The sequence below is a fragment of the Castor canadensis genome, chromosome 8, assembly GCF_047511655.1.
Source record: "Castor canadensis chromosome 8, mCasCan1.hap1v2, whole genome shotgun sequence".
NCBI lineage: Eukaryota > Metazoa > Chordata > Mammalia > Rodentia > Castoridae > Castor > Castor canadensis.
The window spans coordinates 92,033,623-92,105,711 of record NC_133393.1 but is presented as its reverse complement, the minus strand read 5'-3'; the positions used below and the strand labels follow the sequence as shown (position 1 = coordinate 92,105,711).

General features: G+C 34.7%; 1 protein-coding gene and 3 pseudogenes across 1 annotated transcript; 1 reads left to right on the top strand and 3 right to left on the bottom strand.

The window, feature by feature from the left end:
- Positions 1-17,225: 17,225 nt before the first annotated feature.
- On the bottom strand, positions 17,226-18,159 carry LOC109679738 (olfactory receptor 2AP1-like; annotated as a pseudogene).
- A 10,211-nt stretch (positions 18,160-28,370) lies between these two features.
- LOC109679739 (olfactory receptor 2AP1-like) lies at positions 28,371-29,307 on the bottom strand (annotated as a pseudogene).
- Positions 29,308-45,376: 16,069 nt separating this feature from the next.
- On the bottom strand, positions 45,377-46,339 carry LOC109677997 (olfactory receptor 10A7). Its single transcript, XM_074084858.1, has one exon. It carries the CDS (start codon positions 46,337-46,339, stop codon positions 45,377-45,379), a length of 963 nt encoding a protein of 320 aa, XP_073940959.1.
- A 6,600-nt stretch (positions 46,340-52,939) lies between these two features.
- LOC109677990 (olfactory receptor 10C1-like) lies at positions 52,940-57,613 on the top strand (annotated as a pseudogene).
- The last annotated feature ends 14,476 nt before the right edge of the window (positions 57,614-72,089 follow it).

The following is a 72,089-nucleotide window of genomic DNA, read 5'->3' as shown; positions in this document are numbered from 1 at the left end:
AGATCTCAGGAGTGAGCTTAACACTCACCTAGTACTGCAAGCTTTGTTTATTTAGGGTTCTCCTGGGTGCAACCTCCACTGTTTCAAACTTTTCCCTTTCCAAGCACACTGGGAGAGGTGGCACTACACCTGCCTTCTCCAGATGGCTTGTTTATTTACAGTTCATGTGGGAAGCATCCCTTCCCCCTTCTCCAGTGGAGCTTTCCTCACACCACCACTTACAAACTTTCCCACTCTTGGTTGCTGGGCGGATGCTGCCACTCCTGCCTTCTCCAGCTGTCTTGTTTATTTACAGTTCATGTGGGAAGTGCCCCTTCCCCACTCTCCAGTGGAGTTTTCCTCACATTGCCAATTTTATGAGATTTCCTGCTCCAAGGATGCTGGGCAGGTGCAGCCACTCCTGCCTTCTCTGACAGGCTTGTTCATTTACAGTTCTCTGAGGGATGGCCCCTTCCCCCCTCTTCGGCACTCAGCGCACCCCACCCTCTTTGCTACGTGTCTTTTTTGTTGTTGTTGTTGTTATTCAGTTTGTTTTCTTTCTCTTTTTTTCCTGGGTAGGGGTCAGTCTATCCAAGAGGCTATGTTGATCTGGGCCAGGGTTTGCTGTAAGAGTACCACATGCCGCTTAGCTCACCTGGTGGTCTGTATCTCTCAAGCCAGTAGGAAATGGCATCTGGCAGCATGGGAGCCCTCCTGGTTTCTCCATTTACCAAGAAGTGGGGATGCTATGTGCAGCCTGGGAGTGTGGAGTAGTCAGAGTTTTGCCTCTTTTCGGTGGTTTTTCCTGTAAGGTTTATCTCCAGGGTCATCCAAGATTTTATTTTAGGAAGCATGCTTTCTGCTTCCTCCCTGTAGTTGCCATCTTGGAATTTCCCTATTTCTAGTTTTTTTAAGAAGCCTCCATATTGTTTTCTATAGTGATTGTACTAGCTTACATTATCTCTATCTATCTATTTATTATCTACCTGTCTCATCTATCTATTGTCTTTTATCTGTCTATCCACATAGTTCTATATGAGGACAGCATAATAAAACTCACCAAACACCATTTGAAAAAGAGAGAAGGAAGTGGGGGATCAGGAGAATATAATAGAGGGGCTGAACTTGTTCAATGTGCACTGCACACATCTATAGAATTCTCACAGTTAAATCCCCTTATGCTATTAATTTATGCTAGTTAAAATTTTTAAATGTGCAATGTGTTAATACTATTAGAATTATATTTTTTAATTCCTTGTTTTTTATATTTAAACAGCCAGTTATTTGTTAGTGAAATCATGTATGTGACTTGTTTTAGAATTGTGCACCCAAAATATTAAGGAGAAATGCACTAAATAAGAATAACATCATATTTATGATCTCAAATCTGGATGATGGATTCATGAATGTTCATTATACTATTCTATCTGCAGTGTATATTTATAAATTTTAATAATAAATATTTTATAATAAAATCTGCCTTAGGAAAAGTTACATAGAAGGCAAATAACATGATTAATAGTCTGATTTATATGAATTCAACTGTATTCTAATTTCTAATTGACATATTTTATTATTTTGTCCATGCCTCTTTTTCACATTTTCAAATTTTACAATAAGGAAGACAACCATCATAAGACCATTGTAGAAAAAGTGAAAGCCAAATTGCATTATTTGTATGAAAACTCTTACTCCCTTTTGTAATGCTTATTTGAATCAGTAACCCCAAATTCAAAGCCCTGGATAGCCTCACTTCTATACCTATTACATGTGATACCAAGATAGATACATATGAATAGTAATCACAGGCAGTTTTTGTTTATGAACAAGGCTTCCCTCCCAAATCCTTAACTGCAGCTTCCTAGGATGAGGTATATTAGAAAGTGTTACCTGGATTACTAATAAAAATTATTTCTTGAAGATCAATCTGTACTAGCATCATCCTGGATATAAATATATTCTACTGAAAATATCAATAACTAGAGAAAGTAATACAAATTGTCTTAGGTTTTTTGCTTGAATTTTTTTCTTTGTATTTTTTATTTCTATTGGCATGTATTAATTGTATGGGGGCTTAATGATGACATTTCATACTGTGATTACAATGTATCTTTTTAATGTTGTTCTGGGTGTAGGTACATTTTACATTGTGGCATTTACAAAGTTCTTGTAATTTATCAAATATATCTTACTTGACTTCACCCCCTCCACCCACTGTCCTTTATCCCCCCATTCCTGAAATGGTTTCAGCTGGTATCATTTTTGCACTTACATACATGTGTACACAGTTTTTGAGCTATATGCATCCTCCTGCCCTCTTTCCCCACCACCTCTCCCTCCTATTGGTACCCCTCCCCAACTTGGGCAGGACCTGTTTCTCCCTCCTGTTCTCTGATTTTGTAGAAGAAAAAAGAAAAAAATGACATTGTTTGGCTTGTTTGAGAGAAAGGTAGCTACCCAGGGATCTTCTTTGTGATGTTTCCATGTAAATGTGTATTATAATCCCAATTGGTTCATCTCGTCTATTTTTCTTCATTCTACCTTAGTCCCTTTCTTTTTTTTCTTCAGTACTGGGGTTTGAACTCAGTGCCTCAGGCTTGCTAAGCAGGCATTCCACCACTTGAGCCACTCCACCAGCTGCATAACTCAGTCCCTTTCTTATGGTAGTTCCAGTCAGGTTTTTTTGTTTTGTTTGTTTGTTTGTGAGTGATACTGGTTTGAACTCAAGGCCTTCACTTTGGTCCAGTCCACTAGCCTTATTATGGTGAAGGGTTTTTCAAGATAGGGACTTGCAAACTATTTGTCCAGGCTGGCTTCAAACAGCAATCCTCCTGATTTCTGATTCCAAAGTAGCTAGGATTACAGGCATGAGCCACCAGTGCCATGCTTTAGCCAGTTTAAGAATTATGTATTCATTTATATATATAGTATATTAACCAAATTTATCTCCTTAGTTTCCTTCTTTTACCCTATCCCTCTCATATGTGACCTCCTCCCCTTAGTGTGAGCAGTTATTCATAATACACCTTTTTTAAATTAGGTATATATTTCACAAATGAGAGACAACATGCAACTTTTGGACTTCTGATACAATGCATCTTAATGAGATTCACTCTCTCCATCATTACCCCTCATCACCATGCCCCCTTCTTAGAACAATTTTAACAGATTTCATTGTTCTATTTTCATACACAAATACACTATACATTGACCATATCTGCTCTCCTTTACTCTTTCCATCTACCCTCCCCTGTCTCACTGATACCCACTCTTAGATAGGACCTGTTTTGCCTTCCTGTCCTTCATTTTAAAAATGTGTATATTGTTGTTAAATGGGGTTTTGCCAAGGTATTTTGCAAATGTGTGCATTGTACTTTAATCAGATTAACCCCCTCTATTGCTTGCTCTTTCTCTATCTCCCTGCTCCAATATTATTTAACAGCTTTCAAAGAATTTTCTTATGCTATCTTCATACACAGGTGAAATATATTTTGATATTATTCACTCTCTACCATTCTCTTTTCCTCTCCCACCTCCTTCTAGTTCCTGCAGACAGACCCACTATTACAATCATGTTCTCTGTCTCATTCACTCATAGATGTATATTTATGCTAATTAAAATTTTTAAATGTTCAGTGTTTTAATGGCATTGGAATTATATTTTTTAAATTCTTTATCTTTTTATTTGAATATATATACATACATTCATACATATACACATATATATTTGTGTGGTGTGTATATATACATGATCATATACGTATACATACATTTATCTTTTAGGTCAAACTTCATTTATGAGGGAAAAAAATCTGATCTTTGCCCTTCTGAGCCTGGCTTACTTCATTTAACATCATGATATCCAGTTCTATCCATTTACCTGAAAACAACATAATTTCATTTTTCTTTATGGCTGAAAACTCACCATTGCTTATGGTGAGTTATTGCTTATCACCTTTTCTTACTCCATTCTTAGTTGTAGGGCATCTGGGTGGTTTCCAAATTGTGGTTATTATGAGTACTGTTGCCATAAATATGGGTATGCAAGTGGCTCTATTGTGTTCTGGCTTACATTCCTTTGGGTATATTCCCAGAAGAGGTATTGCAATCATCTGGTAGGTCTATTTTGATTTTTGAGGAACCTCCATACTGCTTTCTACCATGGTCACAATAGTTTACATTCCTACTAATAGAAAATAGGGATTCCTTTTTCCTGGCACCCTTGTCAGCATCTGTTGTTGTTTGTGTTATTGATTATAATAACCATCCTTACTAAAGGGAGGTGAAATCTCAATGTGTTTTAGATTTGAATTTCATTTATGGCCAAGGATATTGAGCATTTCTTCACATATTTATTAGTCATTTGTACTTCTAGGAATTGTCTATTAAGTTTGTTTACTCATTTCTTCATTGGGTTGTTGATTCTTTACAGGATTAGAGTTTTTTAGCTTCCTGTTTATTCTGGCTATTAACCTCTTGTCAGATGTATAACTGGCAAAGATTTCTCCCATTTTGTAGGTCGTGTCTTCAATGTAGTGACTGTTTCCTTTGCTATGCAGAAGCTTTTTAGTGAGATGCAGTCCCAGTTGTCAATCCTTTATCTTAATTATAGAGCTATTTCAGTTCTATCTAAGAGGTTTTTACCTATGCCTATATGTTTATTTTCCCTAGTTTCACAGTTTCAGATATTACATTAAGATCTTTGATACATTTTGAATTGATACTGTTATAAAGTGAGAGACTGCAATCTAGTTTCAATCTTCTACAGGTAGATATCCAATTTTCCCAGCACCATTTGTTGAAGAGGCTGTCTTTTCTCCAACACACAAGTTGGGTTCCTTTATCAAATAGGGCATTCTTATCTATTCCATAGATCCTCACATCTGTTTTTGTGTCAGTACCATAACTATATTACTATGGCTTTATAGTACAGTTGGAATTCAAGTATTGTGATTCCTCCCACATTTCTCTTTTTGTTCTGGATTGTACTGGCTACTTTAGGTCTTTGTTCTTCCATATAAACTGTGGATTTGATTTTTTCTATCTCTGCGAAGAATACCATTTTAATTTGAATGGGATGTGCATCTAACATGTAGTTTGCTTTTGGTAGTGCAGCCATTCTCACAATACTGATTCTTTTATCCATGAGCATGGGATGTCCTTTCATATTCTAGTATCTTCTTGGTCTTTTTCTTACATGATTGATAGTTTTCATTGTAGAGGTCTCTCACTTCCTTCATTAAATTTGCTCCTAGATATTTTCATTTTTTCATGCTGTTGTAAATGGTATTGTTTTCCTGATTTTTCTTCAGACTGTTCATTGTTGGTGTATTGAAATGCTACTGAATATTGTGTTTGGATGTTGTATGCTGCTACTTTGCTGACTGTGTTTACGAGATCTAAGAGGTTTTTTGGTTGACATTTTAGGGTCTTTCAAGTACAACATTATATCATCTGCAAATAGGGATAATTTGACTTCTTTCCCTACTTGAATCCCTTTTTTTCTCCCTCCTGTCTTATTGCTCAGGTTAGGAATTCTATAACTACATTGAGTAAGAGTGGACAACCTTGTCTCAGTCATGATTTTATAAGAAATGGTTATAATTTTTCCCCACTTAGTATGATGTTGGCAATATGTTTGTCAAATATAGAATTTATAATGTTTGAGTATGTTTCTTCTATTTCTAGTTTCATCAGAATTTTGATCATGAGAGAATACTGAATTTTGTTGGAGGCATTTTTTTGCATCTATTGATATGATGATGTCATTTTTGTCCTCGGGTCTGTTTATTGTTTTACTATGTTTAATGTTGTACTATGTTTATTGACTTGCAAATGTTGTACCATTCTTGCATTCCTGGAATGAAACCTATCTAATTATGAACCCAAAGTACAACTTAAGCTCCTGAAAGCACTGCTCCAAGAAACTGCATATATCAGAGATTTGTCACCATGATACTCAGTGGACTATAGATGACCCTAAAATCACTTCTACCCAGGCCAAGAGGAAACACTTCCAGGTATCCAAGACAAAGACCTGTGAGTGATGCAGACACACCACTCACAGGTTTTTTTTTTTTTAACATAAGGGAATGCCATGACTGGTGACAGGGAATTTCCCATGATTGATACAAACACCCTTATCACACTGCTTTCTTGGCACTATGAACACACTGTTCAGTTATTTTGATAAGCAACAAAAAACCACTCTCCTGTGATGCTCTTTGGTGTTGTAACTGCAGGTACAGATTTTCCACAAGTGGTCTTTCATGTCTACTTATGATTTTCATCATTAATAGAGTGACTGGCAGGTAGAACAAAGAAGAGAAAACCAAGTGGTAAACAGTACAGCAGCAGTGCTGGAAGAGTGGCTCCAGTGGTAAAATACCTATGTAGCAAATGTGAGACCCTGAGTTTAAGCCCCAATACCACACAAAAAAAAAAGATCAAAAGAGTACAGCAGCAGCATGGAGAGTGAAACTGACATCATCCCATTGATGTAGCAGCAGCGAGCCAGGCAAGAAGTGAAACTGACATTGCAGACCTCAGCCACTGGAAGGGGAACATCCGTGGACAACTGGGCCTCCCAATGTGACACAAGGATATCTCCCCAATGGAGTGAAACTAACATCATCAGAATCTACGAGGTGTCACAACCTACATATCTCCCTTCCCCCACTGTCAAACATCCAAAACCTAACCACTGCACCAAGAGTTGTAACACTTACCCTTGCTGCTTCAACTGTCAGAGTTCCTCTTTCTGACCCTAAGGGGCAGAAGCTACAGTGCTAGAATTTACCACCTGCTGCTGTGCACTGTAATCCACAGTTGCTGTTCACAGAAACCTGTTAATGGCCTGCTTCTCCTCACTTTTGCACAATGTCTATCTGAGAAGAGCAGAAGAGCCTAGCCAGTCAATTTTTGGATGCTATATCATGGAGGATGACACTCCATTCATCATCTGGGTCCCACAACTGTGGTTTAATTGACCATTCTGTTGTTTTATTAGGTCATTTGCTTGTGTTGATTATGATCATATACCTAATGCTAAATTTCCTTCATGAAAATGGGCCTTGGTTCAATGTAACATTGTGTTAGATTCTACATCAATTGGTCAGCCATTCTTAAATGCCTCAGATAGTGGTGATATCTAAGGTCCTACAAGCATGGAAGGAAATTTTATATCCAGAGTAGTTATCAGTTCCAATCAGTATCAATGTCTGATTCATGTAAGGTAGAAGGGATCCAGTGTAGTCAAGTGTTACCAAGTGAAGTAAATTACTGGTTGCCTTAAAAAGTTTGCAATATTAGTATTGGTGTATATTTCTTCTAAACTTGACTTTCAGCAGCAACAGAACTATACCAGACATTAGTAGGTCCCTGAGGCTATGCTATTGGGGCCATATATAGCCTCCATCACTGTCATCATGAATATGACCTTCATATGGAAATTGTGCCACAAATGACTTCCCATGAAGCCATAGTTATGAAAAGAAAAAGTAGTGCCAATACAACAGTTGCTAACGTATGGGTCTGACTCACCTATTCTCTAAGCATGGCTATCTGGATGTATATATTCGTCTGTTATTGAATTACTCAGGGGTCAGGATTTCATTCCATTCTGATGATGGAGTGCTACATGGCTAGGAGGATCAGACAACATCTGCTTCATGTTGGGCAAATCACATAGAAACTTGGCTAAACAATTATTCTGTACCAAGTCCCAATAGCAATCCAAAAGTGGGTTTTGAAAAGGAAGATAAATATCCATAGAAGATGGCATGGATTTTCTCCAAATTCTAAATTTCTGTACTGTGATTCACCTATAAGGAACTGTAAAAGTATACATACAACATGCATGTTTGCCAATGCAACTTCGTGCAGCATCGAATCTGCTGGATCATAAGATCCACATGGCATGAGTGCTTGCACAGAAGCCTGGACCTGAGGGAGAGAATTCTCTTATTCTGGATGTCACACATAAAAGTATCAAAGAGTTGTGGTATTCATACTCTAGATGAAAGGAGGCTCAATGGGTGGTGTAGCACTTTCCTGGTAGTAGGAGGGACCATATATAGTAACTTGTACTTCAGTTTTCAATGGATATCTTAACATCTTCCAGAACAAGAGATCTCTAGAAATTTCACTAAAGTGACAGAACCATTAATTGTTGTGAGTTATACTCCACCTTTCAGCTAATCTGTGTTTTATAAATGTGCTGGATTCCTTACCACTTCCTGCTTACAAGGTCTATTCAGTATACACTCATCAACCAAATGAAAAAAATGAAAAAGTGATCATGCTCTGAAGAAAAAAAAGGCAATCAGTTTCCCTAAGATTAGATTATGAGATATACTGGAGTTGATATGCATTTGTGATAGGGTGGGGCAATGCATTGTTGTGTTAACCTTCCCAGCTGAACACTAGCTACTGATCATGGTATTTAATAAAACGTACAGATTGAGAAAACATTTATGTATTGATTTCCACTGTGATGTATTGATTTTTCCTGCCACAAAGACACAACTTGAGCATAAGATTCAATGGAAGCCAATACCTGATTAAGTTTATGAAAATTAGCTGTCATCCTCCAGGATTTATTGATCTGATTCATAAGACACTTTGGAAATCTGAATGCAGAATTGAATGGAGAAAACACATCTACATTTTTCAAGTCCTTGATGGTGACATTAATCTTTGCAATTTCTCCTAGAGTACTTTATATTTAAAGCACTATTTTTTATTAGAAGTAGTTCTATTGGCTTACACTTGACCATTCCTTCTGTAATCATCAACAATTAGAGCTCTAACAGAAACTACTTTGCAAAGGAGAGTTTTCAAGATATTGTCAACGTTAAACGCATTTGAGAGAAATTCTTGAATCATATAGGAATATTATAATTAATTCAAACATTCCCACAATGAAATATATTAATTTAATCTTGTGAATAATATCTATTACATGCATACTGATTATTTTTAAAGACACAGAGGCAAAATACTCAAAGGCAAAATAACATGTAATCATCATTTTCATATTTTCCTAATTTGTAAGCTGAAATGTAGCTTACATATAATTTTGAATAACATTTATTACTGCTTAAAGAATGTGTGGCTTATCAAGTTGATAGACTTAGTACTAATTCATGTTTTCTGTAATTTTTACTGGGTACTAGTTTTCTTCCAGATGAAAGTGTAAGTTCAGTTAATTATAATTTTACTAATATATATTAATTGTACATATTAATGGAATTCACTGTGTGATATTGCAATATATGAACATAGCATTCACTAAATTGGCTACTTTGACTTGGCTTTCAAAATGTCTTTGGGTGTACATGCACTTGTGTGTTTTAAAAGAAAAATCTCTATCATTAAAATGCATAGGTATTTTAATTCCTAAATCTGTCTTTTAAAACTGAGTATTTTGAGTGGCTATAGTTAGTATACTGATTATAGTGTTTAAAACAAGAAATAAACTAATGAGTGAAGTCATGACTCAATTATGTGTCTGTCTAAAGCAAAAAGTAACAAATTAACTCATTAACATCAACTGTATGTTAGATATTTATATGGCTTTATATATTTATTGCTAGTGACACTGGAATTGTCAAATACATTTTTTTGGTTTATTTATTCATTTATTCATATGTACATACATTGTTTGGGCCATCTCTCCCCCTTTCCCTCCAACCCTGCTCACTTTTCCCTACCCCTTTGCTTCCAGACAAAACCTGTTCTACCTTCTTCTCCAACTTTGTTGAAGAGAAGAAATAAGCAACAATAAGACATATCTCTACCAGACTTCTTCACTACTTACCAGTTACCCTCTCATAGTGACCTCTGTCATTTTAAGGTTGATATATTAACTCCTCTGCAGTGGGGACATCAAACACTTTCAAGTTTTTGGTTTCCTACCTTTTGCTATTCTTTCTGTATGTGTTCTCCCCTCAGCATGTGACCCATGTTCAATAATATTACTGTATTTATTTTAGGTCTAAAGTCTGCATATGAAGGAGAACATATGATTTTTTGGCTTTCTGAGCCTGGCTAACTTTGCTTAAGATGATATTCTCCAGTTCCAACCAATTGTTTGTGAATGACAAGATATCATTCTTCTTCATGGCTGCGTAAAATTCCGTTGTGTATAAATACCACATCTTCTTAATAAGTTTGTCAGTAGTGGGACATCTTTGTTGTTTCCATAACTTGGTGATTGTAAATAGAGCTGCAATAAACATGGATGTGCAGGTGCCTCTGGAGTAAACTGAGTCACATTCTTTTGGGTTTACTGGGTCATATGGCAGATCTATGTTTAGATTTTTAAAGAAGCCTCCATATTGTTTTCCAGTGTGGTTGTACTAGCTTACATTCCCACCAGCAGTGTACAAGCGTTCCTTTTTCCCCACATCCATGCCAACATTTGTAGTTGGTGGTGTTTTAATGAAGCTATTCTAATAGGGGTGAGGTGGAATCTTAGTGTGGTTTTGATTTGCATTTCCTTTATGGCCAGAGATGGGGAGCATGTTTTTTGGCCATTTGAATTTCTTCTTTTGAGAAATTTCTGTTTAGTTCAGTTGCCCACTTCTTTATTAGTTCATTGATTTGGGGGGAGTTTAGTTTTTTGAGCTCCCTCTTTATTCCGGTTATCAGTCCTTTGTCTGATGTATAGGTGGCAAATATTTTCTCCCACTCTGTGGGTTGTCTCTTCAGTTTAGACATCATTTTTTTGTTGTGCAGAGGCTTTTTAATTTCATGTAGTCCCATTTGTCGATCCTTTCTTTCTCTTAGTTGCTGAACTGCTGGGGTTCTATTGAAGAAGTCATTGCCTATACCTATTGCTTCCAGAGTATTCCCTGCTCTTTTCTGTAGTAACTTCAGAGGTTTTGGTTTGATATTAAATGAATCAAGTGATCCATTTTGAGTTGATATTACTACAGGGTGAAAAACATGGATCTAGTTAAGGTTTTTCTGCTGGCAAATAACCATTTTTCAAAGCAACATTTCTTGAAGAGGCTGTCTATTTTCCATCACGTGTTTTTGGCACCTTTGTCAAAAATAAGATGGGCATAGATGTGTGGATTCATATCCGAGTAATATATTCTGTTCCACTGGTCTTCATATCTGTTTTTGTGCCAATACCATGCTGTTTTTATTGCTATTTCCTGGAATATAATTTGAAGTTGGGCACTGTGATACCTCCAGCATTGCTCTTTTTTCTCAAAATTGCCTTGGCTATTCATTGTCTCCTGTGTTTCCAAATGAACTTTTGGGTAATTTTTCAGTCTCTGTGATGAATGTCATTGGGGGATTTTGATGGGAATTGCATTAAACTTGTAGATTGCTTTTGGTAGTGTAGCCATTTTTACTATGTTGATTCTACCAATCTATGGGCATGGAAGATCTTTCCACCTTCTGTAGTCTTCCTCAATCTCTTTCTTCTCAGGTTTGTAGTTCTCCTTGTAGAGGTCATTCACATCCTTTGTTAAGTTTACTCCTAGATATTTGATTTTTTTCTGAAGCTATTGTAAATGGAATTGTTTCCATATATTCCTTCTCAGCTTATTCACTGTTGGTGAATAGAAAAGCTAATGATTGTTGAAAGTTGATTTTGTATTCTGACACCTTGCTGAAGCCGTTGATGGTGTCTAGGAGTTTTGGCACAGAGTATTTTGATTTTTGAGGTATAGGACCATGTCATCTGCAAATAGGGATATTTTGACTGTTTCTTTACCTATTTGTATTCATTTTATTTCTCCTTCTTGCCTAATTGCTCTGGCTGGGAATTCCAGGCCTATGTTGAATAAGAGTGGGGATAGTGGACACCCTTTTCTTGTTCCTGGTTTTAGGGGAAATGGTTACAGTTTTTCTTGATTATGTGTGATGTTGGCTATAGGTTTGTCATACCTAGCCTTTATAACGTTGAGGTACATTTTTTTAGTCCTAATTTTCTTAGAGTTTTTATCTTGAAGTGGTGTTGAATCTTATCAAAGGCTTTTTCTAAATCTATTGAGATGATCAAATGGTTTTGTCTTTGCTTTTGCTAATGTGCTGCATTACATTAATAGATTTTCATATGTTGAGCCACCCCTGCATCTCTGGGATGAAGCTGACTTAGTCTAGGTGAATGATGTTTCTGATATGTTGTTGAATTCAGTTTGCCATTATTTTATTGAGGATTTTTGCATTGGCATTCATTAAGGAGATTTGTCTATAGTTCTCCTTTTTGGAGGTGTCTTTGGTTTTGGGATGAGTGTAATATTGGCTTCATAGAATGAGTTAGGCAGTTTTCCCTCCCTTTCTATTTCATGGAAAAGTTTAAGAAAAGTTGGTATCTGTTCTTTTTTTAAAGGTCTGATAGAATTCAGCAGAGAATCCATCAGATCCTGGACTTTTCTTTTTTGGAAGACTCTTTATTGCTTCAATTTCATTTTGTGTTAAAGATCTATTGAGGTGGTTAATATCCCCTTGGCTCAATTTTGGATGGTAATAAGTATCAAGGAATTTGTCCATTTCTTCAAGATTATCAAATTTATTGGAATATAGTTTCTCAAAGTAGTCTCTGATGATTCCCTGCATTTCCATGTGTTTACTGCTATCTCCATTTTAGTGTTTTTGTTTTTCCTGACTTGGGCTTTTTCCCCTCCTCTTTTTAGTTGGATTTGCCAGAGGTCTGTCAATCTTTTTTATTTTCTCAAAGAACCAGCTTTTTGTTTCATTGATTCTTTGAATGTCTTTGTTCTTTCTTTCTTTCTTTTTTTTTTTTTTTGGTATCTACTTCATTAATTTCAGCCCTTATTTTTATCATTTCTCTCCTTTTGCTTGTTTTGCATTTTGCTTGTTCTTGTTTTTCTAGGAGTTTGAGCTGTACATTGATTTGAGATCTTTCTGACCATTAATATATGCACTCATGGCTATAAACTTACTACTGCCTTTGTTGTGTCCCATAGATTCTGGTAGGTCATGTTTTCACTTTCATTCACATCCAGGAACCTTTTAATTTCCTCTTTTATTTCATCAATGACCCATTGATCATTGAGCACTGTGTTGTTCAGCTTCCAATTGTTTGCATATTTTCTGCTATTGTTTTTGTTGTTGAGTTCTAGTTTTAATGCATTGTGATCAGATAGAATGCAGGAGATTATTTCTATTTTCTTATATAGGCTGAGGCTTGCTTTGTGTCCTAAGATATGATCAAATTTGGAGAAAGTTCCATGGGCTGCTGAGAAGAATGTATATTGTGCAGCAGTTGGATGAAATATTCTGTAGACATCAGCTAGGTCCATTTGATCTATGTTGTGATTTAGTTCTAGAATTTCTTTATTTATTGTTGATAGGGGGGTATTAAAATCTCCCTCTACCACTGTGTTGGAGTCTATATGCACTTTTAAATCCTTTAGAGTATGCTTGATGAAATTGGTTACACTGACATTGAGTGCATATAGATTGATAATGATTTCCTTTTGGTGTATTTTCCCTTTTATTAGTATGAAGTATCTTCTTTATCTCATTTGATCAATGTATGTTTGAAGTCTACTTTGTCTGAGATAAGTATTTCTACTCCTGATTGTTTTCATGGGCCATTGACTTGGCAAATCTTCTAGCCTTCACCCTAAGCCAGTGTTTGTTTCTGTCAGGAGATGGGTCTCCTATAAACAACAGATTCATTGATCTTCCTTTTTTACCCAGTTTGCCAAATGGTGTCTTTTGATGGAGAAATTGATTTCATTGACATTCAGTGTCAATATTGATAGGTATTTGGTGATTCCTGATGTTTAGTTGTTTTTGTTGTTTAAAGGTTTCAGTGTACAGCTGAATCAATGTTTATCTCTGAATCCTTGTCTTTTCTTCTCCTGTGGTTTGATTTGGCCTGTCTTCCCATGGTTTTGTTTGCTTTCTTTTTCTGTGTGCAGAAATCCTTGAAGAATCTTTTGTAGTGATGGCTTGGTGGCCATATATTGTTTTAGTTTGTGCTTATCATGGAAGACTTTTACTGCTCCATCTATTTTGAATGATAGTTTTTCTGGGTAGAGTGTCCTAGGGTTGAATTTATTTTCATTCAGTGCCCAGAATAGCTCACTCCATGCCCTACTTGATTTAAGGTTTCCATTGAGAAATCTGCTGTGATTTTGATGGGTTTACCTTTGCATTTTATTTGTTTTTCCTCTCTTCCAACCTTCAATATTCTTTCTCTATTCTCTGTACTTGTTGTTTTAATGATAATATGTCATAGGGAAGATCTATTTTGGTCATGTCTGTTTGGTGTCCTGGAGGCTTCCTGTACCTGAATTGGCATAACTTTCTCTAGATTTGGGAAATTTTCTGTTATTATTTTATTGAATATGTAATGAATCCCTTTTGTTTGGACATTTTCTGCATCTTCAATGCCCATGGTTCTCAAGTTTGGTCTTTTGATGGAGTCACTGAGTTCTTGCATATTCCTTTAGCAGGACTTGAGTTGTTTGACTAATAGCTGTTCAATTTTTCCTTCAATTTCCATTTTACCATCAAGTTCTGAGATTCTGTCTTCAGCTTGTTCTAGTTTGCTTGAGAGGGCTTCCACTGTGTTTTGTGTTTCTGTTTGATTCTTTTTTCTGTGGTTTTCTATATCATGGGTCACTTCCTCCTTAATATTGTCTATTTTTATCTTTAATTCATTTATCTCCTGCTTATAGTGTTCTCTATTTCACTTTTGTGTTTACTTAGGGCTCCTATGAGTTCATTTACCTGTTTTTGTGTCTTCTCATATTCTTTATTTTTGGTGTCTTGAAATTTCTTGAGTGTCTCCTAAACATTTTGGTTTACCATGTCTAGTATCATCTCCATGAAATTCTCAGTGATTACTTGCAGGATTGCTTCATTGAGAGTGTTTTTCTGGACATCGTTGGGTTCCTTGGTGTCATTTATCTTTATTTTGTTGGAGTCTGGAGCTGGCTATCCATTTTCTTCATTTCCTTCTGAATCATGTATTCAATTATTTTGGGGGACTGACAATGGTTTCCATCCTTTTTACTTCTTCCCATTGCTCCACTTTGTACTGTGCATCTTTGATCTTGATAGGGTAGTTGGTGATTTCAGTCACCTGTTTTCTTTCCCTTGATTTAATTTTCGTTTTGTGGCTATCTTGGTTTTTAGCTAAGAGTGTGTGTTTTATTTCTGTCCCTGGTCTGAGTATAATTTAATATTGACTAATTCACAGGTTTAATACACTACCAGTAGTTTATGTGTTATATAGAAGATTCCCTGGTGGTAATAGCTATAAGCAGCAGGAGTTGGGTGGTTAATGTTTGTAATGCTAGCTATAGAAATTTGGGGAGTTGGATAGGATGGCATTAAAGGTGGAAATGGGAAATGCAGAGCGTGAGTGGGGAAAGCAGTGTAGGGGCTGCTGTTTTTGTGGTCTTTATGTGTGTTTGGGTATATTTTTGTTATTGTAGAAGAGGGTATTAGTGTTAGGGATTGCAGGGATTCAGGGTTGTGTAGAGTCTGTATAGTAGGTTGTTCAGTGGGTGATGAGTGTGAAGGAGGGAGTAGTCTGGTAACACGTTTGGGGACAATGGGAGGGGAAGGTGAGGTATGGGGGAAGAGAGGGGATGAGAGCAGGCAGAATGAGTTGTTTGATAGGGGAGCAATGGGTTTTAGCACAGGAGAAGGATGGAGAGTGAAGGGGGTGAGAGTAGGAATGAGAGGATGATGACAGTTAAGCTGACAGTATAGAAAGAAAATTTAAAAAGAGAAAAAAGATACTAGGAGTAGAAGTAAAAATAGAAAACCCACAATAATAAAACTAACAACAACAACAAAAAAAATCTCAAAGAAATCTTTGGGATAGATGAACAAACAAACAAGAAACAAAACAAACAAACAAAAATCTTCACATTCAGGAACAATAGAATTTCAGCCTTGGTTTAAGTTCTGGTGTTACTCCTCCAGCATCCAGACCTGGTGTTCGCGTATAAGCAAAAGTTCTGTCATGGTCTCCCCAGGTGATTTCCTGGGTTTTATTCTTCTGTCTTTCAGCAGCAGCTGCTTGGTCAGCTTTTCCCTCAATGAAGTGTGGCATTTAAGTTTGCATGCTGTCCTCAGGTTCAGGAGATCAGCTCTGTGGTCCACCAGCTGTCTTGGTTTAGAGATAGCTTTTTGGTGTACTTGTTTACTAGGGACTTGTTTCTTTGTTTCACCCTCCTTCTCTTTGTCAAGGTCAGCCTCCCCTGCTGTTGGCATGATGTGATGGTTTGCTGTTTGTTTTCAATTTTGCAGAATATTTGACTTTGGGTGTTGCTCACTGGCTCAGGAGATGGGCTTTGTGGTCCACTACCTGCCCTACTTCAGGCAGTGGCTTATCACCCACCCACTGTCCACGTTCCTGCCTTTCCAGCCATTTGTTTACTGATAGTTCACTTGGAGATTAGCTTCTTGTTCTTCCCCCCTTCTCTGGTGCGCTTTCAGTGCACTTACAGACACCCCTTCCACTGTGTGCTAGTTTTCAGCTCATTGTTTATTGTTCAGGTTTTTTTTTGGGGGGGGAGCAGTCTGGCCAGGGGGTTGTGCTGGTTTATCCCAGGGTTGGCTGGTGGAATACTGCATGGCAGTTGGCACTCACCTGTTTGGTCTGATGAATGTCTCCCAAGCAGGTTTGGAGCCAGCAGCCGAGGTGGTGGTAGCTGCAGTCCACCTGTTTTCTCAGTGTAATGTGGTGTGGAGAAGCTTTCTACAGGCTAGGGATCAGGGTGTCTAAATTTTGATTCTCCTTGGTGTTTTATTTCCACCAAGTGAAGCTCCAGGGTCTCAGCAAGATTTTGGAGACACAGAGCACACGCTTTCTGGTTCTGCACCCTAGTTGGGTTTAACTCTTCTTCTAAATAGATAAAAATCACAATAAAGGGTTAGAGGACACAAACACATCTGGATATATATATATTTTTTAAATTTGGCAAGGATTTGTTTTAGAAAAACAGGATTCCATCCCACACAGTAAATGGAATACATTTGTGTTAGAAAAACAGGATTCCATCCCACACAGTAAATGGAATACATCTGGATGTTTTTAAAAGGAGCAAAATGAAAAACTACTTTTACCGTATCAGGGTATACGGTAAATACTGATTACAGAATACTGATTACATACGGTAAATACTGATTACAGAATACTGATTACAAAATGGAGAAAATATGTTTGAATTGCATGACATTACAACTATGGTCTTCTAAACATTTCTTATATTAATAATGAGCTTCAAAGAGTTTCACTTTTTAATAAAAGTTGCCATTTTACTGAACATATCTTTGAAGGCTATTTTCACTTGCTTGTTCCATAGAGTGTAGATGAAGGGATTCAACACAGGGGCAATGGAGTTGTTTAAAACAGCCATCCTCTTATTAAAATTTTCTGTATCCTTAACAGAAGGATTTATATACATGAAGATACAGCTTCCATAAGAAAGCAAGACCACAATCATGTGAAAGGAACATGTAGAAAAGGGTTTTTTTCTCTGTTGAATGGAAGGGATTCTCAGAATGGTCCTGATAATGCAGGTGTAGGAAAGAATCACCAGAAACAGGGTAAGGATTAGGGTCACCGCAGCAAGCACAAAGTGAATCCTTTCTACAAAATGTGTCTACACAGGACAAATGCAATAATATAGTCTAATCACAACAGTAATGACTGATGACATTGGATGCACAGAAAGGCAGCTGATCAGTCATTACATGTGACACAATGACAACCACAAAACCAGAGAGCCAGGAACTTAGGACAAGTTGAATGCAAAGTCTCTTGCTCATTACAGCTGTGTAATGCAAGGGTCTACAAATGGCAACATAGTGATCATAAAACATGGCAGATAAAAGGTAAAATTCAGTTGCTCCCAGAAGGATTACAAAAAAATACTGAGTGAGCAACCAGCAAAGGATAATCTTGTCTCCAGTTTCAATATTGACTAGAGTTTGGGGAACAAAGACAGAGGTAAAAGATATTTCCAAAATTGCAAAATTTCGGAGGAAGAAATACATAGGTGTCTGGAGGTGCTGATCGAGTAGGGTCAGAATGGTGATGGTCAGATTTCCCATGATACTTAAAAAATAATTTAGAAGCAGAAAAAGGAAAAGCACAGCTTGAAGCATGACATCATCTGTCAGTCCAAGAAGAATGAATTCTGTCACTGATGTTAGGTTTCCCATCATTAACTTCAGGAAAGTGAAAGTAGAGAATAGGAACAATGATAAATTGTAATAAAACTGAAGGCTCAAATTGAAATATAAAAACAGGACCAGCAAACAACTAAAAACAAATTTTAATCTCTTAATCTGTCTCTACAGATTGAAGAAGAATTATACCTAAACAAAAATTCCAATGCATTGACTTATATTATTTTATGAATAACAAAAGCTCTGCTTCTTAGGGCAAGGTTAAATCATTTCTTCTAAACTGTGTCAGTACTTTTTTTAAATCATTTTCCCACTCATTTTTTTTCTTTTCTTATTCTATCTATTCTGATTTTCTCTCTTAAATTATTGTGTATTGTCACATTTGCATAGAAAAAAATCTAAAATAAATTTTAAAATTTTTTTGAAACTTACTCTTAAATCAGTCTCTTAACATTTATTAGTTAACAAAGTAATCATAATCCAAATTATGTAAATGTTACAACATACCCATACCCACCACAATAATAAAAAAGAGCTTTTTTAAAAAATAAAAGAATAAATTGAACTCAATTGTTTTCTACTTTTTGTTGATTTGTATTTTTTGTTTCCATTTTGGGAGTGAGTATTGACAAATCTGTGTACCTACTGATGCTGAAAGCCTACGTAGAGTACTTCTTAGCTCTTGATAGTGCTCAGTATTTGTGTCAACTGCTGTTCCTGGCTAATGATAAGGACTTAAGCAATGTCAGGACCATTTAATGTAGGTATATGGGTTAGTTAGCTCTTGGTGAAATGTTGACTTACAATAATCTCACTGATTATATTGTCTTGCTGTATAAATGATCTTCCTATCAACATACTACAGTTTATTAAAACATCAATGCAAGTTCAGCTCTGCACATAATTTTTTTTCTAACAAACTCAATCTATAATAACTATTTCTCCACCTTTTTTACAAACATTTACTGCAACATAACACTGGGTCTTAAAACCAAATTATTTTCTAGTTGTTTCAAGTAGAAATAACTTTAACTGCTTATCTGTTTAACTTCAAAATAAATTAATTACCCATATGAATAGGCTCCTGTTTAGTTATACTTAGTTACAATTAAGAGAAGAATAATGAGATAGCATCCATGGGAGGCAAGAATGAGAATAGTAGAAAATGTAATTTGATTATTTACTCTGCCACTGAGCTCTAAATTGTGTGAGAATGTTGCAACAATATCTAACTGAAGCTGCATATGTATGATAAAATCTTATGGCTTGTATTTTATCTATATTTGTACAAAAAATCAATATTTGTAAAGAGATAAATCAATATTTGTGCAGTTATACAAACTAGGTGAAAATAGATGAAAGAAGAGACTATCCATAGTTTTATATATATATATATGTATATATATATATATATCACTATGCATCAGTAGCTATTACTGTAAAGGCTTTTTATCCTTTTATATGCTGAAAAATTGATATAAAATTTTTAATGTGAAATATAAGATTTCTACAAAATATCTGATAAGTATTCTTCAAAAATGTCAAAGTCACAAAATGCAAGTAAAGAGTGGAGAACAGAGTAGGGAAGAGTAAGGAGAAAAAAGAACTGAATGTAAGTGCAGCAGTCACCAAACCTTCCCTACTCTAAGGAAGTGAATCAGTTCTGTCTTAGTTCCTTTTGTGACTGAGTTGGAGAATATAAAGGCTTAGGATCCTTTAGGAAATGATCTCAGGGCCATTAGAAGGTAAAAATCTACACAAGAAAGTGATATGAAAATGAACTTTATGTATGAAAACTATATAAACCTATTCATTCCACTTCTATAAACCACTGTACACCATGTTACATATTTTCCCTGTCTATCCTGAGCTTTGAATGTTTGTTAACTTCCACATCAATCAAAAAATTTACATGAACAAAAATACATGTTTTCCTGATAGTTGGCATGGTGGTGATAATGTAGGGAAATGTCCAATGGTTTGGTGAGATATTTCAAAATTTCAAAATTTTACTCATAAAATAAGCCAACTTGTCATGAGTTGTTTTCTTAAACCCAGTAGTTACATTACTAAAAACTTAATCTCTCCATCAATGTTCCAAATTAAATTAGTAAATTTTACTTCCATTTATGTTATTTTGTTACATAAAGGTATGATTATTTGGCAGGGCTGGGGAGGGAAAATACAAACAGGTCTTGGAAATTCTTATAGTTCCACAAAGAAGGGAAGTGACTTTAAAAGTTTGTCAATACAGCATTAACAACATACAAAAGTCTAGTGTCTTCTTGATCTCCCTTCAGTGATTTATAGTTTTTACTGTAAAGATCTTTCATTCTTTCATTAAATTTCTTCCTAGGTATTTCAATTTTCTGATGCTATTGTGAATTATACTGTTTTCTTGATTTCCTTCTCAGGCTGTTCATTTGTAGTACATAGAAATGCTACTGATTTTTGCCTATTGATTTTGTATCCTGCTAGTTTGCTGAATGTTTCTGAGATCTAAGAGTGGTTTTTTTAATTCAATTTTTAATGCCATTCATGTACAAGACTGTATCAGATAGGGATAGTTTGTCTTCTTTTCCTATTTGAATCCCTTTTCTTTTTTTTTCCTGTTTTATTTAACTGGCTAGGAATTCCAGATCTGTAATGAATAAGAGTGGAAAGAATGGACAAATTTGTCTCATTCTTGATTTTACAGTTAATGGCTATAGTTTTTTCCACATTTAGTATGATATTAGCTATAGGTTTGTCAAATGTACCCTGTATAATGTTGGGGTATATTCATTCTATTCCTAGTTTCATCAGAATTTTTATCATGGAATGATGTTGAATTTTGTCAAAGGCTTTTTCTGCATCTATTGAGATGATGATGTGGCATTTGTCCTCCATTCTGTTTATGTGGTGTATTGATTTGTGTCTTGTACCACCCTCACATTCCTGCAATGAAACCTACCTGATCATGGTATATGAACTTTTAAATGTGTTACTGAATTCAGTTAAGCATTTAAATATTTTTACTCATTTATTGACAGGTACAAACATTGTTTGGGCCATTTCTTCCCCCTGCCCCCTCCCTCTATCCCCATCCCCCCTCGCTTCTAGGCAGAACCTGTTCTGCCCTTATTTCTAATTTTGTTGAGGAGAAGATATAAGCAATAATAAGAAGGACAAAGCATTTTTGCTAGTTGAGATAAGGATAGCTATACAGAGAGATTCCTAGCATTGCTTCCATGTCCAAATGTGTTACATCCCAAGTTGATTCATGTCTACCTAACCTTTTCACTAGTTCCTGATCCCCTCCCCATATTGACCTCTGTCACTTTAAGGTTTCTGTATTAGTTCCTCTGCAGTGGGGACATCAAACACTTTTATGTTTTGGGTTTCCTACCTATCCCCATATCTCCCATATGTGCTCTCCCCTTAGCAAGTGACTTAAGTTCAACAACACTTTTTTGAGAATTTTTCCATTTAGGTTCATCAGGGATATTGACCTTTAATTTTTTGGTGTAACTTTATCTGATTTTGGTATTGGAGGAATATTGGCTTTGTAAAATGAGTTTGGTAGTATTCCTTCCCCTTGTGTTTTATGGAATAACTTGAGCAGCATAGGTTTTTGTTCTTTAAAGTTCTGGTAGAATTCAACAGTTAATAAATCCACGTCTAGCCTTTTCTTTGTTGGGAGGTGCTTTAATAGCTATCTCATTGCTTGTTATAGATCTATTTGTTTATGTCCTCTTGGTTCAATTTTAATAAGTCATATGTCTCAAGAAATTTATCTATTTCTTCTTGATTGTCCAGTTTGCTAGTATACAGGTTTTAGTATCCTTTACTTGGTCTCTAATTTTAGAGTATCTCTTATGATGTTATGCATAGTTGTTCTTCTCTGGTCATGTCTATTTGGAGTTTGAAATGCCTCCTATACATAGGTGGCTATATCATTACATAGAGGTGGGAAATTTTCTTCTATGATTTCATTGAATAGGTTTCCTATGCTTTTAGCTTGTATTTCAGCTCCTTCTTCCACCCCATGAATTATTAAGTTTAATCTTTTGAATTGTTTTAGACAGTCATTCCTTCTCTTAGTGATGGTCTGCATACAATTTCTCCTCAGTCTTGTCCTCCATCTATAATATTCTTTCTTCTGCTTGATCTTATATAGTGATTATATTGTCCACTGGGGGTTTTATTTGACTTATGGTACTTTTCATTTATAACATTTCTACTTTTTTCTTTACCTAATTTCTGCTTCTTTGCTGAATTTCTCTTCCAGGTTGCTTTCTTGTGTAGGTGTTGAATTGATTTCCAAATTTCATTTATATGTTTATTTGAATCCTCTTTGAGGTCATTCTGCATTTTTCAACAGTAGGATTTTGAACTGTCTGTCAGACATTTCAGCCAATTCATTATTTTGGATTCAGTTGCTGTGCTGCTGTGGGATTTTGGAGGGGAGACACTGCTTTGGTTTTTCATATTTAAATTTCTATGCTATGACTTGCACATTTGTTGTGCTAAATTTCTCTTTTACTTCCTCACATAATGGAGGATCTACTGCAGTATGGGGATCAGCATTTCAACATAAACTAAATATTTTTATTAGTAGGAAACAATTTGAACCCTTAACACTCTCCCTACTAAAGTTGTATGAAAACAAAACTCTAGTTCCTAGGGGATGATCTGGGAGCTTAACACTGCTTTAAAGGTTTAAGAATTGGAAATTGAGTAATATAGGGGATAGACATGAGGAAGAGAGAGGAGTAAGAAGAATTTTAAAAAGAAGAGGTAGGTATAGGAGATAAAAGGATGGGAGAGCACTTGGGGTAGAAGCTTTTGTTTCCCCTTTTCCCAGGGGAGCTGAGGCTGGCTGAAGCTGCAAGCTGTATCCTATTCTGTTGCCTTTCTGTTTTGTCTTCCTGTCTTTGGCTCTTTTGTGTGTACTCTCTTCTTTGTTATCTAGATTCTTATTCATAGAGTTCAATGGAGAAAACTCCTCTACCATTTTGTCTCTATCATCTACCCTTGAATTTACCTTGTGAACAAAAAAGAGGTTTAAAGATTACAGCAAATAACCAGGGACACATAACAAAGAAGAAAGAAAGAATTCAAATTCACTTCTGCTAGCCTTCTTAGACTATGTTCCCTCTAGTGTCAGCACTGTACAAGCACAGCATAGGAAAGAGTGGGTTATAGCCAAGATAATGCCGGCTTTAGCACTCTCAGTCTTATCTGATTTGTAGCTGGAAAACTCTGTAATGTGGCAATTATATACCTTATGGATGCTTTTTACACTTTTAGCAAATGGCCTGGTACATAGTCAACTGCCTTGAAGAGGATAATTATTTCTCTATGCCTAGGATAGTTTCATAATTCTCTCCTCATTCTCTCTCTCTCTCATTCTCATTTTTTATTCATTTTTTTGGTAGAATAATTTCATTCTTGGACAGGTCTATAAACCACTGTTAGTCAATCACAGCATTAGACTCTCTAATTATTGTTGGTTATTGCGAATAGTTGATGGTTGTGTTTCTATAAGAGACTTGTCAAAGGACCATGTCTATAAACAGAATCCAATTAGAATTGGGGAGGTGAACAAATTCATTTGAGAAAAGAAAAAAGAAAAAAAGGTCAATTAAATAAATCTACACATTAGTGAGCTCATACTTTTCCACTATAATTAGAGCTGTGAAAAAATAAGATTGGTTCTTCTAGGAAATCATTCAGCAGAGCATGTTTACTTGACTCTGAAGCCAGAAAATTAGAGCCAAGAAAAGGACTAAGAAAGTATGAACACCAAAGACTTAATGTGATTTCTTATATTGAACCATGGCAAAAACTAAGCACTCTTATAATTTCAGGTTGGATTGTCTACACTAACAACTTAAAAGCTCATATCTAATATTTCTCTCTAATAAATGTTCTCCTTGCTCCACTGTACTTCACAACTGTTGATGACTTTCCAGACTTTTCTTGTCTGTGGTAGCAAAGGTTTTTATCTTGTCTCCTTTGAGTTATCCTAGGAAAACAGATCCTAAAGAATTGAAGAAGTTACTTTCATGGCATATTATATGAATCAACTAGATCTAAGTGATGTAATGATTGGACTATATCACTTGAGCGACTCTATCAGCAAACATAATAAAGAGAGAAAATGAAAAATTAGAAAAAAATTTGCTTCCCATACCACTTGTCAATTAATATTTTCCCTGCTGGTTATGAGAATGCCATTGAAATAAATATTTCTATATTTACAAATTGAAATTCAAAGTTACATTTGTTCTCCCACCAATGACATCATATCTGTTCATCTTGGGCTTAGAATGTTTACATGCTGTTATATGTATCTCCTTTGTAAATAAGGCTATCTCTGCCATATCTGCTTCTGCTGTATTCTTTGCCCCACTTATCCTTCCTTAGGATGCAAGAACACTTGTCTTATTGGCCAGATTCTGCAATGCAATATCTGTATTTTCTAGCAGGGCAATTTTCTTTGTGTTAATTAGTCACATACATGAATTTGGTCTTTCATTTGCTATTACTTCCAAATCTATTGCCAAGTCAAGATCCACTCAAAACTCAAACGATTTACTTTTTTTTGTTTCTCTTCAAAAATAAATAGTGTAATGATTAGGGGCTATATATAGTTATCCAATTAAAAGGGATATTGAAATATATCAGAAGCACTGTGCTAAAAGTTACCACCTGCTGCTGTGTACTATAATCCACAGATGCTCTTCACAGAAACTTGCCAGTGGCCTGGAGTAACTGGAGGAGCTTGTCCTCACTTACACATGATGTCTGTCTGAGTACAGCAAAAGGATTCAGCCAGATGATTTTTGGACAAATCATCCTGCAGAATGATGCCCCATTCATCCAGGTTATCATCTCTGGCCCCACAATTGTGACTTCATTGGCCATTCCATTATTTTATTAGGTCATTTGCTTGTATTGATTATAGTCATAAAACTAATACTAAATTTCCTTCATGAAAATGGGCCCTGGTCCAATGAAATATTGTGTTGGATCCTACTTCTATGGGTCAGCCATTCTGTAAAGCTTCTAACAGACACTGATAGTTTGATATCTGAGGTCCTACAAGCATGGAAGGAAGGCTTATGACTAGAGTATTTATAAATTCCAATCAAGATCAATATCTGATACATGTAAGGTAGTGGGGACCCAATGTTGTGAACTTGCTACCAAGTGAATGAAGTAAATGTTTGGTATGTTTTCCTTCAAAACTGTGCCATATCATGAGTGCAGTGTTAGTGTGTGTTTCTTCTAAGCTTGACTTTAAGCAGCAACAGTAGCTAGCCCAGACTTGAGCAGAGTCCATGCTGTTGTGGCCACACATAGCCTCCATCACTGTCATCATGAATATACCTCCATTAGACATTTGAGCCACAAATGATTTCCCATAAAGTCATAAATATGAATTGAAAAAGAATTAGCAGTGCAATAGCTGGTACCATACGGATCTGACTCACCTGTTCTCTAAGCTTAGTGTATCCTCTGACCTTGCCAATGCCTGTCTCAATGTGCATATTCATCTCTTGATTACTCAGGGGACACAATGTTATTTCCATCCAATGATGGAATACTGCACGACTAGGAGAATTAGACCACATCCGGTTCAATCTGGGTAAGTAGCATGGTAACTTGGTTAAACATTCATTCTGTACCAAGTCCCAATAACAACCCAAAATTAGGTTTTGAAAAGAAGGATAAGTTTCAACAGAAGATGGCATGACTTTCTCAAAATGCTAAATCTCTGTACTGTGATTCACCTATAAGGAACTGAAAAAGTATACATACAGCATGCCTATTTGCCACTGCAACTCATGCAACATCAATTCTGCTGGATCATGAGGTCCACATGGCATAAATATGCTTGACAGAAGTTTGTACCTGAGGGAGACTTCTCTTAGTCAAGGCAGCACAAATAGGAGAGTCAAATTGTGGTATTCATGGCTCCAGATAAAAAGGGGCCCAATGGGTGGTGTAGCACTTTCTTAATAGTAGGAGGGACCATATATAATAACTTGTACTTCAGTTTTTAAGTGATTTTAACATCTTGCAGAGCAAGATATCTGTAGAAATTTCACTGAAGTGACAAGTCCTTTAATTTTACTTAGTTATTCTCCACCTTTGGCTAATATGTATCTTTACAAATGTGCTAAATTTCTTGCCACTTCCTGCTCACAAGGTCTTACTCAGTATACAATCATCAATCAAGTGGAATAGGGTGATGTTCTGATGAAGAGAAAGGCAATTAGTTCTCCTAAGATTAGATTATGACATAATACTGGAGTTGAAGGGCACCTGTGGTAGGGTGGGGCAATGCATTGCTGTGTTGACCTTTCCATCTGAATGCTAGCTGCTACTCATGGTATTTAAAAATAACAGATACAGATTTAAAGACATTCATATAGAGCTTCCAGTAGGAAGTATTGACTTTTTCCTGCCGCAAAGCCAAAATTTGAGCATGAGCCTCAAGGGAAGCCAACACCTGATTAAGTTTATGACAATTTACTGTCGCCCTGAAGGATTTACTGGTTTTCTGTGTAGGCCACTTTGCGAGCTGAATGCAGAAATGAATGGAAGAATCACATCTATGCCTTTCATGTACTTGATAGTGATATTAACTCTCTGCAGTTTCTCCCTGAGTGCTATATATTTGATGCACTATTTTTTATTACAAGTAGTTCTATTGGCTTACACTTGACTTTTCCTGTCATAATTGTTAGCACTTCAGAGCTCTAACAGAAACAACTTTGCAAAGAAGAGCTTCCAAGATATTGTCAAAATAAAACACATTTGAGAAAAATTCTAGAGCCATATAGAAATGTTAAAATTAACTCAAACATTCCCACAATGAAATATATTATTTATTTGATCTCATGAATAATAACATAATCTTTTATATACATATTGCTAATTTTTAAAGACTCAAAGACACAATATTCATAGGCAAAATAATAGTAACCTGTAATCACCATTTTAATATTTTCTTAATTTGTAAGCTGAAATGTAGCTTACATATAATCTTGAATAACATTTATTATTGTTTATAGACTAAAGATCTCTGGGTAAACAGGCTGATAGACTTCAATAGTAATCATCTTTTCTGCAATTTTTATTATCTACTAGTTTTCCTCCAGATAAAAGTGTAAGCTCAGTTAAATTTATTTTTGCTAATAAGGATTAATTATAAGTATTAATCAGGCCCATTGTGATATTTCAATGCATTAATATAGCATGTACTAAATAGGCCACTCTGACTTGGTTTTCAAAATGTGTGTTTGTGTATACATGTAATTGTGTGTTTTAAAAGAATAATCTCTATTATTAAAATTCATAACTGTACTTAATACCTAAATCTGTGTTTTAAAACTGAGCAACCACACAGTGAGAGAATGTTTTAGTGGATATAATTAATATACTGATTATGGTATTTAAAACAATAAATAAATGTATGAATGAACTCATGACTCAATTACCCATCTGTCTACATCACAAAGTAACAAATCAACTAACATCAACTGTATGTTAGATATTTAGATGACATTGAAAAACTAAGGATAATTATACAGGAATTGACAAATAATACATTTTAAATCAATTAATTCTTCTACAGTTTACTGCAACACTCTATCAATGTCTCTACTATGTATTGAATTATCCATTATTACTCAATTGAAAAATATAGAATTCAAAATACAAATTTGGCACTACCTACAGACTATAATAAAAGTTTGGTAAATCTCTAGGACTTATATTACTTCATGTAAATGTTTAAAGGATTGGAATAGAAATATCAATTCTGACTTTACTCAAGTCTTTTCTTTAAAAGTGATGTCTAAATAAAGAAAAATAACAATGAAGGGTTAGAGGACACACATGCACATCTGGATACACATATGTATATATATCTATATATACATACAAACATATATGTACATATATATAGAATTATTTCAAATTTTAGCAATAATTTATTTTTGTATAACAGGATAAGGTAGGGAGAAATGGGGGAGAAATATTCTGCTACATCCCACACAAGAAATACAATACATCTGGATATGTTTAAGGAGAGTAAAATGAAAAATGTCTCAATGAAAAAGTACTTTTACTGTGCCAGTATACACATAAGAATACTAATAATAAAATGTAGAAAATATATTAAAATTGCATATTACAACTCTGGTATTCTAAACATTTATTTTAAAAATAATGAGCCTCAAAGAGTTTCACTTTTTAAAAAAAGTTGTCATTTTACTTACCATATCTTTGAAGGCTATTTTCACTTGCTTTTTCCTTAGAGTGTAGATGAAGGGGTTCAACACAGGGGCAATGGAGGTGTTTAAAACAGCCACCCTCTTACTAAAATTTTTTGCATCCTTGACAGAAGGATTTATATACATGAAGATACAGCTTCCATAAGAAAGTAAGACCACAATCATGTGAGAGGAACATGTAGAAAAGGGTTTTTTTCTCTGTTGAATGGAAGGGATTCTCAGAATGGTCCTGATAATGCAGGTGTAGGAAAGAATCACCAGAAACAAGGTGAGGATTAGGGTCACTGCAGCAAAGAGAAAATGAATCCTTTGTACAAAATGTGTCTACACAGGACAAATGCAATAATATAGTCTAATCACAACAGTAATGACTGATGACATTGGATGCACAGAAAGGCAGCTGACAAGTCATTATATGTGACACAATGACAATCACAAAACCAGAGAGCCAGGAACTTAGGACAAGTTGAATGCAAAGTCTCTTGCTCATTACAGCTGTGTAATGCAAGGGTCTACAAATGGCAACATAGCGATCATAAGACATGGCAGCTAAAAGGTAAAATTCGGTTGCTCCCAGAAGGATTGCAAAAAAATACTGAGTGAAGCAAGCAGCAAAAGAGATAGTCTTGTTTCCAGTTCCAATACTGACTAGAGTTTGGGGAACAAAGACAGAGGTAAAAGATATTTCCAAAATTGCAAAATTTCGGAGGAAGAAATACATAGGCGTCTGGAGGTGCTGATCCAGTAGGGTCAGAATGATGATGGTCAGATTTCCCATGATACTTAAAAAAAAATTTAGAAGCAGAAAAAGGAAAAGCACAGCTTGAAGCATGACATCATCTGTCAATCCAAGAAGAATGAATTCTGTCACTGACGTTAGGTTTCCCATCATTAACTTCATGAAAGTCAAGGTAGAGAACAGCAATAATAATAAAGATTGAAATAAATTTGAAGGTTCTAAATGTTTATTGAACTATAAATCCAGGGCCAGCAAACAATTAAAAGCAAACTTTTAAAGACTAAATTTTTCAACATACTTTATTTTGAAAAACAAAAATGCCAACATTATTTTCTTTTAAGAGTAATAAAAGTTCTGCTTCTTGGGGACAAGTTTAATAATTTCTCCTAAACTATATTGGTACTTATTTTTCATCATTTTCACTTGTCTATATTTTCTTTTCTCATTCTTTGTATTCTGATTTTTCTCTCTTAAGTTATTGGCTCCTGTCATATTTTACAGAAAAATCTAAAGTAAATTTAAATAAATTTTTGTAACTTACTGTAAAAATATCGTCTTCACACTCAATTTATTAGTCAACAACACAAACATAAACAAAAGTATGAACTATAAGAATAAGAATTAAATTGAATTCAGTTGTTTTCTTCTTTTTTATTGGTTTGTATTTTTTGTTTTTTCCCATTTCACTAGTGAATACTGATAACTGTACCTACTGCAGTCCAAAGCCTGCATAGAGTTCTTTCTTAGTTTTTGACAATACTCAGTATTCATGGTAAGTACTGTTCTTCACTGATGACAAGGACTCAGTAAATGTCCTGACCACTTAATGAAGGCATATAGATTAATTAGCTCTCAGTGAAAAGTTGAGTCAAAGGAATATCACTGATTGTGCTGTCATACTACATACATGATCTGCCCATCAACATACTACATTTTATTAAAACATCAATTCAAGTTCAGTTCTTGAACTTGTTTGTTCCTAACAAACCCAATCAATATTAGCTGTTTCTCCATCTTCTTGAGAAAAACTTACTACAACATAACACTGGATCATCAAGTCAAATTAGTTTCTAGTTATTTGAACTAGAAATAGTATTTAACTTTACCTATTCCTCTCTTTAACTTCAAATAAATGAGTTACCCACAAGAATAGGCTCCTGTTGTTTTCTAGAAATTTGTACAGATTTGGTCAAAATATACTGCACTTCTCTTTATACACGGAATCCCATCTTCTTGAATGTTAAAAAGGTTTTTTTTTCAAATAATGCACTCCAATTAAGTTATGAATATAATTCTTCAGCATTTTCATTTTAATATATCCCTTCAGCAGATATGAAGAGATATTAATCAGGTAATGCTTTTTTGACTCAAAAATTACGATTCTTCTCATTTATCTACATATATTGTTATTTTCTCATCTTATAATATGCAACTAGTTAATCATAGTCACAAATGTTTTGTCCTTATCAAGGTAAGATTTCCAAAATTATTTAACATGGACAAAGGAGAATTTTTGACAAGTTAAGAAAAGTGATTGTGTAGTAGAATATATTAGAGAGGTTTCAAATGTTCTTGATATTATAACATGAACAATTTATACTTTTGGAGTAAATAGTCCTTTGTTTAAAACTTCATAAGTTAAGTGTAAGAATTAAGTACATTGCTATTTTAATAGTTGTAATATGCTCCACAGTTACAGAGTTTTAAGTTAGCACTCCAGAGGAATTAATACAGAAACCTTAAAGTGACAGAGATCAACACTAGAAGGGGATCAAGAACCAGTGTAAAGATCAGTTAGAGATGAATCAACCTTGGTTTTAACACATTTGTACATGAAAGCAATGCTAGGAATCTCTCTGTATAGCTGTCCTTATCTCAACTAGCAAAAATGCTATGTCTTTCTTATTATTGCTTATTTCTACTCTTCAACGGAAGACAAAAGTGCAGAACAGGTTCTGCCTGGAAGGGAGGGCAGTGGGGAGAGGGTGGGGATGGCGGCAGGAGGGAGAAATGACCCAAATAATGTATTCACATGTGAATAAATGAATAATTAAAAAAAATTCTGTTATAGAATAATCTGAATCACTGTATAAATAATATAAATTTAACTGTTAATTGAAATTGTGGTTGTTCATGTCTGAATAAATTATCTAGCACAAATGATAATAAGTATACAAGCTGAATGTGAATGTGAAAAATTAAAAATTATGTAGAGATAACAATTTTTGTTAACAGGTTTTATATTCAGAGAAATAATACTAAAGTACTTACAATATCACAAAGCTCATTAAATTGTAATATTCTCAAAAAGTAATTAAATTAACCTTCCAGATTTAATAAGTTATTGATAATTTTTGTTTCTGCTTGAAAATGACTTGACTAACTCAGATAATTTGAAGATAATTTTTATCTTCTGGCTCAAAGGCGTAAATATTAGTTAAGAATTACTATGGAAGGTGACCGGAAAGTACTGAAGAGATGAACCAATGTGAGTTGTAATATACATGTGCATGGAAGCAATGCTAAGAATCTCTCTGCATAGCTATCTTTATCTTAAGCTAGCAAAAATGCTGTCTTTCTTATTATCTCTTATGTTTTCTCTTTTACAAAACTGGAGAACAAGAGGGCAGACAGGGATGTGGGAAGGAGAGGGGGTTAAGGGGAAGAAATGTCCCAAACAATGTATACACATATGAATAAATGAATAAATAATTTTAAAAGAATTAAAATACTAACTTAAAAAGTAATTAATCAAGAAATCCCATTCACGAAAGAAAATTTATATTTTGAAATTTACACTAAGTAATTCTTTGACAAAACAAGAATTTATAAATGATTGAGTTTACTGAATGAATAAATGAGAGATCAAAAATAAGAGCAAAGTTGTATTTTTTATTAGTAATGATTTTATCTGTTAAGCAAAATGATAATTTTATATAAAAAATTATATTAAACATATTTCTGTCAAGATATTAAAGGATAATAAGCCTTTCCAATAATGATTAGTGAAATATGATACAGTTGTACATAATTATAAGTAGTGACATTATACATGTAATATAACAATAAAAACTTGACCCATTCAAGTTCATTTGACAAAAAAAAAATAATTGCCATCCAAAAGGTGAGAAAAAGGTAAGTTTTATTTGTGGTTAAAGAATATGGAAGAAATTTCCCAAACTTTTCCAAATAAATTTTGTTATAAATCATTTCCCCAAAGTAAAATCATCCTCCAAATGAATTATGGCTCTCATATTTAGCCTCCATGTCCTTCTGGTGAAGGACCACAGAGCTGTAAGAGTTGCCTATTAGTTTATAAAAATTGTTCTAGGTTACACTTAGGCAGAGAATAAGAAAAGACCACCCATGAGAAGTATGAATGCGCATAGTGGAAAAATGTAATTTGATTATTTACTTTACCACTTTAAGTTCTAATTGTGTGAGTATGGTGTAATATTTTCTACCTAAAACTACAAATATATGATAAAATATTATCCACTGGATCTTATCTTTTTTTGCATAAATCAATCAAAAATGTATAAAGAGAATGTGTGTGTAGTTATATATACAAAGATGAAAGTAGATGAAACAGTAGACTGCACATACCTATGAAATATGTAGAGAGAACTTTATACCACTGCATAAGAATATCACTAATCACTATTGTAAAGGCTTATTATCCTTTAATATGCTGAAAGAAATGTTTCATATAAATTTTTCTTATATAAAATATGTATTGTATATTTATATAGAGCTATATATCACTGTATACATACATCACTAAATGCTATTATAAAGCTTTTAATCCCTTAACACGCTGAAAAATATGTTTGATACACAGTTTTCATGTAAAATTAAGATTTCTACAAAATATCTGATAAGTGTTCTTCAAAAATATTCTTTACTTGCACAAAATGCAAGTAAAGACTGAAGAACAGACTAGGAAAATGTAAGGAAAAACAACAACTGAATGTAAGTGCAGAAGTCACCAAACCTTTCCTACCTCAAGAAGGTGAATCAATTCTGTCTTTGATCCTTTTTTGGCAGATTTAGAGATTATAAAGGCTTAAGATCCATTGGAAAATTATCCCTGGGCCATCAGAAAGTAAATATCTAAACAGAGATTTATATGAGAATGAAGTTTAGATATGAAAATTACACAAATTTGTTCATTCCATTTATTTTATAAACCGTATCATACACAAAATTACATATTTTCCCTTTGTATTCTGAGCTTTGACTGTTTATTAACTTCCACGTTAATCAAAATATATAAGAACACCACAAAAATACATTTTTCTCTGATAATTGGTATGGTGGTGATAATGTAAGGAATCGTCCAACAGTGTGGTAAGACATTTCAAAAGCATCTGAGGAAAATAACCAACTCACTATGAGTTGTTTGCTCAGACTCAGTAGCTACACTATTAGACACTTATTCTTTCTGTTGTTGTTCCAAATTAGTAAACTTCACTTCTGTGATTTCTTATTGTTTCATGGAGACATAGTTGTTTCCATGGCTGGAGGAAAATACAAAAGAATACTAGAACTTCTTGTAGTGCGAGAAAGAAAGGAAGTGATTTTAAAACAGTTTGTCATTGCAGCAGTAACAGCAAAAACACAGAGAAGCTAATTTTAAGGAGCTCAGTGTCCGAAGTGGGACCCATTTGAGCAACAAAATACACAATGACATCAAATCAAACAAATAAACCCGAATTGTTTATTAGTGACTGAATAAAGAAATGAGGAAAAACATAACCTCTTACAGTGAAATTACAAATTAATTTGAGGGAAATAGAAAACAACCATGAGGTGAATACCACACAAAATTCTTTGTAGATAAAATCTAAAATTTGTGAACAGAAATTTGAGGAGGAGCAGAATTTACATTGCTGCAAACTCTCTATTAAGTATTTAGCAACTGCAAAAGGAGATATAATGTCACAGTGTAGTAAACTGACTGACATCACCCTACCCAAGAGAGCAAAATTTAAATCACTAGTACAAAGACATCATGAACACTTCAGTGCAATGCACTTAGAAAAGAACACATTTCTGTGGAAATTGTGACAATGTATAACATCATTCTAATCATGTAAAAAGATGAAGTGAACCGAACTGAAAGATTTCTACAAAATAACTAATATTCTTCAAAAAGGAAAAGGGGACCAGGAACTAGAGAAAAGTTAGATCAAAAAGAATTAACCTAGAAGGTAACACACACACACAGGAAATCAATGTGAGTCAATGCCCTGTATAGCTATCCTTATCTCAACTAGCAAAAACCCTTGTTCCTTCCTATTATTGCTTATACTCTCTCTACAACAAAATTAGAGATAAGGGCAAAATAGTTTCTGCTGGGTATTGAGGGGGTGGGGGGAGAGGGAGGGCGCAGAGTGGGTGGTAAGGGAGGGGGTGGGGGCAGGGGGGAGAAATGACCCAAGCCTTGTATGCACATATGAATAATAAAACAATAAAAAAATTCTCAGTCATAAAATGCAACTAAAGGAAAGAATTGAGAAGAGACTAGAGAAAAGTAAGGAGAAAAAACAATTGAGTATAAAATGCAATCTTGGAATACAAAATGGATTCTGGTTGTAAAACAAGTGAAATCTGAGTAAGATCTTTAATCTAGTTAATAGCAGTTTTCTAATGTCAGTTTCTTGATTTTGAATACATTATTATCATATTAATCATATTCTACCATTAGGGAAATAGAGTGAAATGTTTAGGAACTACCTGAACTAATTACAAATTAGTTCAAAAATCTCCTTTTAATTCTCATAAAATACAAATAAGAAAAGGCAAAAATCATAATCTGTCTGATCACCCAAGTTCATCCCCAAATCAAAGCTTCAGCAGTTCCTGTTGTTAAACTGAGTTTGGCCTAAAGTTGCCTCTGTACATAATAAAGTGTAATCTAATTTAATATGAAAAGAAACTGCAACCTAACATAACAGTTCTTATACGCTTGTAACAACTAGGCAGTCTTAAGCATCATGGCAACCAAAGCATTAGCTAATCAGGAGCAGGAAGCTGTCAAAGAAGGCAAGCTCTGGACTGCAGCCCATCAGGTGTTTCTGAAGGTCATTTCTACTTCTTTGGCTACAAGTAGAGTTTGTTAAAATGTTGAATGAAACATTATGAACCACTTTGCCACTAAGTGCCACGCAATTCAGTAATTTGTCTCCTATTAAATTTAACTTGTTTTGGTGCTTTTCTGGCTTTCTGGGGTGTCTTTTCTTCAGTCATCACATGACTAGTTTCCTCATGCTACTCAGATCTCAAACTGTGCAAGCCTCAATGAGGTTTTCCCAATTGTACCATGAAAATAGCCGCAGCTCACCTTAGCTTGCTAAATCTGTTATACTTACCAGCTTTTTTGTCCACATTTTCCTAAATTATATTATCGTAAATGATGTTACCTGTTTGTATGTTTTCTGTCATCTTTACTAAACTGTAATCTTCACTAAATGAAGGACTGCATTTAACATTTTATCTCTAGGACTTAAGGGTGAATAGCACATAAGCTACTTCAGCAAGTCACTTTGCCTTAAGCTTTTTGAAAGGATCAAAAGTCTTTGAATGATCGAATTTCTGAAAACGACCCAATATACTTATGTAGCTTAAACTTTGAATAAATGTTTGGCTTATGTCAAATTTTTCAAATGTAAATCAGAAAAGACCTCGTCAATGTTCAGTTAAGGAAATAGATTTCACTTTAACATTCTCCGTTCAATAGTAAACATTAAAGGAGATTTGCAATCTCTGCTTAAACCCAAATAGTTATTTTTTAGAAAGAAAGTATTTCTACTTTAGGACTATTATAAATAAAGTTACTATGAATATTTTTTATGTCATATGGTACAGAAATGCTTTCATTTCTCTTGGGCAAATACCTTAAACTGGAGTTGCTGTGCTGTATAGTAGAGTCTTTGAAATGTCACACAAAGACTTTTGTGTTAAAGGTTTCGTTGCCAGCTTTTGGGAAGTGGTTGAACCATGAGGGCTCTAACCTCAGCGGTGGATTAATCTGTTGATATATTCATAAATTGATAGCATTATTTCCAAGTGGTAGAAATTATGAGGTGAGACACTTTGCTCCACTACAGCTCCCTGCCATGAGGTTCATCTTTCCCACACAGGAACCCAGAAGCAATGGAGACAAGTGATGGTGGATTGTAATCTCTGACACCATGAGCCAATATAAATCTTTCCCCCTTAAGTTGTTTATCTCAGGAATTTTGTCACAGTGATGAAAACCTAATACAAAGTGTATGCTTAACTTTGTAAAGAAACTACCAAACTGTTTTCCAATGTGTTCACAACATTTTACATCTCTTATAAGTATGTAAGCAAGTTTCATTTTCCCTACAACCTCACTAACACTGGGTATAGACAGAAAATCTCTCTTTAGTTTCTCTCAGCATGTTTTCCTTTAGCTTTCATTGAAAAAGTACTGCAAACATTTTTGTCAAATATATCTTTAAGCAATTTACTTTTTTATTATTGGATATGGTATTTTTATAATTTTATTGTACATAAAGAGGAATGCAATTTACAGTAATGGTTGTCTCATGTTCACTTTTTATCCTACAACTTTTATAAGTTCACCTATTAGTTTTAGAAGCTGTTTGTAAATTCCTGGGGACTTTTTGTGTACAAATGATCATAGTTTTTGTGGACAAAGACTTTTCCTTCTTTCATCATAAAGATCATAAAGTGGATACCTACTTAAAATTTTTATTACTTTTTCAAGCTAACTCATACCTTAAGCATAATGCCAACCTGAAGAAATGAAGAAACTCTTTCACCATTAAGTGTAATATTTGTAGGATTTGTTTGTTTTAGTTTTGGGCTTTTGTGTTGTTCTATTTACCAGCTTGCAGAAATTTTATTCTACTTCTATTCATCTGAGAATTTTGAATCAGTAATACTGGTTGATTTATTTAAATGCTTTGCTTCATCTTCTATGATGAGCAAAGTTTTCTTTGTTATTCTGTGCATATGATGACTTCCATTATTAAATTTCCAATAGAAAAGCAAAATATCTATTTTTAAGAGGAGACTGCTTTGGTCATAATACATTTTTCCTTTTATATATTGTTAGGTTTAATGTGGCAACAATTTCAAAATGCATCTATGCTCATGAAGAATGTTTTACTCTAGTTTTCTTTTCTACTAAAGTTTTCTGGTTTTAGTCTAAGAATTGCAGGCCTCAAGAATGACTTGGCAATTGTTAATTTGGTATTACTTCTTATTTAGATGGTGGTATTCATCAATGAAGCTGTGTAGGATGGGAGTTGGGAAAGTTTGAAAGGGGAGTAATACAATCTCATCTAAGTATGACGTTTAGGTTGCATATATTTCATCTTCGGTGAGTCCTACTAATTTATGGGTTTTAAGAAACATAGCCATCTCAATGAAGTTCTCAATTTTTTTGGAACTGCTGTTCACAAATACTTCCTTACCATTCTTTAAATCTCTGTAAAGCTATATAATCTGTAGTCCTCTCTTATTTTTCAAGCTCATGGGTGTGCCTTTTTCCTATTATTTTTCCTTATTACTTTGGGTAGCAGTTGATCAAATATTGATTTTGACTGAAACTGCTTTTGGTTAAATTGACATTCTCTTTCTGTGCTGTTTTATTTTCTATGTCATATACTTCTGCTCTTGTCATTTTTCCCTTTGCATACTTCAGAATTTTTTCATTCTGATTTACTGTTTTCTAAAAGTTTAAGTTTAGGTTATTGATTGATATGTTTTGTTGTTTTTGTTTGTTTGTGGCACTGGGGTTTGAACTCAAGGCTTAACACTTGCAAACTTGCAAGACAGGAGCTCGACCACTTGAGTCATGCTTCCAGCCATTTTTTGCTCTGGTTATTTTGAAGATAGGGTCTTGATTTTTTCCCAGACTGGCCTGGAATGGTGATCCTCCTATTTTACACTTCCTGCCATTCCTGTGAGGACAGGCACACACCACCCCACATAGCTTTTTTCCTTTGAAATAGGGTTTCCCCAACTTTTTTTGTCAGGGCTCGGCTTGAACTGTGCTCCTTCCAATCTCTGACTCTCAAGTGGCTTGGTTGAGATGGCATCTTGCAAACTTTTGCCTGGGCTAGCCTTAAACTGTCATCTTCTGATCTCAGCCTCCCAAGAAGCCAGGATTACAGGCATGAGTCAACAGTGCTTCCAGCCTTATTTATTTTTCAATGCAGGTGGTTAGTGCACTAAATTTCTTCCTAAGCCCTGGCTTAGTAGCTGTTTTTGCTTCTCTTACTCTGTTAGTTTATAAAGTCAATGAATTGGCTGAAGTTATAGTTAAGGATAAACTCAACATAAGACTCAGATCCAGAAAATAAGTGGAAATCTAAAGTGATGAGCCAGAAAAAAGATTTCATTCAAGTATAACCTAGAAAAATATTGGAAGCTTGAATGTGGAATTTAGATTTACAGAGACAAACAAGTGAAGATAGGAAGATTTCAGTAAGACAAGTACTCTAAATTACACTTAGAGAGGAAGGAATAAGTTCAATATTGACATTGTTCAGTGCGATATAGTTAATAGCAATGTGTTATATACTTAAAAATTGCCAAAAAAGTAGATTTTGAGTATTCTCACAAAAAAAAAATCACAATTAAATTGAGCTTACTTGAGTTACAAGTAAGTAACTGAGCTAATATTAATTAGCTCAGTTTGTCATTCTGCTTTGTAAACATATTGGCATACCTGTAATTCCAGTGCTCAGAAGGCTGAGGCAGGAGGATTGAGTCCAAGATCAGCCTGAGTTAAATAGAGCCTGTCTCAGAACAAACAAACAAATATTGACTACATATTTTAAGACATGTACCATATAAATTTTAGTTGCTTGTCAAAATAAAAATGATATTAATAATGATAATCTTTCCATACTCTAAAAGGTTAATGAAAAATACTGTAGGCCTAAACACAAAACAGTACAGATTTCAGCACCACCATTCTCCACGTTCTCCAGAGAGAACCGTTTCTCAGAACTTAATGACTATGGAATAATTCTTTAAAAGCTCAACAAAATTATGCTCAAAATAGTTATGGAAATGTTCTGTGTCATTGATTGAGAATTGTGGCACCAGATACCTTATTTAGTTCTCATGTGAAAGAAAATAAAAATAAAAGAAGTTAAATAAAAATATTTAACTTCAAGTGGAAATTATTTGAACTGGTAATAAATTAGTAAACCAATGCCTTATTTATTTCACAGAATAAAAAGGAAATACATATACCAGACTTGTGTAGCTTTTCTGCATCATGCAGAGAAGTGGGAGCAATTTCTGTTAAAGATTCAGGATGAATCTAACAAATGCAATTGTTAACGTCATTACTAAAGTAGACTAAGCATCACTCAACCTTAACCATTCTGTGTAAAAAATCTCACTTCACCTCACTGCCTTAAAACAACAATTCTGATTGTCTCCATATCTTTAAGAGTCAGCTGGCTGTAAGATGGTCTAAAATGGACTCTGTGGGATTAATCAGGTCAGCTTCTAAAGGATTTTCCTTTTCCAATGAGCTTACTCTGTCTTGTTCTCATGTAGGTGTCAGAGAGAAGAAGAGAAAGAGGGAGAGAGAAGATGGAGAGAAGAGACGGGGAGAAGAAGGAGGGCAAGAAGATGAAGAAGAAGGAGAAGGAGGAGGAGGAGGGTTGGGGAGGGGATGGGAAAAGCAGGGGAAGAAGGAGGGGAGGGAAGGGAAGGGAAGAGAAGGAGGAGAAAGAGGGGGAGAAAAAGAGGGAGGATGCATGACCACAGCAGGTGGTCCAGCACTCCTCTTTTTATCCTCACTTTGCAAAACCAAGTCACATTTCTAGACTAGATTCAAGGGATGGGAAAAAATACATCCTCCTGATGTGAAGACCTGGCAAGCCTTATTACAAAGGGCATGCCATGTTTCTATCCATCTACCTCATGGCTCATGAAGAATCACCTAATCACTACAGGGAGACTTAAAACAATAGAAATGTATTCTTTCATAGTTCAGAAATCCAGAGATCTGGTATTAGATGTCAACAGAGTTTCTTCACAAGACTCCACAAGAAAATATTCCATCCCTCTCTTCAGTCTTCTTATTGTAGTCAATAATCCTTGGTGTTCTCAAAGTGCAGCTGCAACACTCTAATTTCTGCCACCATCTCCACATGGTAGTCTTCCCTGTGTTTGTGTCACTTTCACACTAAATCTTTTAAATTATATAAGGATACCAGTTACTGGGTTTATTACCTTCCCTAGTCTAATTCAAACTCATCTTAAATTGACTTGGTGTCTTCCAGTAGTGTGTTCCTATGTCAAACAGAAAGCATGCTTCCTTTTCAGCTAAACTCGTTTTGCAAATTTGTCATGAATTTTTGTGATCCATCTCCTAACTATTTTGGTGTTATTAATCCAAGTTATTTGTTGTCAAAATTTAGATTTTTATATTTTTAGAGTTTTCTCCTTTATAGATGGTCAAAGTGATCCCCAAGTAGTTTCTATCCAGACCACTGTTAGAAACATAGTGAAAAATTGGGGAAAACATCTGAGTTTTTTCACAACAAAAAATAAATATTTTTCCTCTAACAAACAGTCACTTTTACAAAATGTGCTCATGGTTTCATATAAAGGAAACAAATCCAACTTATCTAAATTGAAAATACCATTATAATACTTATTATTCTTTATTATATTGTTATAATTTTCAAATACCTCCTGAAAAATGTTTCTGTCCTCTTTCCAGATGTCCCTAAAACAAACACAGAGAAGAGTATTCAAGTCTAGTTTATGATGAAGATAGATGTGGTCTTATTTTTACATATCATGATAATGCATGTTTGTGTGTGTGTGAACTCATATATTTAAATTATATTTGCCTTTATGCTCAGAATTAACCTTCTATAAGACTTCTGAATGAGACTTTTTTTATAAACTTACAAATTACTTGTACATCTTGATTTTTGGTTTTGAGTCCATCAAGATTCTTCACTGTCAAAAAACTGAAATTGACTCTTGCTGACTTACACAGGAAAAAAATGGTTGATAGGATAGGGAGGAGTTCATAGAGCAGAAAATGGGAAGGGAAATATGGCAGAACTAGCAGCATCCAGGCCCACAGTGAAACATCCAAAACCATATTCCAGAATCTGTGGTGAGAAAAAGGGCTGTGGCACCACTTAGGCTCGCCGTCCCAGTCCTAGACTTTGAGAATCACCACCACTCTCTCTGCTGCTCTAGGATTCTGGGAAACACTGGCATTATGTGAGTCTTCACTGACTCACTTCCTTGCATTCTTACATCACAATTCAAATATTAACAGTTGAGCTTAGGTTATGTGCTCACAAATTACCTGTAAGGATCTGGTAAAATGTATATGCATCCTTCACATCTTCCCCATGGGAAATGCCTCGGTCTTGCACTAATAAGACATTCGGAGGCTAAACAGGTCCCAGATGATCACCAAACTCTCTTTTCTGAATATATTCAACTATCACAGTACAATGAAAACTTACGTGACTTTATAAAAAGTTACTGCAAATACAGTTACTCATGGATGATAAAGAATCTACTATTGTCACATTGTTACCTTGTGTTTTATTCTGAATTCAAACACAAACTCTGTGGGTTACATTCCACTGTGAAAGGTTATTATAATTTAGTTTCTATAACTTGTATTCTTTCTACTATCTGAAAATGTACAACACTCCCTGTCAGTATTAATTTATAATACAGGTTTATAAGTTTACATGACTTTGTAGCATTGATTGTAGCAAGTGAAATTTTTGCCTTATTACTTCATTTATAATTATATTTTTCTAATTGTACTTAAATTTTCTTTCCTAACCAAATTTCAGACTCCTTTAGGAAAGTTTTATTTAGTGCATCTTATAAACCAAGGTTATGCTTAAATGTATGTCAGATCATATTCACTAATTTCACCCTAGTAACATTAAAGCAAATTGAAGACAGAAATTTTAAGCTACATTGAAATAGCAACAGTATTGATTGCCTTTTTTTCTGGCATTTCTATCAATTTTAATGAAACTATTTGAAGCATAATTATCAATTCCTTTTTAAAAGTATTGGAATGCAAAACACATAGGAGATGTACTAGGTACAAAACCTGTAAACCTTTTTGGCTTGTAACTGGTAGGAAGAAATTAGTTTTACGCTTCAATCAATACATGATATATACATAACTCAAATCATGCCATTTTAATTAGGAGTATCTATTCTATATTTTCTAAATTATATTGAGAATAATAACAAATACCCAGACAGTGTTTGCTGTGTGCTAAGAGCACACAGAGTATTCACATATTGCTCATTATTCTATTCTATGTTTTACTGTGCCAAGTATTAAACTTGCACATGCATAATCAAATTGAGATTGAGTTTGCAATCCCACAATCTACTCATGAGTTATACACAGCTAATAGAAAACCATTGTGATAGCATCTTCCCAGATGTTCACTGACTTAGTAACATTCCTTCAAGAATATTTGAATTAGTCTTTAAAAAATAAAAGTCAGTTAAAGGATAAAGATTTAAAGGAAGAGATATTCCATAAATGCTCATTACACTTCATAAATATGAGACTCAGCAAATCACAACTAAACTAAAAACAATGATCACAAGTTTAAAATTTGTAGTGGCTTTTACAGGTTCTGAAAAACTGGCAAAGAATGATAGATTGTGGTTACTGGTTGAAGGAAAAGATGTGCAATTTACAGAAGCAATGCCTAACAAAACTGTAGAGGAAGACACATTTATGCCCAAGTTGCAAATCAAAGCCAATATATGCTTGTACTGATTACCCAAAATTAAATTTTGCTCATATCATGTTTTTTTCTCTGTTTTTTCATAGCCAAATTCTCATGTAGATGGTGGCTTTATCAAGATAAAAATATGACTAGAGATTTTTAAGAGATTAATATATGGATTTCAGATTTAGACATACTGGATTCAAATTATTGTGGCCACCTCTCAATAACTCTAGTTTGTCAAATTACATACATTCTCTGATTCTCATGTGTCTTTTATGTAAATTACATATTTAATAGGATCTTTCCCTTGAGTTGTTACAGGAGTATCTGTTAGAACCAGTGTCTCAGTATATCATGTTTGCCATTATTATCACTCTTTTGATTTACGATGCTGTTAGGCAAGTGTTTGTTGTTTGAATTATAAGAACAGCTGCTTATACCACTCTTGGGGATATACCCAAAAGACTGTGACACAGATTACTCCAGAGGCAACTGCACACCCATGTTTATTGCAGCACTATTCACAATAGCCAAGTTATGGAAACAGCCAAGATGCCCCACCACTGACGAATGGATTAAGAAAATGTGGTATCTATACACAATGGAATTTTATGCAGCCATGAAGAAGAATGAAATGTTATCATTCGCTGGTAAATGGATGGAATTGGAGAACATCATTCTGAGTGAGGTTAGCCTTGCCCAAAAGACCAAATATCATATGTTCTCCCTCATATGTGGACATTAGATCAAGGGCAAACACAGCAATGGGATTGGACTTTGAGCACATGATAAAAGTGAGAGCACACAAGGGAGGGGTGAGGATAGGTAAGACACCTAAAAAATTAGCTAGCGTTTGTTGCCCTTACCACAGAGAAACTAAAGCAGATACCTTAAAAGCAGCTGAGGCCGATAGGAGAAGGGGACCAGGAACTAGAGAAAAGGTTAGATCAAAAAGAATTAACCTAGAAGGTCACACCCACGCACAGGAAATCAATGTGAGTCAACTCCCTGTATAGCTATCCTTATCTCAACCAGCAAAAACCCTTGTTCCTTCCTATTATTGCTTATACTCTCTCTACAACAAAATTAGAAATAAGGGCAAAATAGTTTCTGCTGGGTATTGAGGGGGTGGGGGGGAGAGGGAAGGGGTGGAGTGGGTGGTAAGGGAAGGGGTGGGGGCAGAGGGGAGAAATGACCCAAGCCTTGTATGCACATATGAATAATAAAATAATTTAAAAAAAGAAATAACAGTAATAAACAGTCATGTTTCAAAAAAAAAGAACAGCTGATTGTTGAACAATTAATGACTGATACAGCCAATGACTAAACATGCTCACACTCATGTAACCAAATATAAACATTAAGATAATTTTATTAAATAACTCTTTTAAACATGTAAAAAATTTCCATCATGACTTCTTGACATCTGTAAAATTCATCATTTTATACATTAAAAAAATTACTTAAAAACATTGCAAGATTCACTGTTACATCACATTAGCTGCAGAAATGTATAGTGGTCTGTGGTGGACATTTATATTTTCCTTTCATATTTTTCTTGCCCCTCTCAATCTTGCACTCTTCCCCTGAAGGGTAGTGTTAATGCACTGAATTAAGGGATATTATTACCCTCTGATTCATATTTGGTTTGTTCAAGGACAGAAGTCAACTCTTTATTGAGAGGCAGAACAGAATAAGGCTGAATGACTACCTTTCTCTAGTAAAGAACAGAGATATTACATACCTTTTTCTTATATAGACAGTTCCAAATTTATGATGGTTTGACTTACTATTGTTCAACTTTGTAACAGTGCAAAAGTGATAGGTAATTGTCAGTCAGGTCACACAATACAAATTCCATAACTTTTTCTGATTCCAAATAAGTTTCAATAGAAACATACTTCAAATATTTGAGGTTTTTATCCAAACCAAGTTTAAAATTCCTTTAGGGCAGTGTACTGTGTATCTGGGCAGTGCAGTGAGCTGCTGCTCACAGCTAGCCATGGGATTATGAAGGTAAACAACCAGTATTCTGCAGTGTACTTATGGCTTATCTATGATGTTCACAAGGTTGGGTGCATTTTCATCATATGGTATTTTCAACTTACTATATTACCATTTATTTACATCATAAATTGAGGTGCATCTTTTGGTTGTACATTTGCAAAGTTAATAAACACACCTACTTGGAATCAGAAAAAGTTATGCAATTTGCATTGTGTGACTTGACTGGCAATTACCTAGTCTTGCCTACAAATATTAAACAGTCTTTTCATAAAGTTTTCCTCAGTTACTCCCAACTTAGGGTTTTCTTTCTAAGATCGAATGATGCTCTGGGAGTCACCCACCACAGTAAGTGACACTAAGAGAAGAAGAACAGCTCTTCTGCACTTTCCTTTTATGTCACTTGCGTGGGTTCTGCCACTCATACTTTATTTGGAAACACTCTACATGAGGGACTTAAACTTGTCCAACTTCTGCAAGATGTTTCTAATGACTGTTCTCTTGATGGCTCCTTTTACTTCATTATTCCTTAGGCTATAGATGATGGGGTTTAACATAGGTGTAATGACAGTGTACGACAAAGACAGTAGCTTCTTGCTCTCCAGAGACTGACTGGATTTGGGCCGTAAATAGATCAGACTGCTTGTTCCATAGAAGAGGGATACCACAATGAGGTGTGATGAACAAGTAGAAAATGCCTTCTGGCGACCAGTAGCAGATGGCATCCTCAGAATGGTCACAATAATGCGGGTGTAGGAGACCAAAATAAGGGAAAAAGGAAACATGATAAACAACAGTGTGGATGCAAGTGCTTGCATTTCATACATAGTTGTATCTTCAGTGACTAATTTCAAAACTGGAGGACCATCACAAAAAAAATGGTCTATAGCATTTGGTCCACAGAAAGGAAGGGTCATCATCCAAGCAGTCTGTAGCATAGACACAGGGACACCAAACACCCAAGAGCCTAGGACCATCCACAAGCAGAGGGACCTGTTCATTATGACTGAATAACGGAGAGGGCTACAGATGGCCACAAAGCGGTCATAAGCCATCATAGAGAGAAGAAAGCATTCAGAGCAACCAAAGAAGAAGAAGAAGTACATCTGGGTACCACAGCCCACAAAAGTAATGATTTTCCTTGGTGACACTAGGTCTATCAACATCTTTGGCACCATGACCAGGGTGAAACACACTTCAAGAAGTGACAGGTTTCGGAGAAAGAAGTACATGGGTGTTTGAAGAACAGGATCCACACTGGTAACTATGACAATAAGAAAGTTCCCCAACAAAGTAACCGTGTAGATGGCCAGGAACAAAATGAAGAGGAAAATTTGCATTCTAGGATTGTTTGTAAATCCAAGAAGAGTAAATTCAGTAACTCTTGTGTGGTTTTCACAAATCATATCTTAAACAAGTTGCTCTGTAGGAATCACAGTATGTGCATCAATGGGCAAGCAATCAGTATAGATAGAATCTCAAAACAATAAAATCCACAAAGCCTCTCTATTCTCAGTCATCTTACCCTTCTTATTCTGTAAACCTCAGATTCCTTACAATAAGAAACATTCAAAGAGAAAAGAATATTTTGAATGTCTCTTACTTAACTGTCACGCAGGTGCAGTTTTCTTCTCATCAACAGTTAATGTTGGCAGCTGTTTGTGTCAGCAAGACATGCTTTTTTGCACTGAGTACAAGACTTTAGGAGAATAAGAATTAAAGTAGAATTATTTACTAATTTTTAAATGATTTCAGAGTTCAATGAAGATAACTATGAGTTATACTTTCCAATCTTTGGCAATTTAAATCATGTTTCTACAGAATAATGTGCATTTTACACACACACATATACATATATATAAATATTCATTTTTCTACAAACACACATGCATATGTATATGAGAGAAGTTTGGTAAATAAACGTGTGTAAATTTTTGGTTCTTTTCCATAGTCTCCATGGGACTTCTAATTAATGATATTTTTGACATTTTATCTTGTAACATTTGATTTTATGGTCCCACATTTTTATTGTACCCATAATTATAGTCATATTGCTCGTTTTGGGCCTAAATACCTTTCAAGAAAATATGACTTCCATCAGAGAAGTCACACTCCCAACAGTCACCAGAACTCCTACTCATCAACATAGGTCTGATCAAGATTATACATCTTCTCCAAAAATACATAATGAGAAGTGAGACTTTGACACTTCTGTTAATATATACACTTACTATTGTATGTCTGCTCATAAAAGTACTAATTTACTTATTATGAACTGAAACACTGTATCTCACAGTAAAATATTTTGACCAACAGAAGTGCACAATTTTTTTAATGTGTACATAATTCCTAACAACAACATATCAAGTATTACAACATTCATTGGATAAATAACTATTCATAATGATACATAGAGTTTAATGAGGTATATTTTTAATATTCAGTTTGGTAAATATTAAGTTAATTATTTTATATTACACTTTTAAATTTTAATTCAGAACACCTTTATAAACAAAATAATGTTGAAAATCAATTTCCCTTCCAAAAGTAAGAAGCTGAAAGTCGACAGCCTATAGATTCATACTGAAACATGTAGCTCGTTTAAGGAATACTGCATTTTAATTCTATCCTAATGACATGCAATTTGAGAACATCATACCTGTTTGTGTATTGGAAGAGTATTATAAGTTCCCAAACCAGCATCCTCAGCATAAGGAAAGGAAGAACTTTGACAACCCCGGGCTCCTCACCCCTGAAGTTTCCAGAACATAGATGTGATGATATACTACATGTGAGATTGATTTAAACCACTGTTCTCTCGCCAGTCTCACCAAACATGCTTCCCTACTGTTCTCATCATCATTCACAGCAGCAGCAGTAGCAGCAAGAGTCCTAGGATATAACAAAACTTATGAAAGGCTTCATAGGCACTGTTGTGCTCACCTGCATGTTGGAAAATACTAAGCTTGTTATGGTTCTAAAAATACTCTTGTTAATTGTTTTGTAAAAACGTGGAGTGATGGACATATCAAGACTTTGTGGTACAATATTTAGTGTATCTTGTAATGCCTAAACTACTACTATTTATATGTCTATAAATCCTGGTGGCTGAAAGCAATACTAGTATGAATGTCTCGTCTGTGAGTAATATCGTGTACAGTGTACCACTCCGTGTGAAATAGGAAGTGTCAGGCTTTTGATAGTAAACTTTTCTACCTTGCCTGGTCACATTTAAATTTAATAAGTTTTGAGAACTAGAGCTTTATAGTGACACTGAATGCACCTCCATATATCCTGCTCAGCCATTCCATGAGCTAAGATACTTGCTGATTATGTTGCATCGATCCCTTAAGCAAGGGGGTTCCTTAGCAACAATGATGTAATCACTACCAAGAAATTATGCTGATGTCTCTTTTTAACTTAAAAATTGTTAAGTTGCCATGATTACTACATATCTCTAAAGAATGTGCTATTTTATTTGTTGCATGGCATTTTTAACAATTTAATAGTCATTAACTGCACTAACTTTGTCAATTAGGTCCTAATGAGGCCAAAAAATATATTCAGCCCCATCAAGCAACTGAACTTTGGCCTTTTCATAGCAAATAGACTTTTACTTCTCGTTCTAGTTAGATCTCTTGCAAATATGTATACTGTCAGTAGAATAATTATGCTTTAATTACATTTCATAATCAGTATGTAGGATACATGTGAAGCTAAGATCAATATTAAATTTGTCTGATTTAATTTATTGAATGGAATAGTGCTTTCAATACTCTCAATGTAAATAGGTAAGTAACCCAGTATCTGAATTAAGATGACCTATGTGATAATCATCCACAGCATTTCTTAATTGAGTAACTATAATTTTCTTAATGCACTATTCTTTACCATTCTGTAGCTTTACAGATAATACAAAAGCCCCATTTTTTTTGTCTTTTATTTTCATAAATCATAAAGCTATTCCATTTTCATAATTAACCAAATTTCTTTACTTATTTTTCTTACAATGGTTTTATAATAAATAGAAGCAAAAATAAAATTATGTGTTAAAAAATGGAATATCCATGTTTGTATTATCTCCAGCATTGAACATTTTGCTCAAAAAAATAGGCATGAATATAAAAGAGGGACTGTTTGGAGGGGGAACCAGAAGAAATGTAGAGGTTGAAAGGAGAGGGTGATGGGTTGGATGAACATGATCAAAGTACTTTATAGGCATGTATGAAAATAGAACAATAAAAATGTAAAAAGGGGGGGAGGGAATTATAAACTGTATAGAGGGGATGAATTTGATCAAAGCAATTATATGCATGTATGGGAATATCACAATGAAACCCCTTTGTACCATTAATATACACTAATAAAAATAATAAAAAATTAAAAATAAAGAAGAAAAATGTATATCTTAAAGAAATCTCTGGACATACCTTACCAAATAAAATCCCAAATTTCTTCTTTAACTAGAAGTTTGATAATTTTTTGAAAAGGTCTGTGATACTTTCTGAGAAATGGAAATGATCTTGAAACTTGTCAATAGTTCAGATCTTTAGAATGAAGCACGTTGCTTTGCTTTGCAGTACGTGGTTAATATATTTTAGTAATAGCATTTAAAAATTGTGCCTCTGGGAAATGATCCCTGGGACACTAAAAAGGACTAGAGTTAATTAAATAATTTTTATCTCATAGGGAGGATGTAGAATACTCATAGAATTACCTGTTTTTCTTGAAGTCATCTCAGCAATTCAATCTGTATTAAACAATGCTAGTTCTTTGTGCTGGGCTACTGAACACACTGAGTCCTTTGGTGATTACAAGTATGAAAGTGACAAGACTGTGTAAAGAGTATAGATTGTCATTTTTCCTATAAGATTTTCACACTTTTGTAGGAAAAATTCTGGCTCGGTTTTTTAGAAATTTATAGCATGCACTTAAATCTCACACAAGTTAAAATTTTTATTTTTAATTTATTTTTAAAATATTATTTTAAATATTTTTGTAATATAATCTTCATAAAGTGATAAGCCATATCTAGCAAAGTTCATAATGGGCATGATTTTACTCTTTTTTTATTTTAAAGAATATGGCTATTAGTTTATTTTACTATGAGAACATTGCCAGGATAATATTAAATGAAAACAGTACCTTATAATATCATAAAGTAGCAGGAAATTTTTCTTTGATTTTTTAACCATTAGAATTATTATCATTGGCATGTCTGAAGTCATTTATGCTTGAGAAATATTAAACTTTGAAGTATAATAACAAAAATCTGGAAATAACTCCTTTTATTTCATTATAAATATATTTGTTGCAAACTCAAATATTTTACTTAAATATAAACTTAAAATGGTCACAAATTAGTGCAATATGATGGTCACAAATTAGAACAAATTCTAATGATATTTTTAGGGGGTGGGAAAGCTTTGCAATGGTCCCAGGAGTTTAAGGTCAACTATGCATGAACAGCAGTATTAACAAACAGCTAGGTAGGAAGGCTGGCCATAAGTGACCATCCCCACCCCCATTCCCAGAAGCAACAGCATCCCCCTACTCTCACCCCTGCCAGTGGTATTGACCTTTCCATCTTCTCTGAAGGAATTAACTCTGCATTGTCTGAGGAAGCAATAATGGCCTCTCCTGAGATGGGTACCAAGCAAGCAAGGCAATGCAGATTCTCCTCAAAACCTATCCCTACCATTTCTCTTTGCTTCTAGACATATAACTAGACTGAAGTCCCAGCACTTTTCTAAAGAGGAGATGACCCAGAAGAAGGTACACCTACCTCAAAATAATTTCTTAGGTTATAAATATATTATATATATATATATATATATATATAGGTTACATATATATTATGTGTATATATATGTATATTATGTGCATATATATATATATATGTATATATATATATATATACAGAGAACATTCATGGGAATAGGTATTAAGGTTTTGTTGTAGTGAAATAAAGAACTTGAGTTTGGATTGGTCAAGTTAATTTATATGGGCCTACTAAGCAGAGTGCTGCATTTAATGTAGCAGCATGAGGAGTTAGGAAAGTTTGGAATTGTTTGGTTGATTGTCTGAGACATGGGTCAAAAGATGAGCCAACTGGCTAAACCAGAGATGCCCCATCTCCCATGGTTTACAGTTGATGATGGGATTGGAAAACTTAGGGAGGTTGAAAAGCAGGAGTGTATTTCTCATATATTCAACCACACTAAGAGGGTCCAGAGACATACTTTTCATCAATACTTGGAGAAACAGATTTGTGATGTGAACCCAGGGTGATTACTCTTCTCTGTGGAACATACCTTACAGCAGAAAACATGGTCACTCAATTGAGAAAGTTAAATGCATTGGGAATAATTGGATCCACTGTGGCAGGGGCCAAGTGATGGTGCTCAGTCATCAAAGGCAAGGTGACTATAGTTATAATGAAGAGCAAAGGCAAAGCAACAATAAGAGTAGTCTGATTTATATAGATCTATGGCATTGACTAGTTAACCATTGTGTTCCTAGAAGTGAAATGGGAAGCCTACTAAATTCTTGATCTATGTAAGCAAAAACCTTTAGGTCAAGTGAACAAAGAGTAACTTGAATCATATAAACAGAAGCACAGTCTCTCTCTCAATTCCCATGCTTGAACAACAACAGGGATGCTTAAGAATTAAGATCCTTACAGGAAATACTATGTTGGGAATGAAAATGTCATAGCCCAAAGAACCTGGCACCAGGAGAAAGACTCAACTCCCAGAAGAAAGACTGTCAGTTCCCCTAACTGGGGACCACATCTCAATCTACACATCCATGTTTCCTGGCTTTTGTTTCATTTTTTCTAGATTGCTATGGGAGAGATGATTAAAAATTTTTCATTTTCCATCCTTGGCCAATACTGTAAATTCATTTTCCTTTCTTATGTATAGTATATATTTTCTCTTAACATGGGCAAGTGTTCAAACTGAGACCAAACTTCATGTCAGGGACTTCTGGTACCAAGGTAGTTCACAGAATCAGAGCCCTTTGAATGAAGGAGAGTCAAGGTCTCTTCCAGGAACGATCCTGTTATCTACCAAAATTTTATACTGTCTTTCTTCCATCTTTCCCCAAAGGGATCTAGGGCCTTTTACCAAGGTTATTGTTCATTGGGAAAATGGAAATAATCAGAATCTGGGGAGTCTACTGGATGTTGGCTCTGATCTGATGTTGAATCCAGGAGACCAAATACATCACTTGGCCTTCTAGTTGTAGTAGGGTGTTATGGAACCCAGGTGATCAATGAGGTTTTATCTCAGGTCCAACTTATAGTGGGTCTTCAAACCCATCCTATAGTCGTTTCCCAGGTCTACAAAGCAAAATTAGAAAAGAAATTATTTGAAGCTGACAGAATTCCCATATTCATTCTTTAAACTATGGAGAGATGGCTATTATTGTGGGAAAGGCCAAATGGAAGCCATTAGAGCTGCCTCTACCTCAGAAAATAGCAATTAAAAAACCATATCACACCAATAGCCAACATGCCTAAGGGGCTTATTTGAAGATTGGAAGCAACACATTCCTCATTTTGATCTGTTATTTTAGTCTACCAAATAACTTGAAAAGCTGTTAACTTGAATGGGCCCAGAATAGAGATAGCTCTGTGACAGAACCAGGCCACTGTGAAAGTTGTTCTGTTACTTGGGCCATAAAAACTTGAGGTTTTAAATGGCAGGAAGAGATTCTGTTTAGAACCTTTGACAGATCTCAAAGGTGAATTGTAGTGAGGGCCCAGAGCATTTTGACCAAAGCCATGCAATGTTCACAGGTAAATACTCTCCATTTAAGAGTATTTAATGCTTCACTATAGGCTACCAAGTTGTGATGTGACCTGAGACGTTTATCATGAACTGAGTGGTATCTGACCCATCAAGTCATAAAGCTGGCATGTATGGCAGGATTCCATCATCAAGTGGAAGTGGTATGTACATGATTGGGCTGAGCAGGTCCCAAAGTCACAGGTAATTCATATGAAGAAGTGGCTCAAATGTCCATGGTTCCTATTTCTGCTACACTGCTTCTCCCAGTCTGTACCTAAGGCTTCATGATCAATTGATAGAGGAAGAGAAGACTAGGATCTGGTTTACAGATGGTTCTGCAGGTACCATCCAAAAGTGGACAACTGCATCACTACAGCCCTTATCTAAGACAGCAATGAAAGGAAATCCTCTCAACAGGCAGAACTTTGGGCAGCTTATGTCATTGTACAATTTTTCTTTAAGGAGAAATGGCCAGATTTCAAATTGCATACTGATTCAGGGGCTATAGTCAATAATTTGGCTGGATGATCAAGGACCTAGATAAAAACTGTTTAGAAAACTAGTGACAAGGAAATTTGGGGGAATGGTATATGAATGTCTTCTGAATGGGCAAAAAATGTGAAGATATTTGTATTCCATGTGAGTTATCATCAAAGAGTGATGTTAGCAAAAGACTTTAACAATCAGATGGATAGAATGGCTCAATTTTTTGGATAGTAGTCAGCTTCTTTTTCCTATATCCCCTGTTATTTCCCAATGAATTCTTGATAATAGTTTCTATAGTGGCAGGGATGGAAGTTATGCTTGGGCTCAGCAACATGGACTTCCAATCATCAAGTCTGACTTTGCCAAACCCACTGCTGAGTTTCTAATCTGCCAGAAACAGAGACTCACAATTGACTCACATCATGGCATGATTCCCAGTGGTGATAAGCCAGCTACATAATGACAGGTTAATTACATTATGCAAATTCCATCATGGACAGGACAGTGCTTTATCTTTACTGGAATGGTGCTTACTTTAAATATGAATTTTCCTTCCCTGTACACAATGCTTCTGTCAAATCTGGTATCTGCAGGCTCCAAGAATGATTTATCTATCATCATGATTCCATACAGCATTGCTTCGGACCAAGGAACTCATTTCACAACCAAAGAAATGCAGCAACAGGGTCTTTTTCACGTAATTGACTGGTCTTATCATGTGGAAGCAGATGTCTTTATAGAACACTGAAATCACCCTTTGAAATTGCTGTGAGAGCTCTAAGTATGTTATAATACTTTGCAGGACTGAAGAAAGGTTTCCAAGAAGTCTTTATATATTTTGAAACAGTATTCAATAAATAACTCTATTTTATCCACAGCCAGGATTTCCCACTTCAGTAATGAGGAGGTAGAAATAATTTACCATTACCCTTAGTAGCCTAATAGAAAAAAATTGCATTTCCTATTTGCACAACTTTATTCTTTTCTGGAATGCAGGAGCTTCTTTTATGCATCACTCAGTATTACCATGCTCAATAATTAAGATCAACAAAAAACTACAAGCAACCCAATCCAGACAAGATTATGACTGGCCCAGCTTCTTCAAGAATGAAGGTTTGTATCACCTTGACAGGTAAGAACCACCTCTAACTGTTGTCATTGATGAAGGCAAAGAGAATACAGAATGAATAATAGATGATCATAAATGCCAACTATGACCACATGACTATTCACAGAAAGGAAAACTATAGTTGTCACAAGTGTTTCTTCCCTATTTTGTTAAGAATACACACCCACATCTGTATGTACACAGATGTATTTTTTAAAAAATTGTTTTCTTTCCATTCTCATTCATGTAACATGCAAAGTAAGGTTATTGACTTTATATCAGTATTTAAGCATTGCTAATTTTAGATGAGAGTATCAAAGTCATTGGATATCAAGAAAAAAGTAAGTATCACCCAGGAAATTTGTCTCCTCTCCATGGAAGGATTCAGAGTGCTTTTGGTTGTTTAAAGAATACCTTCATTATTTTAGGTAGCACTATTGCTTATTATTGTCTTTAAGATTATGGTTTAATGAGATGTAGGTGTCAAGTTGACACCAGGTAGACCTGTGATAGTTAATCCTAGATATTAACTTCATTAAGTTAAGAAACACCTAGAAACCTGGTACATCATTGTTTTCAGGTGTATCTGTGATGGTGTTTCCACAGGCGATTAGTGTGTGAATCTGGGGGACTTAAGCCAGCAGCCCCTCAGATATTCAGGTTTTCAGTTTCAGACAGAGCTATAAAGTCATATCCAAGGACTTCAGATTGGAACTGATATACACCACCACCATCCCACTATCTCCATCTTGTAGATGGTCTGTCGTGGAACTTCTCAGCTTCCCTAATTAAGTAAGGCAATGCACTAACAAATCTCATAAATTCATCTCAAATCTCATCTTATCTCATTTCTCTCTCGCTCGCTCTCTCTCCCCTCTTTCTCCCTCTCTCCCTCTCTCTTCCTCTCCCTTTCCCTCTCTTCCTTTTTCCCTCCCCTCTCTCTTTCTCCTCATGATTCAGTTGCTCTGGAGGACTCTGACTACTATGAACTCTCATATTAGGTTGCACATGATAATTGTAGAATTTTAAAAAAATAGCTCTGTAAGGGCTCTATAAAACAATAGCTTAAAATATGGTCTCTCAACCTTCCTGTTTGTCCACTCACTACATATGCCATAAATTTAGAATATTGTCCCTAGCAAGAAAAAGAAAATGAGTTTTGATTGAAGAACACATTTTTTATTTCTTAAGGATAGTACAAGAAAAATTTTTTCAGTTTTAATAAACTTTATCTAGTTCTATCAGAAATTTTCTATTTCCTCACCATGAAGATTCTTTTATGCTGTTAATAATCAAATAACAAGTAATGAATGAAGTGAATATATCTGTGGGATTTGTGGAGGCTGCATGTGTCCTGTACTGTGCCCACCTGTATTACATAGACTATAGTGCTGACGTCCAGTGGAGCTTATAAAACATTACTATGTGAACATTTGCAAAGTTCAATAATTATTTCAGTTGTATAATGAGGACCAATTAGAAACATTTAATATATTGAAACTTTAGTGAAACTTTTAGAATAGTGAACTTTAGTGATGTAACTGACAGCAAAACCTCATTTCTTGCAATATGTTCAAAAAAACAAAACATAATAGCACATGGAGAATTTGTTGTTATTTGGGAACATATTCCTCATGAGATTAACATAATTATGTCATGTAGAGGATGTAATCCCTGTGGTCTCTAGTAAGAATGAAAATACTACCTACTCCATCTTCATGCTATAATTTGGAATCATGTGAAGTCTTTAAGCCCAACAAGAAAAACAAAGTTTACCTTTAATTCTAGGTATGTCCTCCTACAAACAATTTCCTGAAAAATTATATTATACTTGTGGAGAGAAAATTCTTTTGGTTTTTGGTTTCCTTGTATCCTAGGTAACAAATCATTTAATTATTCTGTTTAAATGAAAATAAGTAAAAATATATATGTAGAACTATAGATAAGTGACCGAAATATTGCTTCTGATCAGGTCTCTAAGTGTAGCCTTCCAAAAGGTTGTGGAGTTCAGAAGATCAGAGTATAATGTTTTTATATTTTATTTTCTGTATTAGGTTTTATAGGACTATAATTTTAATGTTTTCATCTGTTAATCATATAACAGATTTGCATATAATTAGAATATCTGAAATTAAATTGTTCTCTATAAATTTCCATGAAAATAAAACAAGACTCACAACTCAAATGAGGAAACACTATGAATCCATTTTAATTGGGTTGTTTTTTAGATTTAACAGAGAATCCAGATGTCTAGTGCCTCATCTCAGACCACTGAGTCTAGGAAAGCTGTGCTGCTGAAGTTTGATAGACACCTGTGTGAGATGACCGGATTCTAGGTACTATCTGCCTTCTCTGTTGCCTTCACAGATGCCTGGCCCTGAGCCCACAGTGAGTGGAAACCAGTCCCTTTGCACTAAGTTCACATTTGTGGCTTTTTCCCCTCTAGCAGAGCTCCAACTCATACTCTTCACTGTGTTCTTAATCATCTACTTATTTACTGTAGGAGGAAACCTCCTCATCATCTGTGTGATCCAGGCCACCTCTTCCCTGCACACTCCCATGTATTTCTTCCTGGTGAATCTCTCCTTTTTGGAGATGTGCTATATCACCAGTGTTGTGCCTCAGATGCTGGTGCACCTTCTCGTGGAGCCCAAGACTATAAGTGTGGAAGGTTGTGCAGCACAGATGTATGTATTTGCCATCCTGGGATGGACAGAATGCTGCCTATTGGCAGCCATGGCTTATGACCGCTTCATAGCTATTTGCTACCCACTACATTACACTCTCCTGATGGGCCCTCAGGTTTGTTTGACATTGGCTGCATCATCGTGGATCACTGGAGTGGTGGTGGAGTCTGCCCAAATCACCTGAATCTTCACTCTGCCCTTCTGTGGAACAGGAAAAATTCAGCACATTTTTGTGACATCATGCCTGTTGTGAAACTGGCTTGTGTTGATACATCCCACAATGAGATTGTGTTGTTTGCTGTTTCCCTGATCTTCATCATGAGTCCCTGTCTCCTGATTCTGTGCTCTTATATACACATTTTTGTCACCATCTGGAGAATCCCTTCAGCAGCTGGCAGACACAAAACTTTTTCCAGGTGTTCCTCTCATGTCCTGGTTGTTTCTCTCTTCTATGGCACAGCCTTGTTCACTTATCTCCAACCCAAGAGTGCACACACTCCAGACACAGACAAAGTAACGGCACTCATGTACACAGTGGTCACACCAGCTCTAAATCCTGTTATCTATACATTGAGGAACAAGGAAGTGAAGGAAGCCTTTTGAAAGGTAGCACATATTGCCCTTAACGCAGAGAAACTAAAGCAGATACCTTAAAGGAACTGAGGCCAATAGGAAAAGGGGAACAGGTACTAGAGAAAAGGTTAGATCAAAAAGAATTAACCTAGAAGGTAACACCCACGCACAGGAAATCAATGTGAGTCAATGCCTTGTATAGCTATCCTTATCTCAACCAGTAAAAACCCTTGTTCCTTCCTATTATTGCTTATACTCTCTCTACAACAAAATTAGAAATAAGGGCAAAATAGTTTCTGCTGGGTATTGGGGGGGAGAGGGAGGGGGTGGAGTGGGTGGTAAGGGAGGGGGTGGGGGCAGGGGGGAGAAATGAACCAAGCCTTGTATGCACATATGAATAATAAAAGAAAAATGGAAAAAAATAATAAAGTAGTTCTTGGTTAAAAAAAAAAAAAAAAAAGAAAGGTAACACATAGGAACCTTCAGAGACAAGTAGCCTAATTTAACCATGGTAACTGAAGCTTTTACCACCACACAGAGAGGTCATCCAAAACTTTGTGATTCTTCTATCAATGTATATAAGTATGTCTGTCTGTGTATACATATACACATATTTATAGCTAGATGATAGATAGATAGATAGATAGTGTGTCATTGATGCATTTAGAGCCTAGCAAACAGACAATACTTGTATTAAGTCTACATTTTTCAGTGCTAGCAAGCAAATGGTAATGTGTATTAGCATCCTTAAATTGTATAATTATTCATTCATTCAACTATATTTACCAACCATCTCCTGTATCAGGGTCACTGTTGTCTTTTTTTTTTTAATTTGGTGTAAAACTTTAAAATTTAATCTTGTGGGGAATAGTGTAAATTAGAACATTAAGACTTATTGCCCTCTATATCCAGATAGATAAGGACTACATCTATATAGATAGATAGATAGGTAGATACATATAGATATAGATATAGATATATCTTTTGTCACAAAGCATTGCCTAAGGGTTGATGAAGAGAAGGCTAATGCTGACCCTAATTCCTGTTACTGACTGTAGCCAACTAATGGAAATGCCCTCAGATACAGTGAATTGAAATTTTGGCAACTGGAAAGCATATGGTTTCGAACCTTGGAAATTGTAAGTAAGGTTGAATGGACCTTCAGACATGGAGGTGACATTTACAATACAAGCTAGAAGTTTACAATATGGAAATATTTTGAACACCTGTGTTTATAATCATTGAAAGCAGGTGAAGTACAGAAGTTTGTGATAAAGAATTAGTTTGAATATAGAATAACTATTCTTAGCTCAATAATCACATTTCTTTCTTTAATTTTCTTCCTCAGGAAGTAGATGTAAATTATCAAAATCCAGACTGGAGCTTTAATTACATATAATTGTATAAGAGAAAAATAGAATCATGTCATCATTTGGATAATTTCTTTCTGTTCAACTTTCTTTTGAACTACTGGTTTATATTTTAAAAGTCTAAATCTATTATTTTTCTTAAAGTTCCCTTAAGAAATACAAATGTAACATTTTAAAATCATCAGCATGAAAATCTTAAGAAAAAAGTTCACATTGAATGCGTTTAAATGCAATTAATCTTTTTAAATTATGCGTGAAATATTCCCTGTAATGCATTACTTAAACTGAACAGGGCAAGGCACCCTACTCATGCCTGTAATCCTAGATATTTGGGAGATCAAGATTATTGAGGTTTGAGGATAGACCAGGCAAGAAGTTAACAAGACCCCCAACTTAACAAAGAAGCTGAGTACACTGGTGCATACATGTAATCCAGTTATATATAATGATATATATATATCATGATATATATGGGCTGAGGTCAGTCCCAGGAAAAAAGGAAGAGCCTACCTGAAAAATAAACTAAAGGCAAAAAGGCTGGAGGTGAAGCTCAAGTGACATAATGTCTGCCTGGCAAGCACAAGGCTTTGAATTCAAACCCCAGTACTGACAAAAATAAAAGACAGAAAATTACAAGGTTATGTGTGAGTATACACACAAATATTATAGAACTTTTTTACTATTTATTAAATATGGTAGTTTCCTCCCTAAAATTCTTTATTGAAAGCCAGTATATTAAACTTACCATTATAGTCAAGTTATCCCTCAGGTCCTAAGCTTCAGGATAGCAAGCATCAGAACCTGGAATGTTTTTTTTTAATTTTTATTTTATTCATATATGCATACAACACTTGGGTCAGTTCTTCCCCTTTCCCCCCACCCCCTCCCTTACCTCACCCCCCGCTCCCTCCCTTACACCACCTTACCCCTAACTACCCAGCAGAAACTATTTTGCCCTTTATCAATACAATTACAATAAGAAAGGATAGACATGGTTATTTTTTCTATTTCCTTTTTTTTATTATCATGCTATTGTTATATTTGGGGTACATTGTAACATTTGCAAAAGTTCTTAGAATATATCATAGTTGAATTCACTCCCCTCTATCATTCCCTTTTATCTCCCCTTCCACCATTCCTGGACTAATTTCATAGTCCCATTTTTCCATTTCCATACATGAGTACATAATATCCATACCATATTCACCCTTCTACACCCTTTCTTTGTATTCCCCCAACACACTGGTACCAACTTCCCACACAGGACCTGTTTTATTTTCCTGTTCTGTTTTTACAAAAAGGCATTTTTGTTTGCTTAAGATAGCTATACAGGGAATATCGCAACATTTCCATAGTGATTTTAAATGCAGAATCTAAACATGGCTGAAATTAGAAACTGAATGAAAACATCCATTTCCTCTGAACAATAACATGAATATGTGCTGTCTCTTCTGGGAAGAAATGAGTGTTTGTGATCCTACATGAGGTAGCAAGTCACTTATCAAAAAATTATGCTAAAATAACTGAACATATATACGAATAAAAAGGATGTAGTCATAGACCTTAAGTCTTTCACATTTAACCCAAAATGGATTATAAACCTAGGTGTGAAATAAAAATGCAAGATTCCTGGAAGGTAACATAGGAAGAACCATGCTTGCTTATGGTGATGAGTCTTTACACTAAGATCAAAGGTACAATTTATGCAAGAAATAATTGATAATTGGGAGTTCATTAAATTTAAAACTTCTGCTTTGCAAAAGACAATGTAAAGAGAAACAGAAGATAAGCCACTGACTAGTAGAAAACTCCTACAAAAACCTACATTTTTATAATGCCTAATATTCAAATCTACAAAGAACTCTAAAAATTCAATAGTAAGAAAAAAAACAATTTGATTAAAATATTAGCCAAAGACCCTAACAGACCAAAGGAAAATCTCTGTTCCTCTTCTCAATTTTGCTGTGAACGTAAAACTGCTGTAATAAAAATCTTTTCAGAAAGATGATAAATTTCCACCAAATTTAGCAGCTTTCTGTGATAGTTGAAAAATGTGATAAAACATCTGTATCTGAAAGAATGTGGAGTTTAGAGACAATGGAAAAGAAAGCCAGCAGAAAGGAGTGTTGGGTGTAGACTAGCAGAGGAATCTCAGCAATGCAGAGTTGGCCATTCTCTACAAAGAAGTAGTCTGAACACGAACAGTGCTGCAAGAAAATGATCCACAGTCTCCCTGGGACACTGAACACCTTCAGTGGAATAGCATTTGATAATATCAGTTATAGAGCCACGTCATTAACTATATCTTGTCATTCCCTTGGTCTTACCCAGTAAAGTAACTTGCTCTTTTCCTCTCCTTCATCTCAGGGGTACCAATTCACTGGAGAAAATGAGGTCTAGAAGCTGTAAGGTATTGCCTTAGTTATGAATTAAATGAGAGTAAACATTTTTAAAGTTTCAATTACCGTAATTTTAAACGCTGATACGTACATGACAGTCACAGAGATTGACAGAAAATTAAAGGATAAAAATGGGGGAACCAAAAGAGCCAGGTTAAACAGTGAATGGAGAACAAGTAAAGCCATTCCATAATTTTGTTTCTAAATATATGAGAATTTTCTTACAAATGTTTTATCCTTTGAAAGCTAGTTACACACTAACTATTTGTTATATGCTGGCATAAGCAGAGAATTGAATGATTACACTGTCTATCCTTAAGTTATTTCTTAAGTCTGAGAATTTACCAAATCAATGAGAGCCTCATTAGTTAATAATTTGTATTCACCCTTTTAACTAATATACTGATCCATAAATTCATAAAATGTAATGTACATAGAATCTATTCACTGTATCATTAGAGTTCTTTCTTTTTCAATACTCTTTAAAATTTCCCAACTATTTTAGTAAAAAAATTTCAAGTGCAAAAATATATAACAGCAAAACTTTCTTCTTGCTGTTTATTTACTGTTTTTCTTTTCTGCAGTGTTATGGATTGAACCCAGAGCTTCACATTACTGGGAAAGTGCTCCATCACTTGAGCCAAGCCTCCAATCCTTTTGTTTTTATTTTATTTTATTTTTAGATAGGGTCTCACTAGCTTTGCCACAAGTGGGCTTGAATTCATAATCCTGATGCCTCAGCCTCCAGAGTTCCTGGGGTTGCAGGGGCACTACACTAAGTTTGAATAAAACTTCTCTTTTACAGAGGAGAATGTTTCCATTCTAAGGAAACAGATGTATTAGAAAATACTTTCATTTCAGAGGATGAAAAGAGTGTGGAAGAAGAATCAGCATTAGAATGCATTTGAAATTGTAAAAGTATGTATTTTCCTATAAAATTTATTAGCAAAATGTTTCTTATAAAGCTCCTGGAGAGATTAAGACCATTTAAAATTATTTTATCCTAAAAAACAAAAACAGTCATTTGGTTCCATAGGAACCTAAAGACACATTCCTGTGTTTGGCTCTAATATTACATATATTCCAATGACATTGGCAGTACTCCTCTAGTGCATCTTGATTTCAATACTCTAACCACAAATATCCCACAGTATGAATCTGAAATAGTAAATCCAGCTTCTAATTAATATCTCATTTGGAAGTTTAAATCATCTCAGAATAGACATGAGCAATTAAACCTGTAAGTGGACCCTATCCTGAAAAACATATCAAAATTATCTAGTTTACCTTAGCATAAATTATTCTACCATACATTTTGTTATAGAAGACAGAAATAAGAATTATTTTTGCAGCACATCTGTTTGTCACATATAGTCAATATTTCATAAAATAATGATAATTTTATGACTGAAAGTGATGAAAATCCATATATTTCTTTTTATTTCCTTTGGCATAGTCCAAACTTATCATTTTTGACTCTTTAATTAAATATCCTATGACTATGATGGATGTTGCTCAATCTTTTCTAGAATGTAGTCATGGCGACAGTTTCAAAATACAAAGTTCATTCTATCATCAACATGTTTAAGTTCATGTAACACTTGAAGGGATAAAGACCAATGACTGAAAAGGCCTCTGTGACCTGTCTCCTATTATCTCACCAACCCCACCTAGTGCTATGTCTTCTTTGCTCCAAATTTGATGACTTTTGGTAAGTTGATAAGGCAGGAAGTTTGAACTCTGAGAATAAAACTGTCTCAGGTTATTTAAGTTTCTTAAGGAATAAGATAAAATGAAAAGAAGAAAAAAGGAGGATGCATATCTAGCATCTGTGGATGCTAGATATGTGATGTTATTGTACCTAACGTCACTCCCAATCAACTAAATAGTTATTTAATAATTTAAAAGCCATTTTAACTAAAGTCTGAAGTCTTAGGCAGTTGTTTTTTTAATTCCATCTTCAGGAAAGTTATTATGAGATTATTTTTCTATTGGAGATATTTTTAAATGGTTATAATGTTCAGTGATTTATTTTACAAATTAAAAAAAATTAATATTTCCATTATTTAATCAAACAAATATAGTACATATCCTTTAAGAGTAATCCAGGAATGATGCAACTTATTCAACAAATAATGCTCATATGTTGTGAAATAAAAAATCCAGAATTGTCCATTTATTTGGCAGTGTTTTTAAAGATTTTATTTATTATTTTGTCAGATTTTCTTACTTTCCTGAGCAGGAAAACCTACAAAAATAACCTTCAGGACAAGATCATCTGAACTGAAGAAAAATTGCCAAAATACCCAAACCAATATATATATATTAGTGTCTGGATCCTCTTTTTAAATGTTCCCCCTCCCCCTTTTTTCTTTTTATAGTGCTGGGGATTAAACCCAGGACCCTTCTCATGCTAAATCTGTGGAACACCACTGAGCTATACCCCAGCCTGGACTCTTATTAAGATAGAGATACATGCAGTCAATTAAGTGTTATTTTTGAAGTTTTTAAATAATACCTAAATAACGTCTTCTCAGTTTCTACATCAGTTGCCACTACTTAAGAGATATTATCAAATAGATGTTAGTGGTTTGTTTTACTGTGAGGGTCAGATGATTGACTTGTCTAAGAAATGCTCACTAGCAGTGCCATCTGCTGGACAGAACTCATCCACTTATATTTGAAGGCAAGACTAAACAATTTTACACTTTAAAAATTAATCTGACATTTTGTGAGATGTAGCTCTCAAGATACTGTGCTAAATGCAATTTCATGTAAAGTATTAAAGAGCATCATTCCCTCCTGTGTTCCTGCACTCTGTTTTATGTGTACACCAATCGAAGATCATGTCATATAGGGCTCATTTTTCGTCATCTAACTCTATTTTTGTCTAAAGCATTTAAAACTCCCTGGCATGTCTCTCTCCAATAACTTATAATCTACTTGAAAGAAGTTACAGTTTCTGTCATTGCTATCAATAATTTCCACCATAGTCAATGAAGAAGGATCTTCTTCATTAAAGGAGGACCTTGACAGCATTAAAAAAAAATTTAAGGAAATGAATAAATTATTGTATTAAATTCTAATGTTACTGCATTTTAAAGGCACAGATAACACAACAGGGTAAGTTTACAAGGGTGGCCAGCATTTTTATGTTTGGCCATAACAGGCAAGATTTAATGGAAGTCATTATGAAGGTTAAATATTTACAAGAAGACTGAAATCATTGCCATTGCACATTTAAAGGACTCATATAAGAGTTTGACTAATTTTAAAAAACATAATGGGTAGAATTTAAAATGCTGGAAATCACAGGGAAGCACCTTTCTGCTCAATATAAGAAAAATTTTTCTAAGAAGCAGAGTTTTTGAAAATGAAGTAGACTCACTTCAAAAACATGAAATTCTCCATTGATGAAGCTATTTGAGAGTATCCTAATGATCCTTGATTTAGGAAACACACAGACAGGGTGCACTTTGAATGTAATTATTAAACTCATGTCTATGGCATTAAAAAGTATACCTTTGCATTTGAAAGTATTAAATACTGAAAGAGAATATCTAAAATCTAAATTTTTGTTTTCTTCTTCCTCCTGGGTCCTTATATTTTATTTTGAGGTAGAACATGTTTTGAGGTAGAGTGTAGTTTCCAGGGTTTTGATGCATTATTTATTTACATGGATGCTGTAACATAAATAACTAAAATTAGACCTTTCTTTTAAGAATATGTGCAGCACAATAATGTAATAATCTGTTATCAAAACTGATTTTCTTATTTAACTAAAAATGACAACAGGATATCCACTTGGGGAAATATATTTAGATTTTAAAACACTATCTCTTGCAATACAAACTCCCCTATGTGTTATGAGAATCTAGGAAATGTAAAAGAAAAAAACTTGAATTATAACTTAATTAATATCTGGAATTAACCTTCATTAGAAAATATAAAATCTTTTCTTTTTAGTCAACAGTTAACACAGAGCCTTGCTTTCCTTTTCAACTATTCTGGAAAGATAAGTAGAAACACCACAGTGCACTGCTTTAGGTCGATTACAGCTGTACAACATTCTTTATATTTTACCTCTTCTTTCATTTTTTACCAATTTTGGTTATCACAGTCAGGGAATTATTCCCCCATTAATCTTCCCAGTTATCCATGCTGTGGCAAGAAGATAAATTATTAAAGTTGGTTGAGTATAATATGACTTTGAGAAGACTTAGACAAGAATATGTTTTGACAGCCACCCTGTGTATACTCAGTTGTTATTGTAGGTTGTTTGTGATATGATTTTGATATTTAGTTATTTCAAGTCTAAGAAGCATTAATGGTAACAAGTAATTCATAATTCTGTGTGTGGCTACTGTGGTTAAAAGTACTAGCTGAGAACATTGTTTTGTATCATGTAGAACCTTATGTAGTTCTAAACAGAGCTACTCTAAAAACAAACAATACCTCTGAGGCTATAGAAAGCATACATCTGCTGTGGGCTGAAAAAAAGTGTATTACTTGAATGAAGTAATGGTTGTAATGTGCTCATTTGGCTAACTAATGCAAATACCTTTTTTGAAATCCCCCAATAAATTTAGTAGTACCTCACTAGACATCGTTTAACTTGAATCTTATCATTCAAACTGAACTTTTTAAAAGGAAAAATATTAATATCAAAGATGCCAAGAATTAGGTAAAATATCATTTTATGTGATGGTAGTAGGAGCAAGAGACTGTGTAGTTCAAATATATCTATATAGAAGGGAAACAGTTTTAGAAAAATATTTTTATTTTTCCCATTTATCTTAGGTTATATCTCTTACACCCAATGAATGAAAGCCTTTCCAATGAAGAAATAATAAATGTAAATCAATTCTAAATTAATTTGCAAGAATTAAAGGATGCAAAATGGTATCAACTAGAAGCTATAAATTAACCATGCGAGAAAATTAAAAAAGAGAGAAATGTGATTAAGGCAGATGTAAGTTTCTGTGGAAGGAGAGAATCAAAAATGTGTTTGCACATACAACAAAGCTACTTTTTAACATATAAACTCTTTGGAAATTAATCTAATAGCACTGACATCCACCCAAGAGATTCTTACATTGCATATGTGTAAATAAGACAAGTATGAAAACTTAAACACTTTGTCTCTCACTCTAGCTTTTGACAAATAATGTACCACTTAAAATTATGTCAAGTTTGAGCTGTACTAAAATAAGCTATCCAGGGATTTCTTAGTGATATTTCTAATTTGGATCTTTACTAAATTCACTTTTTAATGGGGCCCAATGAGACTGATTAAAATTGGAAAATATTTTATAAGGACTTTATTTAAGGTAATGCACTGCAGGATAGAAAAGTTTCATTCCACCCTTCGGGAATCATGTGGTTGCCCTGGTGCAACTTGTAACTAATTGTGGCAAAACCAGATCAATTTGTAAGTGAAGTAAAGGTCAACAAATTAACTTCCCTACATCACAATTGTACCTTGAGACCAGCGGGATCCCATCTCACATTAAACCTTCTCAAAAACACAAACTTACCTCTTAGATCTCTCTAGCCAATGCAGTTAACTGTGGAAATGGACAATGAGTTTAAGCATCCAATGGAAATCACACAATTTGTAACTATTATCTTCAATGCAGCAAACCTGGAAACAAATCAGAAAGTTACAAGCACTCTTCCATTGTTGCCATTAATTATCTTTATCCAAGGAGAATATTTACACAGATATTTTAATATTTACACAGATATTTTAATTAAAGATGACATCATTCTCAAGGTATGATTAGAACTAGATACCAAATTCTATTGGTTATAGACTCCAGAAAGCTCTGTACACATTTTTTCAGTGAAAAAGATCTCTTAAGGGATTTTTCTCATTTCCCATTATTACGATGAGTCTCCCTTCCAAAGAATGCTAATCAGAAAATGCACTCATCAATTTCCAAAATTCTCAGGATTAAAGCAGGGATAGAATAGTCAGTAATAAATATCACTAAAAAAAATATTAACTAAATATGTACAAAATGTGAAAAATCTCATAGAATTTGGAATAGGGGAGTGGGGTTGTAGTGGTGAATTTGTGACTGATAAAAATCTGGATATGGGCTGATCATTTCCCATTTATGAATTTCTCATGTTTAAATCTCAAGAACTCCAGCCTTACATCAGACTTTTTTGCAGAGTAAAGTAAAGAATTAATGCAAACTAATGCATACTGTATTTATTATTCCATTCCTCAGTTGAGCCATATTGTACTAAAATGCCAAGAAGCTATCATGTTTTAGAGAAGAAAACATGTATCCAAAATAAGCTTTCTTGATAAGTAGATAATATCTACTTATGCCTCTCTTTGGAAGGTAAGTGGAAAAATTTAATGAGGAACTATAGGAAATAATAAACTTCAGTAAGTCTTTGTTACTTAAGTATTTACCACTGTACCAAATAAAACTTTCTTCAGAGTATCCATAAAAAAGTAGTAATTTGATCAGATATTAAGTTAAAAATACTTCTTATAAGATAGAAGTATTGGGTAAAGATGAAATTTCCTTAAAAATTATGAGAAAACAGGAAAATAATTGCAAGGAAAATAATTCAAGGGAGAAAAAAGAAAAATCACAATAAACTTGAAAATAAAGGCAAACAAAATCTTTAGATGACCTAAATCCAGTAGAAATAAAATTTCTAATAAAATTTAAATTAGAAAATAATTTTTAAAGTATTAGGTATATTATAAAGTGTGAAGATTTTTTCTCTTTTCTATTGTGCTGAGTGTGAGTATATAGTAGCACTTCTAAACATTGTTACAATGTATCAAATACATCATGCTTGAATTCCCCCCCCCTCCACTGCTGTCCCCTATCCTCCCTCTCCTGATTCCTGGAATGATTTCAACAGGTGTAATTTTTGCATTTACATACATGTGTATACATTATTTGCACCCTATTCATCCTCCTACCCCTTTCCTTGTCACTTTCCTTCCTCCCATAAATGCCAACATCCCCTCACCCTATACTACACAGAACATGGTAAGCTCTCCTGTTATCCAATTTGGTTAAAGGAAAAACACAAAAAATAAAATAAGAAACATGATGTTTTTGCTGATTTGAAATAAAGATAGCTACACAGGGGTTTTCCTTGTGTTGTTTCCATGCATATATATATTACAGCCCCAATTGATTCACCTCTTCAGTCCCTTTCACTCCTCCCTAGTCCGCTCCCCATGGTGACCCTGGCCAGTTTAAAATGTCTATATTCATTCCTGTACAGTGAGCACATCAACCACATTCAGGTTTTTCGTTTCCTTCCCTAGCTCCATCCCTCCCTTGTACAGCCTCCGCTTAGTGTGACCGGTTCCCCATAACATTGCAGCACTTGTTTTAGGTCTACAGTCCTCATATGAGGGAGAACAAGAGGCTTTTGGCCTTCTGAGCCTGGCTTAACTTCACTTAAGATGATGTTCTCCAATTCCATCCATTTATCTGCAAAAGACAAATTTTCATTCTTCTTTGTGGCTGAGTAAAATTCCATTGTGTATAAATACTATATTTTCTTAATCCATTCATTGGTAATGGTTATCTTGGCTGTTTTCATAGCTTGGCTACTATGAATAGTGCTACAATAGACATGGGTATGCAGGTGTCTTTGTAGTAACCTGAGTTACATTCCTTCGGGTATATCCCTTGGAGTGATATTGCTGGATTGTATGGCAGATCTATTTTTGGTTTTCTAAGAAGCCTCCATATTGTTTTCCATAGTGGTTGCACTAGCTTACATTCTCACCAGCAGTGTATGAGAGTTTCTGCCCCCTGCCCCACCAGCATCCTTGCAAACATTAGTTGCTGGTATTCTTGATGGTAGCAATTCCAACAGGAGTGAGTTGGAATCTTAGTGTGGTTTATATTTCCTTTATGGCCAGGGATAGTGAGCATTTTTCATGTGTTTCTTACCATTTGTACTTCTTCCTCTGAAAAAGTTCTGTACAGTTCATTTGCCTATTTCTTTAGTGGAACATTGATTTTAGGGGGAGTTTAGTTTTTTGAGCTCCCTGTATATTCTGGTTATCAGTCCCTTGTCTGATGTATAGCTAGCAAAAATTTTCTCCCATTCTGTGGGCAACCTCTTCAATTTAGAGATCATGTCTTTGGTTGTGCAGAAGCTATTTAATTTCATGTAGTCACACTTGTCAATGCTTTTTCTTAGTTGCTTAACTACTTGTGTTCTACTGAGGGAGTCCAGGTCTAATATAAAGGTCCTTAATCCACTTTGAGTTGATACTTGTACAGGATGACAAGAATGGACCTAGTTTCAGTTTTCTATAGGCAGATAACTAGTTTTCCCAGAAACATTGTTGAAGAGGCTATCTTTTCTCCATCATATGTTTCTGTTAACTTTTTCAAAACTTAGGTGGACATAGGTGTATGGATTCATATCCATGTCCTCTATTCTGCTGGTCTTCATATCCCTTTTTGTGCCAGTACCATGCTGATTTTATTGCTATGGCTCTGTCGTATAGTTTGAAGTCAGGTATTGTAATACCTCCATCATTGCTCTTGTTGCTCAGTATTGCCTTGGCTATTTGCAGTCTTTTGTGTTTCCAGATGAACTTTAGGGTAGATTTTTTATCTCTGTGATGAATAATATCCCTGGGATTTTTATGGGAATTGTGTTGAACATGCAGAATGATTTTTGTAGTATAGCCATTTCTACTATTTTGATTCTAACAATCCATGAGCATGGGAGATCGTTCCACTTTCTGTAGCCTTCTTCGATTTCTATCTTCAATGGTTTGTAGTTCTCTTTGTAGAGACCACTTACATCCTTTATTAAGGTTATTCCTAGGTATTTGACTTTTTGAGGCTATTGTAAATGGAATTGTTTTCCTATATTCTTTCTCAATCTGTTCATTGTTGGTGTATAGAACCAATTTTTATAAATTGGTTTTGTATCCTATGACATTTCAGAAGCTGTTTATGGTGTCTAGGAGTTTTTTGGTGGAGTTTTTTGGTGGAGTTTTTCAGGTCTTTATATATAAGATCATGCCATCTGCAAATAGGGATAGTTTGTCCTCTCTTTACTTGTTTGTATTACTTTTATTTCTTCTTCCTTCCTTATTGCTCTGGCTAGGAATTTCACATCTATGTTGAATAGGTGTGAAGAGAGTGAGAACTCTTGTCTCCTTCCTGACTTTAGGGAAAATGGTTTCAATTTTTCCCCACTAAGTATGATGTTGGCTATAGATTTGTCACATACAGCTTTTATTATGTTGAGGTACATTCCTTCTATTCCTAGTTTCATTGGAGCTTTTATCATGAAATGGTATGGAATATTCTTGAAAGCTTTTTGCATTGATTGAGATGATCAGGTGGTTTTTGTCTTTGCTTAAACATAATACAGCACATTAATAGAAGCAATTATATTTAATGATTTGCATATGTTGAACCATTCTTGCATCCCTGGGATGAAGCTGACTTGGTCTTGGTGAATGATCTTTCTGATATATTTTTGGATTCAGTTTGCCATTATTCTATTGAAGATTTTGGCATCAATATTCATTAAGGAGATTGGCCTTTAGTTCTCCTTTTTTGGATGTGTCCTTGCCCAGTTTTGGGATGAGCACAATACTGGCTTTATAGAAGGAGTTAGGCAGTGTCCCTTCCCCTTCTATCTTGTGGAAACATTTTAGGAGTGTTGGTATTAATTCTTCTTTAAGATCTGGTAGAATTCAGTGCAGACTCCATCAGGTCCTGGACTTTTCTTTTTGGGGAGACTTTATTGCTGCTTCAATTTCATTGTGCATTATAGATCTAGTTACATGATTAATAGCCTCTTGATTTAGTTCTGGATGGCCATATGTATCTAGAAATTTGTCCATTTCTTCTAGATTTTCCAAACCATTTGAATATAGGTTCTCAAAGTAGTTCCTGATGATTCCCTGTATTTCTTTGGTGTTTGTTGTTATCTCCCATTTTTCATTACTGATTTTATTAATTTGTGTCTTTCCCCTCCTCATTTTAGTAAGATTTGCCAGGCATTTGTTAATCTTGGTTATTTTTTTCAAAGAACCAGCTTTTGGTTTCACTGATTTTCTGTATGGTTTTGAGTTTTTTGGTTTTTTGTGTTTTGTTGTCTCTATTTCATTGATTTCAGCCCTTATTTTTATTATTTCTCTCTTTCTTCTTGTTTTGGTTTTAGCTTGTTCTTTTTTTTTTTTTTAGGAGTTTGAGATGTAGCATTAGGTTGTTTATTTGAGATCTTTCTGTGTTTTTAATATATGCACTCATGGCTATAAACTTTCCTCTTAAGACTGCCTTTGCTGTACCCCATAGGTTTTGATAGGTTGTTTTTCATTTTCATTAAATTCCAGGGACTTTTTTATTTCCTCCCTTATTTCTTCTATGATCAATTGATTGCTGAACAATGTGTTGTTCAGCCTCCAATTGTTTGAGAATTTTCTGCCTCTGCTTTTGTTGTTGAGGTCTAGTTTTAATGCATTGTGATCAGACTCTATGCAGGGGGTTATTTCAATTTTCTTATATTTGTTGAGACTTCCTTTGTACCCTAAGTTATGGTCTGTTTTGGAGACAGTTCCATGGGTTGCTGAGAAGAATATATATTGTGCTGTTGCAGGGTGGAAAACTCTATAGACATCTGTCAGTCCCATTTGATCTATGGTGTCATTTAGTTCTAGGATTTCTTTGTTGATTTTTTTGTCTGGATAACCTACATACTGGTGATAGG

Bases quoted from the DNA above. Each gene is read 5' to 3' on its own strand.
- LOC109677997 (XM_074084858.1), bottom strand. From the start codon at position 46,339: ATGATTTGTGAAAACCACACAAGAGTTACTGAATTTACTCTTCTTGGA.